This window comes from Lottia gigantea, assembly GCF_000327385.1.
Source record: "Lottia gigantea unplaced genomic scaffold LOTGIsca_16, whole genome shotgun sequence".
NCBI classification, from domain to species: Eukaryota; Metazoa; Mollusca; class Gastropoda; family Lottiidae; genus Lottia; species Lottia gigantea.
This window is the reverse complement of record NW_008707965.1, coordinates 287829-359917: the sequence shown is the minus strand read 5'-3', so window position 1 is coordinate 359917 and position 72089 is coordinate 287829. Positions and strand designations below refer to the sequence as shown.

General features: G+C 32.8%; 5 protein-coding genes across 5 annotated transcripts in view; 3 read left to right on the top strand and 2 right to left on the bottom strand.

Moving 5' to 3' along the window:
• LOTGIDRAFT_158062 (hypothetical protein) overlaps positions 1-7719 on the top strand; it is a gene marked incomplete at both ends in the record, with an annotated part of 9954 nt that extends 2235 nt beyond the window's left edge. Inside the window, 9 exons of the mRNA XM_009051096.1 lie at positions 190-459; positions 1833-2036; positions 2386-2652; positions 2949-3227; positions 3512-3787; positions 4013-4348; positions 4652-4707; positions 5780-5842; positions 7252-7719. Of these exons, the coding sequence (XP_009049344.1) occupies positions 190-459; positions 1833-2036; positions 2386-2652; positions 2949-3227; positions 3512-3787; positions 4013-4348; positions 4652-4707; positions 5780-5842; positions 7252-7719 (2219 nt within the window). The remainder of the gene's footprint in view (positions 1-189; positions 460-1832; positions 2037-2385; positions 2653-2948; positions 3228-3511; positions 3788-4012; positions 4349-4651; positions 4708-5779; positions 5843-7251) is intronic.
• A 6996-nt stretch (positions 7720-14715) lies between these two features.
• LOTGIDRAFT_158061 (hypothetical protein) lies at positions 14716-19050 on the top strand (the record flags this gene model as incomplete). Its single annotated transcript, XM_009051095.1, has 7 exons — positions 14716-14782; positions 15006-15383; positions 15608-15814; positions 16160-16432; positions 16692-16970; positions 17225-17542; positions 18983-19050. The coding sequence occupies 7 exons, from the start codon at positions 14716-14718 to the stop codon at positions 19048-19050; spliced, it is 1590 nt and encodes a 529-aa protein (XP_009049343.1).
• A 10669-nt stretch (positions 19051-29719) lies between these two features.
• Positions 29720-34833, top strand: LOTGIDRAFT_112867 (hypothetical protein; the record flags this gene model as incomplete). The annotated part of the gene is made up of 7 exons (XM_009051094.1): positions 29720-29936; positions 30219-30326; positions 31071-31203; positions 31259-31281; positions 31565-31705; positions 32184-32247; positions 34683-34833. Coding segments are annotated over 7 exons (837 nt in total), but the record flags the coding sequence as incomplete, so codon positions are not given.
• A 7702-nt stretch (positions 34834-42535) lies between these two features.
• LOTGIDRAFT_158059 (hypothetical protein) lies at positions 42536-44194 on the bottom strand (the record flags this gene model as incomplete). Its single annotated transcript, XM_009051093.1, has 4 exons — positions 42536-42616; positions 43031-43163; positions 43631-43684; positions 44016-44194. 4 exons carry the CDS (start codon positions 44192-44194, stop codon positions 42536-42538), a joined length of 447 nt encoding a protein of 148 aa, XP_009049341.1.
• Positions 44195-52771: 8577 nt separating this feature from the next.
• Positions 52772-69421, bottom strand: LOTGIDRAFT_230852 (hypothetical protein; the record flags this gene model as incomplete). The annotated part of the gene is made up of 17 exons (XM_009051092.1): positions 52772-52884; positions 54607-54811; positions 55085-55212; positions 55666-55809; positions 56072-56236; positions 57110-57215; positions 57533-57729; positions 58320-58494; positions 59125-59273; positions 59700-59883; positions 60345-60457; positions 60808-60948; positions 61470-61604; positions 62082-62218; positions 64513-64675; positions 65596-65700; positions 69391-69421. 17 exons carry the CDS (start codon positions 69419-69421, stop codon positions 52772-52774), a joined length of 2391 nt encoding a protein of 796 aa, XP_009049340.1.
• Between the last annotated feature and the right edge of the window lie 2668 nt (positions 69422-72089).

Genomic DNA, 72089 nt, shown 5'->3' with positions numbered 1-72089 from the left:
GCGTACTCCTTCCTGTAGATATAAGAACATCGATACGCAATTTCCATCCAAAATTCAAAACATTTTTTTAACGACCTTGCGAGACAGAAAGTGGCTCGATAAAGAACATTTCCATACGATTAATTTCTAGGTGGTTTCAAATGAGCTAGTTTTAATATTCCGGTGTCTTCAAATTTGTATATTTTCCAGATGGACCCAGTTTAGTTACCCTTACACCACCATCAGTTGATCCTGTGTTTGAAGGAGACGACATCAGTGCTGTAACATGTAATCACGGCACATGTAATCCTTACTGTGTACTAGAGTGGTACAAAGATAACAATCTGGTACCAACCAATGATGGAGTTCTGGAACTGACGAACGTTGAACGATCACAAGCTGGAACTTACATATGTAGGGTTTCTAACCCAACAATACCCGACAGCGAAATGACAGCTAGTCTCAGTGTAGATGTTCACTGTAAGTATGAATGTTGAAAACTGATATACATGCAAAAAATGACTACAGGAGAATTAGCCTGACCTGCTCAATTCCAGTATCTGAAGCATAGTAAAGCATTACTATATTATTTGAATTACAGAAAGGTCAATGCCAAAATTGATAATTTTATTTTCATAAATATCAATTTTCGTTTCATTTGTAACGCACGAGCATATTTTGCATATAAATTTTTTTTTACGAGAAATAAAATTACTTTTAAACTTCGCAAACAGGGTTATATATAGAATTCTTTTTTTGATCTACATTTGGATATCATAAACACAGTCATACAAAAAACTGTACAAATAATCATTTCAGATTTTCTCAACATTTGGTTGACATGACATTTATAACAGCAACAATTCATTAATTTTTTTTTAAGGTGTATCGACTAGCACAATATAACATTCGAGCTTTTTGGTGTGTTGAAACAATATTGGGCAGGTGACGTCCACCTTCGCCGTGGCATTTAACAGGTTCACAAACCAAGGCTCCGATATATCTTTTCATTTACGACTGTAGTTTCATTTCACTATGTCAATATCTATCCTGTGCTAAGCCATAAATAGCAATATAAACATAAAAATTCATTGACTATAAATCACTCTATATCAATCTTTAAATTTTGTCATTTTAAATCTTGAATGCGTCAGAAGTCATAAAATATAGTAACCTGCGAACATATCTAATGATAAAGGCACTTCGTTTTTATTTCATTGACTGACACCATCAAATCACTTCTCATACTTACTCCCTTTGAGTAAGACAATGTTCAGACAAATTCATGTTTCACCTGTCAAAAAACTGCAGTGTAAATTAACTGATGGTGTTATTTTTCTTTTGTGTCTTTTGTCGTGTTCACATTAGCCTTTTAAAGCGGTTTAATGCGCTTTAAATCCTTAGAGTGTATGATGTTGATTCTCGGGCGAATCCATCTTGGAATGAATGACCTTCAATCTATGTAAGAAGTTTAAGGGATAGGTTGTTGAGGGCACATTGATTTGTACCGCGCTATAGCGCTGTCGTGTGACGTGTTTTGTACCGCATCGAATCGCTTCAAATTGAATGAGCTGCAACGAAAGCGAATTCCGGGGATCGCATTTGATGTCGATTTCTTGTGAACGCAGAGTTTGTCAGTACCTTCGATTTGTGAGGAACAAATAATAACATTGTCTTGGTTGATTTTATCTATCCCAACAACATCCGATGCAATTCTGCCAAAGAAACCCTTTTTAAAGAGAATTGATCCATTTATTGTCAAACTTCACGAAGAATATTATCGATTAACCAGTTAATCACACCCATAATCCATAAAGTTGAAATTCTAAGTAAAATGTTTTTGAATGTTATAGATGGTCCTAACAGTGTTCATTTAACACCGCCAACTATTGATCCCATAATAGAAGGCAATGCTATGACACCCGTAACTTGCAGTCCTGTTGATTGCAATCCTTACTGTGAACAAGGATGGTACAATGAAAACAATCTGGTACCAACCAATAATGGAGTACTGGAACTGACGAATGTTGACCGATCACAAGCTGGAACTTACATATGTAAGGTTTCTCACCCCACAAAACCCGGCAGTGAAATGACACAGAGCCTTGATTTGGAAGTTGTTTGTGAGTATATAAATGTGGTTATACTGCGTTAAATTAAAAAAAATTGGCAACAATTCTGCTATATGGATGCATCTAGATGAAGTGAATCGCCAGTGGACCTGGGCTTCAATCGTATAGCTCTTTTATCCTCCCTTTATATACAAGGATCTAGTATGGAACCATAATTTTCAAGAAATCGGGAATTGTTTTTATCATCTATTTAATACGAAAATGATGTCATCTGATTTGAATTCCAAACAAAATATTGATTGTTATATTTTCTCCTTTGTTTCATTCCTTCCAGACGGTCCAAAAAGTGTTGATTTGACTCCTACAATAATTGACCCCATATTAGAAGGTTATGATATGGCACCAGTAACATGCAGTCATGATGATTGTAACCCTCCCTGTGAACTAGAGTGGTTCAAAGATAACACTTTAATAACAAACGATGCCGTCTTGGAACTAATGAACGTTAACCGATCAGAAGCTGGAACTTACATATGCAAGGTTTTTAACTCCGCAATACCCGGAAGCGAAATAGAACAGAACTTTGCTGTGGAAGTTTATTGTAAGTAACTATGTTGTGCATTGAATTATACATTCCACGAAGTGATTGCTGTATAAAATAAAGGGTGTACTTTACGGTATATGTCAGATATCCAATTTAAATTAATCATCACACATTCAATAACCATATCTAAATTCAAATTATATTCCATGTATATTTTCTATTTTCTTTATTTCATGAAACGCACATACAGTTGAACCCAACTAATCATTTATCGTATTTATATTCTGTTAGCTTTTCGTTCCTATGTATGTTTTACTGTTTACTGTTATAACAATTTCTATTTTTTGCAAAAGATGGGCCCGATTTTATCCACATCAACTCCTCAAAAACTGTTGGGCTGATAGAATTTGAAGATGTAGCACCGATCCCATGTTGGACACATTGCAACCCGAAATGTGATATCAAATGGTATAATGGCAGCATTGATGATGGAAATCTTATTAGTGGTGTAAATGGAGAGCTGGAATTATTCAATGTTAGCCGGTCACAACAAGCCATCTTCTACTGTGAAGTTTCACACCCTTTTAATTCTGATGGACGCTTGAATGATTCCATAGATCTACAAGTTTACTGTAAGTTTTGATAATATGTGGTACGATTTTCGCCATTGCAAAACTGTCAACCCAACGAGTGCATCTTAACTTAGTACATGTATTTTATTTTTACGAACACTATGACAACATTGCGCATGTTGAGTTAATGTGAGCATAAACAAACGTTTAGTCAAATATATGTTCAATGTATCCACCACGTGGATTCACTATTGTTTGATTTTAATTCAAATCTTGATTAATCTTAATTGAGTACGTTTGTTTTTATCTTTGGTTATATTCAAGTATGAACTTTTCAATTGCAGATGGTCCAGAATTGGTCCAAATAAAACCAGACAATATTGACTCTGTGGCCGAAGGTACCTCTTTGCAAGTGACCTGCTCGGCCAACTGCAACCCAGTATGCCAGTTCACTTGGTATTTCCAGTCCCAGGAATCTGGTTATATCAAACCAGCTACTGGTGGTGTATTAAACTTACCAAATATCTACCGTAACGAAGCTGGGTTGTACATCTGTGAAGTGAACCAGGCTGAAATAGTTAACAGCTCCAAAACAGTTGAAATAGAAATACACGTCCATTGTAAGTAGCCATGAGGTTAAGTTACGTTCCAACTTAAGGATTTAATCAGCTACATCCGAAATATGAACAGCGTTTGGCACATTTTCACGTATGTATAACTCATTGTTTCACTAATGAGTTTTTGTGGCAATTTTCTAAGGTACTTATTGTGTTAAATAATATAAACATATAGATAAATTGTAGCAAGGGTATACTCATTTACTATACAGAAAATTTTTCTCTCAGGCCCCTCATCGGAAGTACATATTACAACTGAACCATCCAAAGAAGAGTATGAAGTAGACGAGAGTGTGTCATTTACATGCAGTGGAGAATTCAGTTCTGGTACAAATCCGTCATGGAAATGGCAGAAATCCTCGGCAAATGGCCAAGAATGGGCAGATTATGTTAATTTCACTGTTTCTGATCCGTCCGATGATGGATGTTCTTACCGACAGGATACAACCATATCGATTACAATAAATGCTGACGATGATGGATCGGATATTCGGTGCATTAAAGACGAAAACGAAGACCTTAGCATATCATTAACCCTAAAAGTTAAAAGCAATGACAAAAATGGTAAGCATATTTGTTAATATTTTGAATAAAGGATAATGATAAATGCCTACGAAATTCGGTCTGCCCTTAACAAAGTACATTACGGTAATAAATGACAGATCCAAGATCATGAAATTTACCTTGTGTAAACTTTGCCGTGCTACTAAATCCTTTTTTTACTGAGAAACAAGATTATACTAATTTAACATCAAGCTCATCTCTCTCCTGAATCTATCGGGAGTCTTTATTTTTTCAATATTATTGAGAGTTCCCCTCACACCATCAATGTCTGTTTCTTTAATTTTGTTTTACTATCCATTTTAGGTGGCTGTGAAAACTATGCTAAATTTATCATTTTGGTGTGCAGTTTACTAGCACTGGTACTCTGTCCAGTTTGACTTGGTGGTGAATATAGACCGTTCGTGAATGGATTGAAATATAAAAAAAGAACAGTCATACCTCTTTTACCTATTTATTTGTATAATATCGTAAATTAAATCTCGCGATTTTTGCATCTATCAACATATATTAAAATTAGTTGATTTATTCTTTATAAAACATAATTATTACATATAATGTCCACAGCTTACACTGTATTTTGAAAAAGGTATAGATCATAAGTCATTGAAAAATACGTGGATGTTCGTGGAAGGTGAATCTGGCCACTGATACTACAATGACTAGAAAAAAGCATTACTATCTCAGATGCCACATAATGCCATGAATAGCTTTTGACTATGATTTTTATGTATTTTACAACCATATAATAAATTGACATTACAGTGTTAATCTTTTGATAAAGAATAGTCAGTGATTATCTTGCTCAGGTCGATTCTACCTCGACACGGCTAGTGGGCAAGCGAGATCCGCCATAGTTCGGAAAATTGTCTGTGATCAGATTTGGATAGATAGCTTTACTAGGCGGAAGCATGGGTAAGATTGGACCTAATATGCAAATCAAACTGAAGAATAAAGTTCGTAAGTGCGGCGAGTGGTGCAAAGGTATAAAACAACCAATCCCGCGTTACTACTGAGCTTTTCATTTGGGTTAATTCATTATGTAATATTAATCTTTCAAAGGCATATTAGAAGCACAGGTTATAGAAAAATAAGACAATTTTATGGATAGATACTTCTAGAATATCTATTACTTCAACGTTTCAATGTGGTTCTCACACCGTTATCAGGAATTTAATAATGGGCACCAACAATAAGTAACAAGTATATATGTAGGTAACAATAACAATAGAAACAACAAAGGCAAAAGAGAAGACATGTAAGTGAGCAGTTAATTAGGGATGATCAAAGGTAATTACACGGATTAAGATAGGTAAGATTTAGAAGCCACTACTGAGTAGAAGATGAAAGTAATCTTAGGAGAGTTCAAAGGGTTAATTACAACAACAGGGTGTCCCAAATTCTTGGTAGTTGATATCCTTGGTCTCTATTCAGTTCAGGTTGAAGTTTCTTAATCATGATGCTTTCATGGTATTTACGGGTAGCGTCATCAGGGAGGTTGGTGAGAATGGCTTCCATTGGATAATATGGTTTGGATTCTCGATCAGATGCTGGCTTAAGGCTGATTTCCCATTAACCATGTTGCAAGAGGTCTTATGTTGTCTTACTCTCATTTTCAATGGTTGTTTACTTTCACCTATATAAGCTGCACCACAATTACACTTGATCTGGTAGACAATATCCTTTTGCATATCTTTGTTGGTTGTTGTGGACTCGTGGGTCCTATAAAGGGAATGGTCATGTTGATGGGTGGCTGGTCAGGTTTGGTGATGGTTTGAGTAGGTTGGTTCATATGGTTGATGGTGTCTGATATTAAATTATGAGGGTATTGATTGTATCTGCAAAATACATTGGTTAGGTGGTTGATTTCTTCCTTATTACTGTCTGGGTGGCTACATACTGACTTGGCTCTGGTAACTAATGCCTTGATGGCATTCTTCTTAGTTCGGTTAGGGTGATTAGACTTGTAGTTGATGTATTGGTCGATGTGGGTTGGTTTTGTATACGTATGCGTATGTCTAGGAAAGGGAGCTGGCTGTTCATTTCAGTTTCAACAGTGAATTGGATTCTTGGGTGGACGGAGTTGAAGTGATGTAATAGTGTTGCAGGATCAGCGTTTGTTGGAAGGATGGTGAAGATATCAACTTTGCGTAGCCAACACACTGGTGTGATGGGTGAGTTCGAGAGGTATTGATCTTCAAAGTGGGCCATATACAGTTCTGAGATGAATACAAATAATGCATGCGCGTTGTGTTCGTCGTCTGAGAAAGTGCCATCCGCCACGAGTGGTCAAAAATATCAAACAGGATTGTAGAGCACAGGTTAATATAAACGAACCGACCCTTAGCCGATAGTAACACGAACTGGTCAACGTGACGTAATAGCTTCCTTCTCAAAGAGCATGGCTGACATTCTGGTCAAGTCTTTATCGTTCTAACTCATTTCTGTTATTTGTGGAGATTAGTGGTTGACAATTTTGTATGTTTTTATGTTATCTTATTTAATGTATATCGTAGAACATTTCTAACGGTCCTAAACTCCCTGTCATTTTGTATTTGTCCTGTAATTTATATGTAAAGTTTGCGTCTGAAATTTTTCCATCGTCAATGAGTCGTCACGGATGATTAGCGTGCACTGTCGATTGCCACATATGGAAAGTGAAAGTACAATTTCTCGAATAGCTTTGTTTACATTCTGTAGTATTTAAAGAGTCTCTCTCTTGCCCAAATTATATGAATAGTTACTTGTTAATGTAATTTTGTATCTTTTCAGTTAATCGTCAAATATCCTATCATATCTTGTTAGATTCAGCATTGTCCACATATTTATGGTTTTATGATATTTTGGTTTTAATAAACTCTGTGTGAACGCTGTTCTAATGTGTTTGGCTTTTGTGGTCCTGATAGTCTTACGCATTAACAACGCCACATAATACAAATTCAACATTAGTTATGAGTCGGAACGGTGAAGATATGTCAGTTCATGGTACCGAAGATGGAGCAAATAATGGTTCTAATGGTCAAAATAATGGTGAAAATTTAGAAGAACATGACAGTATCAATATGCAGACTAATACTGTCGAAAATACTGAGACTAATGTTCAATCTATAAGTAATCCGAAGGAAAAGTTCCTTGTTGATAGTTTGAATTTACGTAGAAAACTGCTCGTAAATGACACCAGTAGTAAAATGAAAGAGTTGCAGTATAACATGGTAACATCAAGTGATTATAATCCAATTATGGATTCGTACAAATCATGGTTAAACATTTTAGAAGAGTATCAAATTGTTCATAACGAATACCAAGATGTTCTAGATGATTCTGAAAGAGAAGTTTATTATCTGGTGAATATAAAGAATTTGAATCAGAGATAAGACAATTCCGTAGATATACTGATGAATGGTTAAAGCTTAATAAACCGAACTCTATCCCTCCACCATATTACGATTGCATACAACCAAATATACAACCGAATGACAGTATATCACAAATTGATCATCCTTCTCATTTTCCTGCAATATTGTTGAAGAGAGAACAAGATGTAGCTGTTCTTCAAGAAAAACAAAGATATCTTGCACAGAAGCAAAACTTCGAGATAGAAAAATTGCAAATCAAACTCAGAGAAGAAAAACTTAACCTGGAGTCAGCAGTGGCGATAGCAGAAGCCAAATCGAAAGCTGATCAAAAGGCATTGGGTGAGCACGGTAGTGTAGTGTCTCAGGTTACAGCTAACAGAGTTCCCCCCGCCCATACAGAAAATATTATTTCTGATTTAATATTTAATAAAGATTTAATTCAATCTTTAAGAAAACCTAAGGTAGAGATAAAGAAATTTGGAGGTGAATTTCTAAAGTTTATGAGACAGATGGAATCGCAGGTCTTTGCTCATTGCAGTTCTAGCGAAGAAAAGTTAAACTATTTAGAAACTTATACTTACGGCCAGCCCCATGATGTTGTCTGTTGTTACTCGAACATAGGTGGTGAGAAAGGTTTTGACGAAGCCATGAAAGACTTGCGTCATAGATATGGAAACTCTGATAGAATTGCTTCAACTTATATCAGACGTGCATTAGACTTTAAGAAAATAAAGGCAGATAATCATGCTTTATTAGATAAATTTGGTATATTCTTAGCAGAATGTTTATATGCTGTTAAAACTATCGATTCTATGAAAACTCTTAATTATAATAATAATATTCAGATTTTAGTTGGTAAATTTCCTAATTATATGCACGATAGATGGAGAAATCGAGAACTTGAAATTCAGAAAAGGAAGATTTTTGTTTTAAGCATTTTGTTGACTTCGTGCAAAATGAAGCTCGTAAATTGAATGACCCTATCTTCGGTCGTGAGGCAATAGCAAATGCCGAAAATTCTATATCAACTAGTTCTAGCACTAGTAATTACTTTAAACCAAAACCAGTAGTAGGTAAAACTTTCAGTACAAATTTAAAAGATTCTGGTACACCAGACAAACCCGTTTTAAGATGTAAATTTTGTAATTTTAATCATTTTGTAGGTGATTGTAGAAAATTAGCTAAATTATCTAAGGATGAAATAGCCCAGTTTATTGCAAAAGAGAAATTGTGCTTCGGATGTCTTAAGTTTGGTCATCAAAAGGCTAAATGTTGGAACAAATTATCTTGTTCTATTTGTCAATTACAGCATCCTACTGTATTACACAATGACTCTTATGCAAAACCTGTAGCCAATAATGGTAATAGAGTTGACAAGTTCGTAGAAAATGAAATTACAGATTCGGATGTTACTTCTGATACTTTAAGCTCAAATGTTAGCAAGGTTAAGTCCTCGGCTTGTGCCTCTATGGAGGCCGGAGACTGCGATACTAATTTTTGTGCTATGCCAATAATTCCAATAAAAGTAGTTTCAGGTGGTAAAACTATCGATACTTATGCATTTTTGGATGTCGGTAGCTCAGTATGTTTCATTACAGAAAGTCTTTTGGCACAACTTAATATCAAAGGTAAAAGTAGTAAGTTGTTATTAGAAACAATGAACAATACCTCATCCATAAACGCATCGGTTGTCGACAATGTACAAGTATTTAGTTATAATCTAAAGGATTCAGTTACTTTGCCCAAGTGCTAAAGTATAGATAAAATACCTGTGACGTCAGATCATATTCCAACCACAGGCGATGTTATTCAGTATTCACATTTATCTGATGTTAGTATTCCCGATGTAAATTGTGATATAGGTGTAATCATAGGTAGCAATGTAGCTGACGCATATACCCCTTTTGATATTAGAGTAGGCCCTCGTGGTACCCCACATGCTACAAGAACAGCGCTAGGCTGGATATTATTGAATGTGGTTAGGGAAGGTCCAACTTTATATAGTAATAGTACTGTAGTCAATCGCTTAGATATTAAAACTGTTCAGGAAATTGAACACCTGTCAATCTTAGATAGATATGTAAGACATGGCTTAGATTTTGATTTCCCCGATCATGTCGATCGTATGGAAAATTCTATATTAGATAATATATTCTTAAATAAAGTTCGAGGTTCTATAGTTAAGGATGATGACATGCATTATCAAATTAATTTACCATTTAAGAATGATAATATTGTATTACCTAAGAATTATAATATGGCTAAGGATCGATTAGAAAGCCTTAAACGCAAGTTATCTAGAAACGAAAAGTTTTATAATGATTATGTCGAATTTATTAATTCGATTTTGTCTAAAAATTATGCCGAATTAGTTCCAGAATCGGAAATTGGTGTCGATCGTGATAAGTTGTGGTTCGTAGTACATCATGGAGTATACCACAAACGTAAGCAAAAATTGCGAATTTTTTTTTATTGTTCGGCAAAATTCCAAGGTATATCTTTAAACGATGTTTTGTTGTCTGGACCCGATCTCGCTAACAGCCTCTTAGGTGTTTTGATGAGGTTCCGGTTAGGACGTATAGCGATAATTTCGGATCTCGAAAGTATGTTTCATCAAGTTCGCGTTCCTGAAGATCGTTGCAGCTTACGCTTTCTATGGTGGCCCAATGGTGACTTAAGTCTAGAACCTAAACAATATCAAATGACTGCGCATTTATTCGGGGCAGTATCTTCGCCATCGTGTGCGAATTTCGCATTGCAACAAATTGCTCGTGATAATGTCGGTGAATATCCCGACGAAGTAATTAATACATTAATTAATGACTTTTATGTGGACGATTGTTTACATTCATTAGATAATGAATCAGATGCTGTGAACTTAGTTAAAGATCTGATAGAATTGTGTAAATCAGGCGGCTTTCATTTACACAAGTGGATAAGCTTTACGATCCTTTAGGTCTTGCAGCTCCTGCTTTACTCCCCGCAAAAAGACTTTTACAGAAATGTCAAACCGGATTATCGTGGGACGAGAAGATCGATAATAATGATGCAATAAAATGGTCAAAGTTTATGGATGAATTGCCACTCTTAGAAAATCTTAATTTGTCTAGATGTATTAAACCTGAAGTGTTTGGAACAGTAATTCTATGGGAAACTGAAGAACATTGGCCTAGATAATCAGTTTTAGACCAATTACCAGATTTAAATGATGATCCAGAGGTAAAGCGGTCTGTTAATTTAGTTCAGGCTGTGAATATTTTTGAAGATCCAGTGGATAAACTCATAAACTATTTTTCAAGCTGGACGCGTTTAATTCGTGCAGTAACTTTACTTCGATTAGTTTTTAGAAAATTTAGAAATAAAGTTCTAATGTCGACCAAGATGATATTGTAGTTACAACAGAAGAAATTGAAAAGTCAAAACTATTTGTTGTTAAACACGAACAATTAAAACATTTAGATGATGTGGTTAAAATTTGCGAGAATATAACCGAAAAAAGAACATTAAAGTTATGAAATCCAGTGGTGTAAAAAAGTTAGACCCATTTGTTGATTCAGGAGTGTTGCGCGTAGGCGGACGCTTAAGCCGTGCAGACATGTGTCTTGACTCTAAACATCAAATCATTTTACCTAAATTATCTCCAGTTTCAGTATTAATAATTAGAGATGCTCATTCTCAAGTAGGACATCTAGGAAAAAACGCTACACTTTCTTATATACGTAAGAAATATTGGATTTTGGGTGCAAGTAATTTAATAAAGTCTGTGATTTCGAAATGTGTTCGATGTCGGAAATATGCTGCCAAAAGAATGCACCAAAAAATGTCAGACCTTGCGGTTGAAAGAGTTATTTCAGGTGAAGCTCCCTTTAACCGAACAGGTGTCGATTATTTCGGTCCTTTTGAAATAAAACGTGCAAGATCAGTAATTAAACGTTACGGTGTTATATTTACCTGTATGAATAGTAGAGTCGTGCATTTAGAAGTTGCCTCATCTCTCGATACGGTTTCTTGTATAAATGCCATCAGGCGGTTCATTGCGAGAAGAGGAGTACCCAAATTCATCCGCTCCGATAATGGAACCAACTTGGTTGGAGCTCAACGTGAGCTAAAAGATTGTATTAACAATTGGAATCAGCACAGATTAACAAAGGAGCTCAGTCAAAAGGTTATCCAGTGGGACTTCAACCCGCCAGCAGCCTTCCACTTCGGTGGCGTTTGGGAGCGCCTAATACGCTCAGTTCTAAAGTTTTGTGTTCGATTGAAAATGATCAAATTGGACGATTAGATGGCGAGTGTCTACAAACCTTATTCTGTGATGTGGAACAAATCCTTAATAACAGGCCTATATCAAAGGTTCCAAAAGTACCTAATGACTTGGATGCACTATCCCCAAGTCATTTATTGAATGGATTTCATAATTCGTCTTACTCTCCTACCGTAACAGATAAAACGGATGGTTATATCAAACGTCGATGGAGACGAATTCAGTACTTGTGTGATATTTTCTGGAAGAGATGGTCAAGTGATTACCTAACAACTCTTCAAGAACGTCAAAAGTGGTTTTATCCAACACGCAACGTGTGTATCGATGATATAGTTGTAGTTATCGATTGTAACATTCGAAATTCGTGGGCCTTAGGTCGCATCGTACATGTCGTAGTAGATAAAGGTGGTCTATCGCGAATCGCAACCGTTAAAACGCAATCGGCTACACTCAAATGTCCTATTACAAAACTGTGTTTAATACTTGAGTGCGACGATTAAGGCGTTTAACCATTCTAATTAATAAATCACATATACTTTGTATTATGTATTAGTTACGATCTTAAGTTGAATACATTTGGTTAACTTTATTGGTTGAAATTCTAAAGAAGAATTAAGGGTTTTAAGTTTATCAATTTTGTCTTAATGATTTTTTATGATTTTGTAATTGTGGCCACTAGGTTATCACAATTAGGAGGTCGGAATATGTAGAGCACAGGTTAATATAAACGAACCGACCCTTAACCGATAGTAACACGAACTGGTCAATGTGACGTAATAGATTCCTTCTCAAAGAGCATGGCTGACATTCTGGTCAAGTCTTTATCGTTCTAACTTATTTCTGTTATTTGTGGAGATTGGTGGTTGAAAATTTGGTGGTTGACAATTTGGTATGTTTTTATGTTATCTTATTTAATGTATATCGTAGAACATTTCTAGCGGTCTTTAACTCCCTGTCATTTTGTATTTGTCCCGTAATTTATATGTAAAGTTTGCGTCTGAAATTTTTCCATCGTCAATGAGTCGTCACGGATGATTAGCGCGCACTGTCGATTGCCACATATGGAAAGTGAAAGTACAATTTCTCGAATTATATGAATAGTTACTTGTTATTGTAATTTTGTATCTTTTCAGTTAATCGTCAAATATCCTATCATATCTTGTTAGATTCAGCATTGTCCACATATTTATGGTTTTATGATATTTTGGTTATAATAAACTCTGTGTGAACGCTGTTCTAATGTGTTTGTTTTTTGTGGTCCTGATAGTCTTACGCATTAACAACGCCACAAAGATTGTGTGGCAAGAGCATCAACTCCTATGTTGTTTTAATCAGCAATGACAGGTGTGCTTCCAGGCAGGGCATGCTTACTCTTCTGATAACTTAATGCTACTTTTCATCATTATATGCTTTCTCATGGATTCGGATGTTTGCCACACTGTTTCTTATCATAATATAACAATTATTGTCATCAGTTCCCTCCCTTGACTATTGATATTGGATCAATGTATTTTCATGGGTTACGTCTCATGAACTTGTTGTCAAGTCGCAAATGTTTTGTTCGCTCGTTCCTATTTGTAGTTGTGTATGTTAACAGCTATGACGGGTGTGGCGCCAGGCAGCATATGCACATTTGATACCACTTTTCATTATGAAATACTTATTTACTTATGGTTGATATACTTCCTCATGTGAAAAGTTTCTTAGCTGCTACCACTATTTCGCCAAAATGTTTTTTGGATTTCGGGTTTCGTACGTGGATTATGTTTATATACTCTACACGTTTCAATACACACATACGAAGATTTATTCGTGTCGATTTAGGTTGTAAATGTAACAATATTTTTGAACGAGTGGATCGACAAACATAGGATAAAAGCCATAAAAGGTACAAAATTGAAGAGAACAATCTTTAACAATGTCGTAATTCCTCACATTTTAGTCTGCAATGCAGATTAAAAAAATTTCAGAAAAAAGATACAGCTTGTAATCTAAATTTAATTCAATTGTAGAGAGTTATGGATATTAAAATATTTCAATTAACTCTGTTAGCATGAATCGTAAATTTATGTCGGGTGGAGGTGGGCGGTCGGTGAAATTGGAAATAAGAGGTGACACTTTAATGATCGCATTCAAGGTACTGAGTGGTGTCTGATAATAATTTGCGAGGTGAAACTATTGCTTAAAACTCATTTATATTCATTATAATTAATTCGTTTTTGTGGCACCACCACATCTTAGAAAAAGTCCACACGTCTACGAATTCGTTATGTAAGTGATAAATGCGCCGGTTACCTATTTACATAGATATAGCCATATGGCTGTGGAAAGATTCGGTGCTTTATTCGCATTGCGCTGCAATTTCAAAGATACATTTCTTTGCAAGTCCTTTCACATGAATATCCAAACAAATGATTTTCCAGATCACTATTCCACTATAGCCTATATAGTAGCTTTTTCAGACAGCAATTACTATTTGTGAACGACTTACCGATTACAAAATAAATACAAACAATAGTCAGCCTTGGAAACCACCCTATCTTCAATGACTGAAGTATGTGCTTGATGGTAATAAACAAACCAACAATTCATAATTTTCACCCATTTTATGAATCTTAAAGACGAGGAATATGACTTCTTCAATTTTATCGTCATCGATAAAATCACACAAAACTACACAAATTGTATAAAACCATGTCGCAGATTAAAAAGAAGCCATATCCCGGGATTTAAGTACGGTTGAAGGCATCATGATATTCGGGATGTTCTGTAAAATCTATCTCTTCTCATTTATTGTTGCCTTTTCTGTTGACAAAGGTAAGGCCACCACCCTTAGTTTTATATGTACCATACGATGCATATAATGGAATATATTACAAGATCAGTTTCACATTTGGCAGGTAAACGCTGATATTTACTGCAATAGTTTTCTGTTATAGAAGAAACGAGCAGAATGTTTACCATGAAATCATTGAAAATATCGTTGATATTGTTCGTTAAAGAGTGCTTTTGGTGAAGGGTTAAGTGACCTATTTTGCAGGAAACTGTGTGATCCTCGACATTTTACCAGGATTGATTGTTTCACCAGAAGCTACACATCTGACGGTGAAATGTTCTGCAGCAACTGACTTGGGAATCACAACCCTCGACAACATATCAATACGCAAGGGCGTTGAGCAGATGGCCTCCATTGTTCTTGGCGGCTCTGCTACTGCTGGTACAGGGTTCGATACATCAAAATATACCATAAGTGGGCAATTACCAGGGCCAAGTTATTCTCCAACAGACTTTCTTCAAGTAGAGATAAGTGATCCTGACTGCACCGATGGAGCTGATTACACATGCGTTATTAAAGCGGCTCATGGTGTTGGACCTATCTCTCCTGATCCACAATTGACACAATCTGTAACAGTTCAAAGTAAGACATGTTGATGTTTGTATTTTCAAATAGTCTGGTTAGTCGTATGCGCTAGCGGATGGTAATATGCTGGGCCTAACACGGCTATAAATGGGAAATGTCTCAGTGGTCAGGGAACAACGCACGCAGCACACCAAAATACCAATCTAAACTATATCAGAGCAGTACTGTAGGAAAGATTGTTTCACTTGGATTTAATATTTGCAATAATTCATATTTTGCAGCTGGATCGTCAGAATTGAACATGGTTGCCAACCCCGACAAAATAGTCTTCTTTGAAAATGATGTTGTGTTATTGACTTGCGGTGGCAAAGTTGGTAATCCAGCACAAACGTGGAATTGGGAAAGGCAACTTTCCGGATCCTCCACTTGGGAACCTTATCCGGACGCAGGAAGTATAACTACCGGATCATTAAATCCTCCGAATCCAGGTGAATGTTCTCACACACAGGATTCAATATTGAGCATCACTCTAACTGGTACAGATGATAACATGAAGATCAGATGTCTCTTAGGCACAGTTGAAGTTGGTTTGAAGCTATTTTATGTGTATTGTAAGTATCTCTGGTATCATATAATCTCATTGTGTCCATTGTTTTCAACTTCACACATGCTATCACGACAGAAAAGCTCCTATGAATCCATCTTAGTGATATTTTGAATAACTTGATCATTGAGATGGGCATGAGGAATGACATGCTGACAACCCATATGATACTACGGTCTCTATTAATCACTAGAACTATTATAATAACTACCACTTTTGATCTTTGTAGATGGACCCACTGAGTCTTCTTTATCACCACCAACATTGGATGCAGTTAATGAAGGAGATGATATGACACCTGTGTCGTGTACCCATGATGCATGTAATCCTTACTGTGAACGAGACTGGTATAAAGAATTCAAAGATTTGGTAACAACCACTAATGGGGTATTGGATCTTAAAAACATGAAGCGTGTACAAGCTGGGACTTACATTTGCCATGTGGAAAATCCAGGCATCCTGAATAGTGAATTGATCAAAGAACTGGTATTGGCGGTTCACTGTAAGTAACGAATTGGTTTTCAGTTCTCTCTGATAAAATTATCCATCTTATATTCATGAAACATCTAGAAGTTGAAAGATTGACAATAATAAACACACGATATATGGATATGCTTATACTACTTCTGAATGCACTACATAATACGTTTCGTAACACATACAGGTTATTCGTCTAAAGATAGAGAATGTCAACTTAAGTCATTTAACTTGAATGTGAATATTTCTTATGCCGAGGATTCTTTAAACATCTGCTCTTTCAGATGGTCCAGAACTTCTTCAATTAAATCCCAATAGCGTTGCACCTCAACAAGAAGGAAGTTCCGTGCCACCAATAACCTGTTCAGTTGATTGCGGTCCAGTTTGTACAATTGCATGGTATCACAAATCTATTGAACCAGGAAATGTAGTACCGACATCTAACGGTGTTCTTAAGTTACAAAGTATCACCAGATATGATGCTGGTCTCTATATCTGTCAAGTTATTCATCCAGTAAGTGCCAGCAATTCACAGTCTGTTGAGATAGATATTGAAGTCAATTGTAAGTAATATACTAAATAGTTAATTTCTTAATTCTTTGCGTTGAAAAAAAAAGTGTGGTAAACCGTGTTGCTGATATTTTTTGTTAACTTGATTTTTTATTTTGTTGCTTTATTTTGTCACTCATTAAATATTCACAGTTTGAACCGTACCGATGTTTTTACATGACTTATAACATCGATACTGATGCACTTTGAACAACACCAACCGACGGGTACTTATATCATTATGCAATGTATGCGATGTGCATTCTAGGTCTTCCCTCTGAGGTTACCATTTCCTTATCGCCAGTTAAAGAGGAATATGACGTTGAAGAAGAAGTTACCATAACGTGCAGTGGGGGAGTCGATCACTCAATCAAATTTCAACAGTCCTTATCGGATAGTAGCGACTGGGTGGATTATGATGGTGTTACCGATTCTCAGCCACCAGGAGATGGCTGTTCTGATAAACAGTCAACGGCACTCACCGTTACAATAGGTTCTTCGTCGAATGGTTTGAGCTTCCGTTGTATTCAAAATAACAACCTCAGTGAATCCATAACACTGAAAGTCAAACAGAACAACCATAACGGTAAGTTTTTTTTCTCATTTTCATCTTCGACTAAGTCGGTGCCAAGAAAATGATAGCAATAGGAAACAATTCTCAAGCTAAGTAAACTGACAGGCAAAAGAAAGTTTTCACTTTAAAAATCGTTGTGTAAAAAGCAAAGAAGCTGGTACAGGTTAGAACCCCAGCCGCAAACATTTGCCTAAATGCAACGTAATCATAACCACAACGCAGATTATCGAACGCAGCTTTCCAAATCGCGCATGCATAAAAACGTGCAAAACGCGATTTTGCGACATTGGTCCAAATGCACGTGCACGATTTCGGTATAAATACCGAAGTTGGACAGAACAGGCATTCAGTAAGGGAAAAACCACCAAAAGTATGCCAAGACTTGCGCAAGCGCAGCGAGATAGAGCGATCGGTATGGCCAATATGGGGGCTTCTCAACGACAGATAGCTAGAACCTTCAACTGCTCCCAGACCACCATCAGCAATTGATAATCCGGCTCCAACAGACAGGACAGACCCAAGACCGACCAAGATCGGGAAGACCGAGGGTGACAACACCGGCCGACGACCGCTACATCCGGAGGATTCATCTTCGAAACAGATGGGTGACGGCGGCGTCGACGGCAGCAACAGCACTAGGTCATGTCATCAGCAGCCGAACAGTCCTTCGAAGACTTTGTTCAGTTGGTATACGAGCCTACCGACCCTTTCGTGGAATGGCGTTGACCGGTCTACATCAACGAAGACTACAATGGGCACGAACTGTACGTCGGTGGCAACGACGTGACTGGGCGAGGGTGCTCTTTACAGATGAAAGTCGGTTCTGTTTGTTCAGGAACGATGGCAGGGTTCGAGTTTTTCGACGAAGGGGAGAGCGACTGGCGCCAAACTGCATCACAGAAGTTCATCCGTTTGTAGGTGGAGGCGTCATGGTATGGGGTGGCATGTGTGACCAGATTAGAACACGACTGGTTATCTGGGAATCTGAATGCTCAGCGACATATTGATGAAGTGTCGAGACCTGTTGTAGTGCCTTTTATTCAACAGCGGCCAAGAGGATTAATTTTACAATCCATACTCCTAGGCCACACTCGTTATTGATGGCGTTTTGCCTGACTACTGTCATGGAATAAACTCTTAATGCACTTTTGCAATGAACTCTGGTTTATATAATTTTTAATTTTGATCCCTTGACTCTTCCTTTGTGTATTGTGGAGAATTGAATTTCGGTATTACCATGCATTTTCATTCTAATTCAAGGAAATTGATTACTGTTTATAAATCAATCATCATATATCTCACATATGCCTTTGTCTTTGGTGTGTGTGGTCAAATGAAGGCGGTGAAAACTTTCTTTTGCCTGTCAGTTTATGTTAAATTTCTTGCCTCCTGGATGAGCTACACCTGTTCTCTGCTATATGTAATAATATATTTTCTTTCTTTTTTTTTCAGGGGGATGCTCAATCAACAGCTTTGGTGGTTTGGTTTTGACTGCTATGGTGACTGTGGTTGTCATCTAGAGCTATTTTTCAGGAAAATTGTAATGGTATTTGTAGCACTACGTGCAAATAAACCTGAATTATGTCTATATAGATTTAGTATTTAAATTCATTCCATACCACATACTATTTTATATAATATTTTAACGAAATCAATAAACGTATTTGTCAATAATTGTTGTAACATTGATGACTGTAATATCCATTGTCCATGACTGCTTTTGATGACATATGATGCTATGGTAATATTTTCGAATTACATGTATTCGATTATCAGAATTCGTTTTTAAAAGATTATCCATCCATCTGTCTTTATCCTCTTTTCGTTTGCACCAATTCGATGATGGCTAGTCTGGCACATAAAAAAACGAGATATTTTCCAAAAAAAAGGGCAAGTACAGCTTTGAAGTTTTGCAATTGCACAAGTATTTTTTTTTTTACAATTTCCACATAGTGCGGGAATACGGACGAATGAAGTCATGCTGCAATCGTCCTAGTTATGTTGTACAAGGGAGAAGACTGAAATTAACCGAAAGTCATTAGAGAATCTGGGCCGTCATGAAGTCTTGTCTACGGATACATCAACTGGGATAGCTATCATGGCACTTTAAACTTTCTAGATGCACTGCGATTGCCAACTTGAATGTTATCTAAAAAAATCCTCGTAAAACTATTAAATAATATGCTTTTCATTTACTTCTGGACTGACGTATTGCGATGAAACAGGAGTTAGCTACCATGTACTACATTGCCGATACGTTTACCTCCCACGAATATATAACAGTAATTACGCTATGGTCGTGGGAGGTAAAACCAACTGCCTGCCAAGTCTTAAATAGTTAACTATTTTATTGGCAGAAGTTACAGGAATAGTGTGACTTCATGAATGGTCTGATATAGCAGGTGGAATTGTTTGATCTTTACCGCATCAAGCACGGGTAAGTAAGAGAAAATTAGATCATTTATACTAGTTAGGCAACATAGTTACTCATTGTATGACAGTTGATAAGAGTGACATTTAGCTCCAAGCCTAATTTTATAAGTTTGTAATATAAATTGCCTGTATATAATCTCTACTATATTTATCTGATTCTGTATATTTAACATATTAACAATAACAAAAGTTATTCACTCTGACTGTCTACTAGAATTAAAGCAAATTATATTTGCCTCAATAATTTTTCTTATAATAGTTTTTATACTCTAGTTGAAAACTGGAAATAAAAAGGGATAATAATCATTGAATTATATTAAAAATATAATTTTAAAATTTTAATTTAAAAAAAAAAAAAAATGTATTCATTAAATGCATTTGTACTTTGAAAAAAGATTATAATTGTCATTTAGTACTTTTAATTTACTTTTAACTTGCTATTTAATCAGAAATGTCAGAGATTTAATTTGTTCTTCATCAATAAATTTTTTATAAAAAGTTTTTATCTGAAGATGTACATGGGTGGTAATTTATAACCTAAAGAAATTCAAAACCATGAAAATAATTTATCACACTTAGATGAGCAATATCTGGGAATAATTAATCAGAAGTTAAGTTTCTAAAATTTTCTCATGTCATTGCATATATTATGAGAAAATTCTGAATCTGTATTATTCCAAAAAGGATTCATTTCAAGGTTTAATCCTAATTGTTCGTAATTCTTCAAAGAGAAGTCTAAAAGCAGAGATGATTCATTTCATATAAGAAATACAAAAAATACCCCAGAAGATTAATTCCTAGTCATGACCTACCACACTTATCTACAGAGGATGATTCTGGAATTTTTCCATTTTTTTCTAATGAGTATGGGTAATCTAAATAGAATCTAAATAGATCTAACTATTGATAACTTAATATGACATGTCTTATTTGCAATCTGAAATTCAGCTTTAATATTCAAAAATTTCAATTTCCAAAAGCATTTAAGATATTTTTCTTCAGAAAGTGAAAGATAGCTTGCCAGGCAAGGTAATATACACCCACTGGCAGATTTGATTTTAAATAAAAAAAAGTATTTGGCGGTACAGTAACAATTAACAGTATGAAATATTCAACCTTCAGACATACACTTCTTTTAAACTTTTCGATGCGATACTGAATAATATTACAAAGTTTCATCAAAATCTGTCAAGAATTGGGCCTTCTAGACTGTTTACAGGCTAAAACTTGAACGCGTTTTTAAAGAACAGGGGCAATAATATTTTTAGATTTTTCTGATTTTTGTTAGGGTTCATCTTTGGGTGATTACATACACTCACACTAAGTTTCTTCAAAATCCATCAAGAACTGCGCCTTCTAGAGTGTTTATGTGCTTCAAATTGAATGCATCTTCAAAAACAAGGCCAATAACTCATACCAATTATTTTTCGATTTTTCTGATTTTCAATAGGGTTCATCCTTGGGTGATTACAAACAACCATACCAATTTTCGTCGAAATCAGTCAAGAATTGTGCCTAGGTAGTGTTTATGAGCAATTGTGGAAGGATGGACAGACGATATACCAGTAGACTGGTCACATCATGCACTCAAAATCAAGGTTTCAATTCCTTGTTCATGTAAAAATTTGATAATAGCCAAAAAAATACCATTTAATATCATCAAAAGTTTTTGATACTTGATAATTAAAATGTAATTGTTACTCCCCTGACATGATAATGATAGTATTCGTTTGGTAAAATAATGTGTTTATTTTACTAATGATATTTAACAATCATAAAAAGATGTTAATGGAAATTCAATCTGTAATGAAAGAAATTTAAAAAATATTTTCAGTTAAGAAATGTTTGTGTCATGATGAATTAATGAATTTGATAAGATGCCAAGATTGTGTAAGAGATTCAAGTTGATAAAAAGAGAAATAAGTGATAGCTTGGGACTCCCTGTGAACTCTTTCTTTACTTCTCATGTATCCTATTTGTCATTATCTAATATAACTTTGAGAAGACCAATAGAAATTTCAGTTACAGTCACAAGCAAAATATAGCAAGAAATATGTAAATTTCAGCACCAAGTTTTGTTGCACTTTTACTTTAAGTTTAAATAATTTAATTATGTATCAAAATATTTAAACTTAAAGTAGAGGATCAACAGAAAGATGAATTAAATGCAAACACATACATAGGACATACAAATCTGTTGAAAAAAGTGGGTTTTTTTTTGTGTGAGAGGATCATTTCAAAGATAAATCTTTTACAATTCACACTTTTCTTATATTTTCTAATCTTTTAAAACCAATTGGAAGATAAATTTAAACTTCTTTCATCAATATCACCATAAGCAAAATAGGTTGAGAACGTATGTGCATTCAAGCTACTCAAACAAAATTTTTTAATCCCATAAACAAGATCTAGTTTATGAAAACATTAGTAACTTCAATGCTAGCAAATAGATAAAAAGAATTTTTGAGTATAATGCAATAAAGCTTAACTAAACTAATGTAAACATGTAATTTTGTAAATTAACTTTTATTTTTTACAGAGATAATGCCACCATAACCTTGTATTTCATTAATAATAGATTATACCTCATAGTATACTAATAAAAGAAATTTGTCTACTACTTATATAACCAAGACAAAATATATAATGTGCACATTACTGTGGCCTTATCTTGTATCCCTGTGAAGAACCTAACTTAAGTTTTAAATTCACATTTTAGATATCTCATTTGAGCAAAAACTTGTTATCATTACAACATTCAAATTGTTCATCACAAGTCACTTTGACAAACAAAGCTGATACAAAGAAGTTGTTATAATGTGAGATACCTGATACAGCATAAACCGCAAATTTCTAATATTATTTTAATACTTTTTTTACTATAATAGATAATAGACTGACTCAGTTTTGGGTGTCAATAGTAGACCTAATATAATCATATGTGATGCAAGCATAAAAACTTAAAGGGATACTATGTTCTAGGATGAACATAAAATTTTAATTTTACTCAAATTTGGCCAATAACAGTATATATCCATCAGTGGACTTACCTGGTGTCCTAACTATACATCAAAATCCCTCTATAATCCGATATATCCACAAAATCAAGTAATTAATTATAAAACGCTTAATACATCCATTAAGCGATTTTCAAATCCTGTGTAATTTTCAAGGGGAAGTAACTCTCAAGTGGAGTTTCCCGCATCCTTGACCTCTACTCTTGAATTGACCTAAACATTGTCAGACATATTTTGAAGAGGGAATGCAAAATTTCAAAAGTATAATTTAGAATGAATACTCCACCACTGACACAATTTTCAACGAATATTAATCATTGGCAAAGTTTGTTTGTATACACCGGAAGATGATTGTTTCCTGTTTTAGCGTTGAATACCCAGACTCTTTTTTTCTCAAACTGAACGGACTTATCGCTTGCTCACTTTTTTTTAAAATTTTGATTATAGTTTTATTGTCGCTTTTTCAAACTTGATAAAGTGTGGGATATATACTTATTTAACCAATGGTCACTATTAAACACAAATATTAGCCACAAGACGTAGTATCCCTTTAATTTACTTTATTTTTTAAGTTTTTTTTTTTGTACATGTATGTACCGAGTATAAAAACTCTATTTGTTGGTCTACATCCATTACATAATTTATCTCAAGCTTTAACAGGCAACTGAAAATCAGTCCACCTCTTAATCATCAAAAGAAGGCTTAAATTAATGTATCAGTCGTCTACAATTGTTTCAAAATTAAAAATCTATAAAAAGATAGTTCAAAACACTTTCCAACAAGGTATGAAATAAAAACATAGGACTTATCTTGCATAATACTGTTTTGTTTTAAGAAATTCAGAATCATTCCAAAGTCCAATCTTTTTTTTTTAACAGACTAAGCAGATAAAGATGAAGTTGAAAATTATTGTCGTTGTCTGCCTAGCTGTTAGTGTTGTTATACATGTGGATTGTAAAGAAGAGAAGAAGGCAAGTATAACATCAATTTTAGGTTTGAGTTAAATAGCTGTTGTTTAAGATTGTGACAGGCACTGATTACAGACATGCACTTGTTGAATCAGGCAAGGTATGATTTATCTGATTCAGGATGGATCTGAATTGCTGAAAAGCAGATATATAAATTCAACTTTTAAAACCTATAGTTGCTCTCATGTAGAAAAACATATTTCATAATATGAAACTTTCTTTTCGTTTTTACTGGAAAATCTAAATGAGTGCTGTATATCTGCAATCTTATTACTGTAGCTAAGACCTAACTTAACAAGATCTTAATGTTCAACTCATCTGATTGGCCAATCACTAAAATTGATGTTGAATTAAGTTTTGATGTCATATCAGTTTGCAGTATTTACTAGAATCTGGATTTTTTTAAAGTTTTTTTTTCTTTGGGCAAGTGGCTTTAAATTTCTTTGATAATAGAAATCACATTTCAATTTCAGAAAAACAGAAAGACAGGTAAGTAGTAACTTATAACAGATTAGTTCTTCATTAGTCAATTTTTATAATACATGTGCACCACTACTTTTAAAGGAGTACACTTTGTTATGTCATTATGTAAGTCAGTGTTTCTTGTTTCAAACACTTTCATAAAGAATCATACTGCATCAGAAATGAAATGAAATGAATGGAGTTTTACGTCCTACTTTTCTGCACCATGTGAGTTAATGAAGACGGGCCATGCACGGTGCAACGAGGAAAATTTTGCCAGGACAGCGGCATTAGCCTGCTCTTTTTCGATTTCCAACTGAGAGGGATCTTTAACGTGCACAGCCTGTAGCACACGGGGCCTCGGTTTATTGTCCCATCCAAACATATAGACGCCTTTTTCCATGTCAGCCCCTCGTACCTGCATCACTGACAGGGGGAAACCGGGTTGAAAAATCAGAAGGTATTATCTCGACGTATGCCGGGATTGAACCCTGGACCCTCAGGTTAGCGAGCAAGCGTCTAACTCACTGAGCCACAGCAACTCCCCATACTGCATCAGAAAAGGGTATCTGCCTTAATATTCATTAAGACTTTATATTGTCAAAACCAAACATTGTCAAGACTGAAGTCTATTTATGAAGTGGGAAAGTTACAGCAAATTGAATCAAAGTGAAAATTTCCAAGAACTGAGATAAAATGGTGCAATTAAACTAAGATCAGTTCAAATCTGTAAGGTCTGAATCCGCCAGTTTCCAGATAATTGCTTTAAATAGCAAAATAACTACTCTTTAATGATTTCTTAAGTGTAATTTACCAGTTTTTTCGTGACAGCACAATAACTGATAGTCTACAAGACGTCTATGTTTTTAGTAAAATCAATATTTGAACAATGAATACATGCTTTAAAACTAGCATAATAGTGGCTGGTGACTCAAACCTTATCGTTTCCTGATATCAACACTATTAGAAAATCTTTTATTATTTCATGTTTCATAAAACTACGGTTTAGAACAATAACAAACTACAAAGCTTTTGTAGTATAATGTATAAAGTTTAAGAAAAATATGAGATCAATATTGGTCACAAAAGGATAAATCTTTGAAAAGACTGAGAATATTCTTGTACAAAGATTTTTTTCAAATCAGACATCTACCCCAGAGAACTATGTATTCTTTACAATGCATTCTTTTACAGAGACTTAAACTATAGCTAATTGTGAAGTCCTTATGTGATAAAGCATATTTTGCAATTAGTGAGGTCACCAAACATTTAAGTTCGGCCCATGCATGAGCCATTTGGCTCAGCGATATGGTTTCACCGTAGACGATGCAACTTTGGATGGATCAACAGAAAAGCATTTCAAAAAAGTGGACAGTAACATTGACAAAGCAGATGATAAAGTTAAAACTATTAAAAGCTCATTTATCTTGCTGTTGAGATGTCAGCATCGACAATGCAGAACAATTTGTAGAAACACCTGGGTAAGAAATTGGATCCAGAGAAGACAGAATTTTGTTTACTGCTTTGGATGCCATTTTTAACAGTGGTAAATATCATGACAGTTTAAACGCACCAGACTTTAGTTTTAGTGGAATTGCAGAAACCACAGACGTCTGGTTTACAATCCATTTAATTATACCAAATGTATGAGGACTGCTGAAGGGTACTGAATTAACAATTGCAGAGTGGCATTATGTGTTCAAAGATAGCTTGCAAGGCAAGGTAACATACGCCAACTGGCAGCTGTCAGAGATGATAAAACAGTCTTTAGTGACTAAAGTATGTATTTTCTCATACTAAAGAAATTTTCATAGCTTGAATTAAATGATATATATATTTACTGCCAGTTATTTATCCTGAGAAATACCACAAAATTTTTAAAATTCAATATCAATAACCCAAATACATCAATAATCGCATCAATATACATGATCACACCATGTTTCATTAAAATAAATTGAAAACCGTAGTCTCTAATGTATTCACAAACAAATTTTGACACATTTTTCTTAAGTCAAGCGCATAGACTCAAAAACCGTCAAATTCGAACTTGACCAAGATCTCATCAATATAAATGAAATGATTTGGTTTAAAACTGTAGTCTCTATTGTGTTCACAAGAAATGTTGACGGACTGACGGACAGGCAATATATGTCCACATTTCCATGTGGAAGTATAAAAATTAAGAACGAGAATTAAACAGTCTTTGTTACATGACAAACATCAATATGAAACGGAAAGTTGTTGTGGAGTTAAGAACCGGGCCAGGTGTATTTTTAAATAATATCACGAATCTCTAACAAAAATAAACCAATTAACTTTAATTGAATCCCAGCCAAAAATATAACAATTTCAGCTCTGAATGAATGCCACTTAAAGGCGATATCCTATATAAAAAATAATGCCACCTCATGACCAATTGTTATTCCATGCACTGTATACATTGATATATAGCACATAGAAGTGTACAAAAGTAACGCTTGTTGATTTAAACTAAAATCCATTTGATTTGTAAGCATCAAGAGTCTAAACAAAAGACAATACATTAATTGAAATATATGTGATAGGGGGGGAAATAGTAGTCTGATAATCAGGATCTAGTTTTAAGTTGTTGATCTTGTATATTATCAATTAATAGCCAAAATATTGACTATTACAGACAACCAGTAGCGATTTAGGGGGAGGGTCATACTTTGAAGTAAAAATAAAAGGCTCTCAAACTGCTCAAATTCATTTCAGGCCATCTGAAATCTGTTGGCTTCTGTTGGACATGGACATTTGGCTCCCTCCTCAGGCATTCTAGATACACCCCTTCAGACAACTATAGGCTAGTTACTTTAATTCCAAGGTTTCCCTGACCTGATTGAGATAATAGACCAACATTTGATATAATCTTTAAAAGAAAAATTCCATCCCGAAATATCTTGTTAACCAATCTACATTACACACCATGTCTAGGAATCTTAAACTTGTGGTGAATAACAAATGTATGTACATAAATGTTTTATAAAACCAGCATTATCTAACAAAGTTATTATGTTTTGGGTGGGGAATATAGAAAAGAGAAATTAAGTTTTATGGTCTATGAACCACAAAGTTTTATTGTTTGAATTTGACTGAATAGTTTACTAATATGCGCTTTTTTAAGACAAAAAATGGAGGTTACAAGCTTTTGTTAGAACTGGTTTACCAGCTTGAAGACCATAGGCAACCTTCCCAAAATATTTTTTTTTTCTATTCAGATTTCATATTTAAAATAATACAAGGGTTTTGTTTGTATAAACTTCTTACAGTGTAGGATTGAATGTTTCAAGATTGATTTCAGAATCAGAAATCAGAAACTAGAGGAAATTAAAACCTTAACTATGTTACTTCTGGCTTCAGTCAATATATATCATATGATGTTCGTAGATTATTATATTAGTATTTTGCGCAAAATTGCAAGAAATTGAAATATACAAGATGTCATCAAAATTATAGTTTCACTTTGAAATCCATTATTTATGCCAAATTTAGCCACATTCAGCAGGAGAATGCCTTATCAAGTCAAATATTGGTAATGGGGTAAATTCTATATCTTATTAATATTTCACCTGCAACGTTAAGAATATTGATTGAAGAAGTTAATCAAAATAACCTTTGAATTGATTGCTTGAATGTTGACTTTATTTGCCCGTAAATCGTTTTGAAAGGCATTATAGAAATCTGATAATAAGTCAATAATACATTAATTAAAACATCAGGTAGAAAACAAGGAAAAAGTCTCAATATTTAATTAATACTTTGAGTATTTTGTGTGAAAATGAAGAAGTGTATCGTTAATCAATATCCTAATAGATTATTATCCAACCTGACAATACCTTACTAATGACAAATCTCAATACATGCTAATTCCTCTGTAGTATTCACATTGCAATTCATGTCAGATTATAGATTATTCAATCAATCAAATAAAACTTGGCTTAATCAGTAAACATACAAGAATACTGTAAACTTATTTATCATTTCAAAATCTGATCAATGCTGATCAGTACCAGGTAAAATAGACATTTTAACATTGTACATTACTAAGGCTTAACAGTCCATGATCTGTACTTGTTGGAAACTAGACATTCTGCAACATTCAATAAATATAAAAAAAAAAGTATAACCAATGAAACATTTTTACAAATCAAAATCTAGACATTTATGAAAGGTTAAACTATTAAATACCGAGATTTACAATAAATATATCAACCATTATTAGCTGATGTTTCTCATAAAGGCATGACAAACCCAGTCATTGATTGTTATTAGGTTTTCTGGACGGATGAACTTGCCTTGTTCCAAGTACATCTTTAAAGAATTCTGGAACGTTTTAATGGAATTCAAACACTCAAAACCTTTTAATTCATCAAATGGAACCTCTTACTAAACTTTCTGTTTCTATGAATCTTACATTTGAGCTTCATAAACAGCACGTTTTATTATATCTATTAAGGAGTTTCTCATAGAAATAAACAGTATGTGATGAAATATCAATGATCTAAAGTGAATTTGCATGTATTTTATTTGAATAAATACATTATATTGTCTCATAAATCAATTGCATAATATACAATAAATTATTTGTCTTTACTGTGGCAATACAAACCGATCCACTGGTAAAATTATTTCTGTGTACTGGTGTACTGTGTAGTCATCAGAATAAATAGGTTTACACTTGAACACTTCATTTTGTGTTGCAATTAGAGTTGCTACTGTTATTGTAGCATTTTTTTAAAACAATAACTCAGCTTTGGAATACAATCAGTAGGGTGGTTTATTGAATGAACGTACCAGAACATACCAGACATATGGCCACCACAATTAAATGAAATTTGACATAAAATAAATATCTCTTCACATAAATAGGCAACATGAATCAGAATGAAAATTTAGTCACAATTTAGCAAGGTCGACAATTATTTGCATCTTTGTTAGTTTCTAAGTCTTCAGATCTTTAACAAATTCAGAGAGCATTAAAAAATATTTTGGTTTTAAAATTAATGCCGTTGGTCACAAATGATAAAAGTGTTGTGATGGAAAACATAGAATTTCACAAACTTTTTCTCATTAATTTGTTCATAGATGATTTCATTGATTATTGTTGTAGGCTGTATTTAGAACTTTATATTTATAATTTTATCCAAATATATTTGTAGTCTTAATTTTAGATCTATATTGTAACTTTATTTAGTGGTGCTTTTTTTGTTACTGTTCTAAATATATTTCATCAGTTTATCCTATAATTTTCACTACTTATTTTATTTCAATATTAACTCTTGTCAGCTCGTATGTGTGGAGATGTGAGATGTAAAGTCGGAAGACGCTGTGCCACAAGATACGATGGAGAGAAGACATGTGTCTGTCGGGAAACTTGTAAATCAAACCAACATCTAATATGTGGAAGCGATGGAAAAACATACACCAACTATTGTCACCTACATCGCTCATCTTGCCTTGAAGACAAACATGTGACTGTGTTACATCAAGGACCCTGTCTTAGTATGATTTATAGTTTTCTCTCCCTCACAAATTTATTTTTTTCTCCCCCTCAATTTTCTTTTTTCTCTATTTCTGTTCAAAGTTTTTAATGAGGCTTTTTTTGTAAACATCATGTCTATTTTAGTTCTAAATGTAGCTTGTGTATTTCCCTTGAAGCAATTATTTGTAATTTTTTGTTGTGAAAGCTTTATAAGTGTTCTGAATATTATGAAAAATATTGTTTGCCGAAAGCACAAATTTTCTAATTTTTTCTAGTTGAATTTGAAGAGGTTCAGAAAGCAGTAGAAAGAAAATCAGCAGGAGTTACCAGACCACTGGTTTGTTATCAGATACAGCGAGATGAACTTCGACAACTACTTGTTGATTGGTTAAAGACAGAGGTCACTAAAGGTCCGAACAGACATAACTTTGAAAATTGAAATTAAACTTTCTCCATCCACTTTCTGATGGAGATAACAGGCTTGCTCCTTAACACTTTGCACTCCATATTCAGTGTATTCTCATTGACAATAGCCTTAAACAGAATAGTCAAAGAGCATATTGAGTCCAGAATTCATAGCATGATCATACAAATTCCTACAAGAAACGATTCACCGATGAATTGCGATTCTTTCCATCTTATTGATGCATAATAATGGATAAAATAATCGTGATGTATTGGCACTATTAATTCTTAGCCCCCTTTAATAATAAATGACACAGAAACCTTGTGTGTAAAAGAAATTGTTTTCGTTTTCCAGGTATGATTTTCAGGTCAAAATTTGCAAAAATACATTTCTGACTTTAAAAATTGAGATTTTTTCACAATTCCTCACTTCTAAACGTTCTCAAGTGCTTAATAGTGGCAAACTTGTTAGTAATTTTACAAATGTCTACAATTGTTTCTCTTTCCTTCTCTAAGAAATGAATTATTGCAATAAATCTTATCGTTGGATGACTATCGTAGTGTATCGAATCGAGACTTCAAGAATCGTTGCAGCCCTAGCAATTTCAGTCAGGTTCTTAACAAAATCCTTTCTATAAATTGTCCAAATGCCTACTAAAGACCAATTAGTTGAAAACTGAATTTACCAATGAAGACAAAAACAACAATTTGAGAATTTATGTTGGAGTCTGCTTTACAAGTTATTACAGTATGTGGTCTTACTCTTTCAGATAAATCCTATTCTGATATTGTCCATGAAACATTCAGTAAATGTGATGTTGATAAGGATGGTAGCTTAGATGGTGATGAACTATTGAAATGTACTGAAAAGAAGCCAGCTCAGTTAGACTCAAACTTGCATATTTTAAGGTAGACCTTGATTTTCTATGTTAGAGAGCACTAATTTAACCCTGTGCCAGTGTCTGCTGTTGAACTTTATACCTTTCAAAGGACACAACGGACTGATGTGTTCCTTGAAATTTACTTTGAGGACTTGACATGTACCATAATGAACTACCTTAATGAACAAGAAACACCTAAATACGAACATTTCATGTTTTCATCACAATGGTATGTCATCATATTTTAATAAAAGTTTGCATAGGACTATGTTTTGGTTTTCATCTTCTAAGTTTATGTGTGATATTTAGCAGCAATGACAGGTGAAAGGGTATGCTTACTCTTCTAGACACCAAAGTATGAGCTCAACAGGGCATGTCTAAATATTTCAGAGGTTTATGTATGGATGCTTTAATTAATATGGGAGATGGGGATGATAATTGGGTTCTAAATGAAGAAGAATTCATCAAAATACTTAGTCTACATTTCACACCACCCACAAGAGGTAAAGAGCTTCTGGGATTGCAGTCAGAAATAAATACATTTTTTCCAACAAATTGTGTATATTTAAGTGATTCTCTCTGGTAATATTGCTGGCCAGAAACTAAATTATTCATAAGTTGGACTTACCAGTTGCCATGATTAAAGAATAGATATATAAGACATACATCCATTAAACTAAGTAATTATTGAAAAACCACTTCTAAGCACGTTTCAAAATTACTTGGTTAAATGGATTATTACTTAGTTTTTATGATTTAATGGATTACACATGTACCGGTATATGTAAATCCACTGATGAAAAAGATTCAAGTTTAAAAATCTAAAAGGCATTGTACAAAAAACGGTAAAAATTTTGTAAATTAATATAATATGAGACTTCAAGAGATATGATCTGATATGGTGATTTGAAATATATACATAATTAGTTGAAACTTGAATCTTCATCCTATATGATCATATTTCTTTTTGTGTATTTCTAGAATGCCAATTAGAAGACAAGAACTATAAAGATGGAGCTGAAACCAAATTAGACTGTAATTTGTGGTTAGTTTTTGTTTATCATTTTTCTTATAACAATTGAGATAAGACTTCATAAGTAAATGGTTGGAAGCAATATTGTTAAAAAAACAATTTAAACATAGTCTTGCGGCAAGTTTCGCAAGCGAATACGCTACCCAGCAACTTGATAATTAGCTAAATGTGAACTGTAAAACAAACTCTATATAGTAGCCTGAAAAAACGTGATAGAGTTTTATGCGATATTTCTCAAGAAAATCATCGGATCCTCACCAAATCCAATAGTGCACATCTTCATAATGATATTGACACAAATACAAACAATCAAAAGAATCCTTGGAGAATTTTAGTCTTTAGGGTGGGCACGAGCAAAAAACAGTGAAAAAAACGAACGCGATATCAGAGTTTTATGCGATATCTCTAAAGAAAATCATTGGATCATCACCAAATTGAATAGTGCACATCTTCATAATGATATTGACACACATACAAAAGATCAAAAGAATCTACAGAGAATTGTAGTCTGTAGAGTGAGCACGAGGTAAATGTGACAGGGGCAACCACAATATACACCCATACTTACGTGTCGGCGTATAAAAAGGATGATGTTGTGTTAAGTTTCCCTTCAATCGCTGACATGAGCTAACTTAAAAAGATAATGGTCGATCTCACAGCATTTAAGTTGTCTTGGGTGTTTTTAGCATTCTGCCCTGCAGATATTGTCGATCTATTATGACATTTGCACGAGCTTAGAGTGAAGTCAAATATCTAATAAAGAAAAAATTCAGATCATCTTGTCCCTTTAAGACAAATTATGATTTAATATGGAAAACATTCATTTTTTATTATTTCCTTCTGCCTGTCATTTATATTTTAATGGAAGAGAAAATTAATCTCAGTTAATTGCTGCCTGCAGATAAATTTCCTTGTGATCAGAAATATACTTATCTTGTCATTCAGATGAAAGGAAAATAAGCAATTCTTTCAAAAACTTCTCAATTTAAGATAATGGAACTTCATAACAGCAATTAAAGCTAAAGCAATGTACAATTTAAAGAGTTGCAGAGGAGGAAAATTATGTATAAAGTTTTTAACAGAATCAGGAATTTGTGTATCTTATCTGGAATGGGGCTAAAATAATCTAAATAATCAAGATTATCGACCACCAAATACATTATTGATTAAATGTCAACCTTATAAATTCTCCTGTGTACTCATGTAATAAGTCATCATCTCTTGCACATAGTTTCCCTTCAGCACATCACTTTCTACATTAAACTGTATTAAAAGATCATGCAATTATACTCCATTATACAAAAATAACCCACGGAATTAAAAAAGATAGCTTGCGAGGCAAGTAACATACGCCCACTGGCAGCTGTCAGAAATGATAAAACAGTCTTTAGTGACTAAAGTACAAATTTTCTCATATTGAAGAAATTTTATTAGTTTGAATTCAATTACATATATATATGCCAGTTATTTATGCTGAGTAATTCCCACAAAATTTTTTAAAATCAATATCAATAACCCAAACACAACAAACAATTAAATCACACAGCTCTAATCAAGGGCAAAAAACAACTTTTGACGAGTGTTTACAAAGTCAAGGGCTATAACTCAAAAAAAGTTCATCAAAAATATCCCGAGTTAGAACTTGTCCAAGATCTTATCAATTCCAATGATCACACCAAGTTTCATCAAAATCGGTTGAAAACTGTAGCTTCTATAGTGCTCACAAACACATTTTGACGTGTTTTTACAAAGTCAAGGGCAGTAACTCAAAAACCGTTCAGCGAAAATGCGTCAAGTTAAAACTTGTCCGAGATCTATCAATTTCAATGATCACACCAAGTTTCATCAGAATCGGTTGAAAACTGTAGCTTCTATTGTGCTCACGAACAAACTTTGACACGTTTTAACAAAGTCAAGGGCAATAACTCAAAAACCGTTCATCGAAAATGCGTCAAGTTACAACTTGTCCGAGATCTTATGAATTCCAATGATCACACCAAATTTCATCAGAATCTGATGAAAACTGTAGCTTCAATCCTGTTCACGAACAATTTTTAACAAATTTCAAGGCGTTCTAAGTCAAGGGCAATATCTCAGAAACGGTTCATCGAAAATATGTCAAATTCAAACTTGACCGAGATCTTATCAATCTAAAGCATCACACAAACTTTTATCAAAATCAGATAAAAACTGTAGTCTTTATAGTGCTCACAAGAAATGTTGACAGACAGACCGACGGACAGGGGCGACGACAATATACGACCACATATTCGATTACTAATCAATTTTTTATCAGTTGCATGCAGTCTAAAATCTTATCTCAAAATGGTAATCAATACCCAGCCCAAATTTTGGAATCCTCTCTAATTTGTTATTAAAATTTAGGTATAAGCTCACAGATAAGGCAGAAAATATATATATATAAGTTTGTGTAAAATCAATTTCAGTGTGTGTGCATGTGGAAACTGGGTATGTACAGGAGCTCCATGTTACAGAGGAAAAGAAATGGGTGTTCCAGGTAATCCACATTTCCCAGTAATTCAGTCTACCAATGAAAAGTGTTCCATGTTTTTCATAGCATACTTCATACAAATATAAATTTACTGAAAAATATTATGTAAAATTTCAAAACTGTTGTACCATAAAGATAGAAAAAGGAATTTATAGGATTTGACAAGAGATGAACAAAACCAAGATACATTTTTCTACCCTTGATTCTGGTAACACTTAGTTAAGGGTAATGTTATAAAGACAGTAGCCTATTGTCAAGGGTTCTGTTCATAGTCTGTGGTTGCTTTTTTTGTAGAATATCCCTCCGACAATATTCTCAGAACGTGGAAAAATTTCACAGGACTATTTAAATGAATTTCAGACACCATAATTCCGTGTCTAAATAGCAAGGACAAATCTGTGTTTGTTTTTTGCAGGCCCAGTTGTAGAAGGTACTTTACCAAATAAGGAGGAGACAGAAGAGTTACTGAAAGGATTCCAGGCTGTGAATAAGGTCAGACTGTCAGATGTAGAGGATGAGATGAAAGATGGTGAAATTAAAGAGGAGATTGTTGAAGAATTGAAAAATATGGAGACCCATCATCGACATGAAGATGCCAATATGTGAAGTAACAATTCACAAGATAAAACCAAATACTTTGTTCACACAGGATAAACTGTTTTCAGGCCAACAAATTTTTATCTCATTGACTATATGTATGTAAATACGGTTGAAGTTATTACTGTTAATGAGTTGAAGCAAACTTTATAAACTAGCCTAGCACACAATGTGAAATTCCAAAACCAAAAGAGAAGCACTGTTTGTAAAAGGAGATCAACAAACCTGAACCACACTTACAGAAGACCTTGCTGTGCATTTAAATATAGGTGCCAATTCTTGATGTTTTTTAACATAAATATAAGGGCCAGTTATGATGCTTGACATACTTATATTTCACAAAATAATAATCTATATATATTTAGAAGCTTTTATTCCAATTTTTTTTTATATACATTTACCTTCGTCAAATCAGGTCAATCAAGAGCTTAAGAAAGATTTTAAAATATGCAGTGCAGCCATGCATAGTTAAGATCATTTTTTTCACAACCCTGCATTTTGGTCTTAGAACTTCTTGAAACAATATTTTACAAAATGAGTTTTTCAAAATGGGTAATTTTTCTACTTAATGCATTTATATTTAATTTAAACCTCCAGCTTTTTTAACTTTAAATATATTTTACTTGTTGTTATATACTTTGAAATATTGCAATTTTATGCTGATTGAAATAGACAAATCAAATTATGAAGCATTTCCTATAGATTTTTTAAATCCACAGTTTAGATGTAAATCATTCTTATTTACACGTGTTAGTTTATATCATAGTTCTGAATAGAAGATATTGGACATTTATTCTAATATAGAAAATTTAGATGTATTTATTTATTGCATTCATAATATAATTACAATTAAATTTTGTCGTTTTTTCTATTTGTTAATCCTTTTTTATCAACATTCAGGAAGAGGGTGTAGTTGTTACAGTTTCATGATGGTGTAAATCTGGCATGAACAACAATTAGGAGCTATACCCAACTAATAGCCTACTAAACCTCATTTCATTGAATTATGGGTTTTTTTCTGAACCTTAAGTCGAGAAATCCAGGAATTTCATGTAACTTGACTCACACCTTTTCCACTAATTGAAAAGGTTCTCAATTATTTATATTAAATATAGTTTCCCAGGAGTAACATATACCCACTACTGGCTGTCAGAAATAGTAACAAAATCTTTAATAGCTTAATAATGAATTTTCAAATAATATTAATAAAATCATCTATAATTCAAGACAAAAACCTCAAACTGTTCATCAAATTATCCTCAATTTCAAACATGAACAATGTCTCATCGCTGTACACACAAGGCAATAACTCTGAAACCTTTCATCCGAATATTACTAATTTCTAACTTGACCAATATCTAATCAATATATACAAGCATATATCTAGTTTCATCAAGATGAGATAAAAACTGTTGTCTCTATCATGCTTGCAAGTCGAAGTCAAGGGCAATAACTCCGAAACCCTTCATCCGATGTTACCAATTACGAACTTGACTGAGTTCCCATTAATATATACATGCATACCTACTTGACTGAGTTCCCATTAATATATACATGCATACCTAGTTTCATCTAGGTTGGATAAAAACTGTAAACTCTATCGTGCCTACAATTTGTTACTATGTCAAGGACAATAACCAATTATCCAATTATTATCAATTGCAGATCTGACTGATATCTCATCAATATATACATGCATACCAAGTTTCATCAAGATCGGATAAAAACTGTAGTCTCTACCATGCCTACAAGGCAAATTTGACGCATTTTACTAAAGAAAGGACAATAACTCTGAAACAGTTCATTCGATTATTACCAATTTCAAACTTGACCCAGATCTCATCAATATATACATGCATACCAAATTTCATCAAGATTGGACAAAAACAGTAGCCTCTATCGTGCCTACGGACGGATGGACGGACAGATAGGGGTGTCCGCAATATATGTCCACATTTCCATGTGGGTGTATAAAACATGATAAGTAGTTCAGATCAATACAAATTCCAACTCACCTGGAATCTTAATTTGGCTCTAAAAGAGGACTGTAGAGGCTGGCATGTAACTGCGGACTGAAATATGTAAGAAAAACAAGTTATCTCCCTTTAATAAACAATTCAAATGTAACCTACTCTTTCTAAACACTTTTCATTTTCTTTTTCTAATAGAGACCAAGTTCTTTTAAGTCTGCTGCTATTACTTTTAAATGGTTTTTCCTTTTAAAATCTGAAAAGTTCCCTTTTTGAACTTCTATTTTATTGCCTTACATCTTTTACCTTGACTGTGACTGAGACTGAGAGTGATATGTGGCCAGATTTCTAAGCCATTACCTTTTTTTTCATCGCAGTTGCTTCTCCTTTTGGATAGGCTTTGGATAATAAAAAAACCTCCACCCATGTCCATGACGTTTTCGTCGTTTTATCATCACTTTTTGTTAACAAGGCAAACATCTAACCTTATATCACTTCCATTTTAGGAAACAAGAACCTTCTGTTGAAATGACACGTTTTCGTTTTCTGTAGGACTACTTTTGAGGACACTGACGAGTACTATTCAGGTGGCCACTTACGATGATCAGCAATCAACGCACGGGATAATTTTGGCGGGTAACAATCGTCTGTTAAACAATTCCAATGCGCATGCATCGATGAGGCATTTTGGGGTGTCTGTGATATGCTCATCTGCCATACAAATCACAAATGTTCCGTTTTAAAATAACACCAAGGCTAATAAAACAGCTGAATAAATATCTGCGTTTATGAGGGATACATTCTGCAACAATGAGATTAAATGGACTTTGTATGTTTGTCCTTGTTTTTATTAGAACACAGTAGATTAAGATTGGCTGGTTTGAATCCTACTTCATAGTTGTCACTTGGTAAGACATAAAGTATCCCAATATAATACATGTATTCAAAGTCATAATTCACAACCAGATTAATTCCTGCTATGCTACCAACCCACCTTAACAGAAAATACAAATTTTCATAATATTTTTTATTCACAACAAATACAGTAAAAGGGAAATATAGGGTCAGCTAATGAAAAGTATGATGTATATGAATGACAAGAGGCCAACATTACTAATAAATAATGATAAAAAATAAATGCACTTGTTCTAAATTCTAAAAGCATGACTAGTAAACTAAACTCAACATTTAGGTAAAACCAGGTTTCTAGAGGTGGTGAAGACACTGACTTGCACTATTGTTATATAACTGCAAATTTTGCAAAAATAAGGTAAGTCAACTATTCATCTACATTCAATGACTAAGAGGACAATTTAATACTCAAATATGCAGCATACAAAATGTTACAACAAGGAAATATTCTTGTGTTCTTTGAATATCTACTCTGATGTAATGTGCTATCAATTTACTAACTGGGAGCAAGGTTTTACCATAATGATTAGATAAAATAACCCTTTTGAAAAGATATTAAAAATATGTAAGCTGTTATAAACTAAAAAAAAAAAGGCAATAGGCCTACTAAGACTAGCTTTCTGGTCTATTCAGTCTAGGCAATGGCTTAATGTTTATTACTCTGATAAAAGAGAATACAATGAACACAAAATAATGAATAGAATAAAAAAATATGACCAAGAAAGCTATACCCAACTAGAAATTGCACATTTTTGGAATTTTGAATTGGATATGTAATGAGCAATAATTCCCAATTTTGGAAAGGTATCATAGCAAATCATTATTCATTATTTAAAAATGCCTTCTTTTTCTCATCATAATTAAAAACAATTATGAATAAAGAGAGCAAATGCTCAAAAAGTTCCAAAAATATTTATTAAAATGTCTCGCAAAATCTGCATAAAGAGTGTAACCCCTATAGTCATGAACAAATGATTCAATCACATTAACAGCATTGGACAACAATTTAAGGAACAAGTTTCACCTAAAACCATTTCATAAATATTAAACAATTTCATGAAATATGAAATTGTTTTATCAAATTAAGAAGGATTAGGGATCAAATTGGGACTAAAGGGTTGAAGTAGACAAACAATATTTCAATACAGGGGTCAAAATTCAAAGGTAATATAACTTCATATTCAACACTAAGCATTTGGAATGTCTACAAATATTGAAATTTTTACATTAAAGCTCGCATGGTTCTACTTCCACAAATTTTACTTTTTGAAGCATTTATACAAATCACAAGACATAGCATTACCTTTCAACAAATACAAAACTTCAGAAAAAAATTCAAATATGTGATGTTACTTTTTCTTTCACAGATTGAGAAGAAAGCTTTTCATATAGATGGGTTTTGACTAAAGTACAATTAAAACTGATGCCTGAAAGCTTTGCTATATTGTCATTTCGATCTGTCCATGACAGTCCTTACTGGTAAAAGCCAAGTAACATCATATTTTGAAAATTAGCACATGCATGTACATGAATAACTTTTTACACCCATAATTAGGTCAAATGCTAAATTTGCATGTTAAAAGTCAAAAAAGAAAAGAGATTATTACCAAAAAACCTGATTTTAAAATCTGCATGATCCAAGAGATAATAAAAACATGATATTTACATTCAAAAGCGTTCTGATTAAAATACAATTTCTAATTTTTACATTGACAATATTGGCAATGAGTAAATAACCCTCCAAATCAGACAAATTATCTCCAACTTACTGCATTTCAATCAGAAAACTTTCAAAAACATGTAAAAACTATTCTACTTTTAAACATGGATTTTCTAGAAAATGTTTACTTCATCAACACCTAAATTTACATTTTCAGACATATATTTCTCCTATTCTAAAGATGTGCCAAGCATAAAGAGTGAGGCAATATTGAGCAAATACTGAGAAAAAACAGAAATATGGCATCTAGTGACTTTGAATAATTCATCAACCCTTCCACTGCCAAACAATGAGCAGCTGTTTTTTTAAAAAACAAATTTTAATATGACATCTTATATATAATTAGATGCTCAATGATTGGAAATCCGAAGTGTTTGCAATAAATTATTTTTGGAAGAATAGCAGGTACTTGATAAATGCAATCTAAAAGGCAGCAAATAACACTAACATTAGCTAGTAAAATATATACATAATACTCAAACATACAAATTGGTTAACAAAGTGCATTTAATAGCATATTTCAAATAACATTAGATTATCATAGTTGAATTTTTAAATCCCAAAAATTGAAAAAAAAATTCTGAAATTATTTCACAAAAAATTCTTAGTTTTAGTTATTTCATGTACATAGTACCAATTTTGGGTGAAAAACTGTGCACTATACACAAAATGCTGCGTATAAATTGAGTTTCTACATTTTGAACAGCCCTATTTTCTACTTTCATCCATTCTATTCTCCTTCTGTGACCTTTTATCATCTCACCCTCTCTCCATTCTCCAATTCCTTTGGAATCATTATCAGGTGGGGAAACATTTCATATCACATAATTTCTTCCATAGGTTAGCCAACCATTTTGATCCATGAGCATCCTAAATGTATCACACTAAAGCTCAAGTGGACTCTTCTAATAACTTTAACATGAACATTATTTAACATTATTGTGTTAATATATTATCAAGTCCACACAAATCTTGATTCATAAATATTTTCTTGATTGACATGGAAATGTATGATATCTCTACTTTCCATAAATAGCACTGAACAATAACTAAAATTGATAACAAAAACCAAAAAATAAAAACAAAATGGAACATTGTTACCCTAATTCTTCAACTAGTCACAACCTAAATCAAACAAAACAGAACAAAACTAAAACTATTACAAATACTGACTTCTTCCGCTACCCTTATATGAATAAAAAAAAAAAAACATTTTATGGTTTACTGCAGAATAAGAAATCAATTTTGACATTTGCCAAAAAGATTTTGAATTTTGAAAGATCATACTCGGACCAAAACCTATTTGAGTGTTATGTAAGATATCATTAGACAGTCCTCGTGGCCTATCATTATTGCTTAACAACGCAGAGTTCATTGAGACAACACACAGGTACCTCTTGTAACCAATGTGAAAGCCTGAATATCTAGACCAATATTTTAGAATTTTTGCACAGTATACAGAGACATAGGTATAGACGGGTACACTCAGTGTTTTTTGGGTACCCTGCATGGGAACAAGGGCAATAGAACATCATGTTTGAATCAATGCATCAAGTCTTCTTTCTACCAATAAGAGGCACTGTATAAATATTGCTGCCAATGATTTTCTTTGCAATAAGAAGCCTTTTTATCAACAAGAAGACCTGAAGCGATTCCTATTTCTTTAATTACAGTGTTCCAAAGTTATGAGATATATTATGACAGGCAATAACATACTAATTTTGAAAATGAACTAATTCATACATGCTTGGCAATACATCATCAACATTTATTTAATGGAATGGTCTTTAAAGCTGTAAGGGGATGGAAGGTACACTATTTCAACCATTCTTTGTTTTACCATGCATCAATTTGGAAAAGATAATATAATTTAAAATTTGTCAATAGCAAAAAGGTTAATATCAGAAAAATACTAATGAAAAGATCAAAAATAATTTTATATAAAAATAAAAAGCAAGGAGCCAAAAATATTAAAAATATGGCAAGATTTACAACACTTAAATATCGCTCTGGTCCCACATTCTTTGAAAATTCAAATATTCAAATAGCTTATTCTTATTGGATGATATTGTATTTCAAACATTAATAGCTATTTTGATTGGTTTAAAAGCTGTGCATGATACTAAAAGCAATAAACAGTTTTGCGACTATGCACATTAATGTCATAATACACATTGATAAATATGATAAAATTTGTTCATGGCTCTTTCTGTCTGTCTCTTCTGATTTGTTGTCTAAAATTTCATTTTTAACATTTTAATAATAAGCTCATTACTGTCAATGATTACTTCCATACTATATTGCTTTTACATTATGTCTTGAGAAGCCTCCTGTATTTAAACCAATAACTGCTTTTTATTCATCAGTAAGTGGATTCAATATCATCAAGACCATTCAATATTTCTGAACCAGAAAGCCTGATCTTGTCTTCTCAAATGTAAAAAAGTTATAGAGTACAAATCCCATTAATAAAAACAAATTTCAAATATCAATAAATTACAAAATAAGCTTTAACAACATTTTGATGCTAAATAACCAATCAGCTCTTAGATTACAAGATTATCCAATGAGATTTCTAGTTACAGCTTCTCATGCCACAGGTTTGTCATCGTGAGATTCTGTTTCCGGAGTGGCAGGGTTAACTATTATAGTAGCTTCTGACTGTGGAACCTGGAAAATAATTATATAACGTAATTGTTCAACCTCAAACTTAGTTTGACACAAAATTATGTTAAAAAAGAAAGTTTAGTAACGACTTTTCTCTGTTTAGTTGTTTGCAAACCTAATCCACAAAAAACAAGACATTTCAATTTCATATACATGTACTGTCACTATGCGATTTCAGTTACTTAGTTTCAAATTGGTGTTTGTGATTTAAAATCTGCTATATATTTAACTTTCACCAACCTAGTTCACTAACAGAGAAAAATTGGATTGAAAAAGCACTATCTTGAAATATGCTGAGTTTGAGCTCCAAAAACGAAAAGCTTAAGTTGTGCCAATATATCGACATATCCTAAAGACAAAAGTATGTATATTACATGACCTTGGAATTGATTTTGTTTGATGTTTAAGTTAACTTACAATGGGACTATCAGGTTTGATAGGTGAAGATTTCTCCTCCATTTCAGCTAATTGTTTAGCCTCTTTCTCATCTGGACTCATTTCTTCCATCTCCCCGTTATCTAATCCTTCATTTTTCTTCTCAGGTACTTCCCTAAAAAAGTAACCACATTTGATATATGGGAACTTCAAAACACAACATCAGGAAATTTTATTTAAGTTTTCAGAACTAATGGTCCTATCCAAATGTCAAAGTCACATGAAGCAAAGAATTAGTGTCATTGTCCCATTTATATTGAAAAAGAATTTAAGTTGGCCAAGCTTGACAACAATATCTTTGATGTTCTTTACATAACATCATTTTGCTTTCTTACTTCAAGGAAATGTTGATCTCGATCGGCAGGTGAAAGTTCTCTAATAAGCCCACTCATAATTCCAGTTGACCCAGCTGAAGGGTATGGATAACAAGGGAAAGATCATTGAGAATAGGTTTGACCAAGGACAAGAAGGTAAAAAGGGTCGTTAACCGTTAACCTAAGTTGTTATTCTTGTAAAACTTAGTTGTTTCTTTCTTTCTTTGATATGTTTTATTTTCCAGAGTAAAAGTAAAACTTATCTTACTCTTCATTTACTTCTTCTGCTTTAGCTTCAGTTAACAATGGCTGCTTGTTTTCCCTGCAGAATCAGATGAATCAAATAAGGTTTAAAAAAAAGTGAAATATCCCAAGCATTTTTAAGAATTAATATTGTACATGAAAGCACTATGCTTTATAAGCTTCAAAGTGATGACAGTTAAAACTGTGCCTTAAAGTTTCTGCAAACTAATTCTGAAAAGGAATATGTTGACCTAAATTCAAGCTCTAGCAGCTGGTTTAGATATAGCTGCTATTATCCTGTCCCTCTTTGTCAAAGTACAGCTTCCATGGATATTCTCGTTGATGACAGGAATAGTCATGGCGTTTCTATAACTAAGTCTAATGATCTGAAGCGTTTGGAAAAATCTTACTTGTCTCCCTCTTCTACATTTCTTGCTCCATCACCATCACCTTCTGGTTTACCAGCCAGTTTCTGTTGGAGAGTCCACAATACACCACATTTCTTGTTGAAGTAGAAGGACACATCAATGATGATGAAGAGAATGATCAGAATGGCTATGATGGTTCCTACAATAGCTCCAGTAGCCATACTTGCCCCAGCTTAAAATCAAAAATAAATATCAACTTGAGGTGCATGTAGATTCCAGAGAAAGTTTTGATATATTAACACTTGAACTTCAGAAACTTAAAGGCAGTTACAAATAATTTATAAAGTCCTTCTAGTCAGCTTCTGTACACTGGCAATGTCAAGAAATGTGCAATGAAGGAAATTATTGCTAGGACGGTAAACCTTGCCCAACTTTAAAATTAGCACTGTCAATTGACCTTGTTCTCTGCACAAAGTTGGTGTCAAGAGAAGTGTATGCCAAATATTCTTTGTACATGTACTCATCAAAACGCAATATTAAAGGATTTTATAATGCTGGAGATGCTTTGACTCAAAGTAAACTAGTAGGGAGCTCTCCTATCATGGACTGTACATTAAGAAGATTCAATGATTTCATCATAACAGACTGAAACATAATCTGTATTCATGCTAATCTACACATTACAACTACCTTCAGATAGCCTTTTACCAAAAGCTTTTATCATCTATGTAAGGAAAGCACTACAAAATCAGTGAATCTCAGCTTAAAATATCAAAGGATTTGGAAACTCAAAGAGTTATGTTTTTGGAATATTGTAAAAGATTGCAAGATTCAGGGTTTAAGAATTTAGCCCAGACACCCTTTGTTTGTTATGCGCAGGCATACAGGCCTATGTACAATCCATATTACGTGAGATACCAACTACATATGTACATAATTAACCATGCATAGACATAATCCAGCCAATGACTGTCGGGGAAAAACCTATTCTAGGAATACCTGGACATTATTTTTGCTATTTAAAGATTCGTATAGCATCCTGAACGCAACAAGTCACTCAATTTTTTTCATCAGTCCATGGTATGTGAATACAGATTGTGGATAAATGGAGGTGTTAAACTAAAAACAAAAGGAGTCTGGGCCTAAAGATAACATGTTTTTTTTAAAATATGGAGTTCAATGCAAATTCCAGAGATTGTCTTTCAAGTATAAATTTGATCATCCAGTACATAGACAATTATCAACTATTGCAACGAGGTGCATGCACACAGGAATACAGTAGGAGGAATAAAGAGAAATACAATAGAAAGGGTATATATTGCAGTAGATTTGGGTAGGTAGAAATTACAGATTGATAAAGGTTTCAAGATTAGATTACAACATATATTCGATCATGGTAATATACAATAACTTACTTCTAAACCCAGGTTTAAATATTTCAGCCAATCACTGAAGCACATTGATTTCAATCATCCAATCATAATTGTGATAAAATTCGAATTGTATTCCGAATGGATAATTTTTGAATTTTGAACAGAAAGAAAGCACAGTCATAGCAAGCAATTAGGATATTTTAGCACATTATGTCTTTTGAAAAAGAAAACTGAACCAATCAAAATGCTTGTAATATGTGAAACAAGAATTCTATTGGTACTTATTTGCTTTTCCAAGACAAACCTGCCTGTGCGAAAATATCTTGAAGGGAATGCTTTTATTACAAAGCGACAGGGAATCCCAGTGTTGAAGCACAGAAGAGCAATATAAGGTCACCAGCCAGGTTCTAGCTCTGCATACAAAGCTTCCGTGTATATAAATTCAAATTTAAAATCATATTTGATAACAAAATCAATGGCAATTCGAAATAAAAATAAAACAACATGGGCATATAAAAAGAACTTGTCAGATAGTCTGAGGGGAAATATGAAAGGCAAAAAAAAAAAAGAAAAAATAAAATATAATGGAAAAAATTTTAGCAGCAGCACCATGTAAAAGGCATCTAAACCCTCAAATGATGCCAATCTAATCTGACTATAAGGAAAAACTTGATAACCTGTTCCAAATTACGCCTCAGAGGTCCTGCCAATAGCAAATCTGTACTCATATGGAATAGATTTATGAATCATATACTCAACAAATTTGACACAAGCGCTATACATCAAATACTAATAGTCAAGAATTATTTATTTTCTGAAACTCACACTGGAATTTGTTGAATTTGTGTTTGTAGTAAGCAGAGAGCCATTGTTGATCTTTCTTCTTCAATACAGAAATCATTCTGCATTTTGTTTTGGTAGTGGATGCCATGTTTATAAATGCACACTTCCCCCTACCATTACAAAATTCACTCTTTCACATACAAACACAACAATCATTGCATTAACCATTCTACATCAAACAATTGTACAGCTCAGTCAAAGATTTAAGCCCATCCAGGGTCCTTAACAGAAACAAGACCAGAGAGGTAATCAGAGTCAGTTTGGCCATGTATCACCTTAACACAGAAATCTTTTACAACTTATTCTTGAATGTGCCCTGATTCACAGAAAGCTTTCATGTTTTTAATTCTTTCCAGATAGACATAATATCAGAATGATCATTCTTATCCGAAATTGTCACTGAACAGAACTGCATCACGCACTCAAGTTATTTATTTCCAAGAAACCACTCTTTTAAAAATGAATATTTATTTTTAAAACAAATATTGAAATGTAATAAAACACACAAAGGATCATGGTGTAAAATACAATGGAGAAAAAAAAGAAAATTATGTCTAACTATTGTAACATTAAACACATATACATATTAAATAGTATCTCAATTTCTCATTATTCTTCCATCTGATTAAACAACTAACATTTCTTATCTGTGATCAAATTGGTAATGAGTAAAGATTGGACTGTCCTTCACAAAAATTTTTTCTGATAGACTTTAAATTCATATTGTCAATTACAATCAATTTCCAATTATTTATGTTTGCTGTATTTGCTATTTATATTTATATTTATATTTATTGTTATAATTGAGGAGTAAATACTGAATGATGACGCAATTGTTAAGTAATAACATGTCTACATAGCCAAGAAATTGAGAAGAATTTACATAATTTCAAAACTAAAAAATTTCAAAAGACAATACATACAACTTTATGTATATATTGCTGCTGACAATTAAGAGACATTTAAAGTATTTCTGTCATAACACTCTGCATATTAAGTTTTAATAGCAGCCGTTTAATCAGAGGAGATTATCTTTACTATGATTCTGTCATTGAACACAAACCTGATACTTCACAACATTGAATACTTGTATTAAACACGGCAATAACTGCACTGCTTTATCAATATATCTTTACAGACAAGGCAAACAAGATTATCGGAAAATTACTATTTATCTATTATTGCAACTGATGCCAAAATTTTCATTTCACAGTGACTTTAGGCCACAAGTTGAATGAACAAACACTGATGTTAACATGTTAATGTTAATGTGAGGTGTAATACCATGGAGATGGAGAAACCTTGAACACCACATAGCCATTGTGCAGGTTAAAGAAAAAGCAAATCACCATTATGCAACAAGTGTTTTAACAGTTAAAACAGTTCACAAAAGCCAAAAATCTAATCTAATATGAACTGCATAATATTAGGATTTTAAAACAAATCTTATAAGCCAAATCCACTGCCATGATTAACTAAGGAGCACTTTTAAAAGTTTAACAATACGTTTGAATTGCTACTCATTCCAGAGTGACCTCCCTTCCCTGATCTTGGTTTCAAATTATTTCAGAAAACTTCTGAAAAGATGAAAGGTTTGGGTTTTGTTTTAACCAGCAAGTATTGTACCTGATGAAAATTTGCATCTCATTTGCATAGGAACAAAACTCGTAATTTAAAAATCCTGAGATGAATCTCTAAGTACTTGAGAGATTAGTAAAAGACAGGAAGGGATAGGGTTAACAATTCAACAGAAACTAATTGAGAACATCGCAGAGCAATCTCTCCAAATTTAAAACAACGTATTTCTAAATTACATGATTAAGGTCTTAACTATAAATCGGAAAACTAACATTTATACAAAGTCTACTTTTGATTCTTTTGAAATCACCGACAGAAAAAGGCGCCACTCAAATTCACAACTTGCAATTTGTCAGCTTTTCAAAGATACAGATGGTGCACATTTCAATTCAAGAATATTCATCAAATTATTTCTCAATATTTTCCTTTAATTTCCAAATTTTCTCAATTTCCATCTCTATTTCTTAAAGCAAAATTTTCTTTTATTGCCAAATTGTAAAATTTTCTTATATTCAAATTTCAAAGCACTAAAACAATGCTTCAATTAACAATGAATCGATTGAAGTTACCATTTAACACAAAAGCACTAAATTTCCGTGTAGAAAATTGTAATAAAAAGAGTGATTATTAAAATTGTTAAACGACCAAAGCACAAGTTAGTCTAAAACTATTAAGCATTAAGTACAAATCACAAACATCGAAACTAAACTACAATTTACAATTATAATACAAAATATATATTCATATCATATATTATATAGTTAGTAATTCCAGTTAGCTCCCTTTGTTAGTTGGTTTGAAGGGGCTGATATTGACTATTGTTCAGTACCATATATATCATAAATTTATTATTGTAAATGACTAGATTGGAGAATCATTTTAATCATATGTTAGGCCCACTAATACTCGTGATACAAGATATAGGGCATTTGCATACATAATATAATTCAGATTAAAAAATAATTTTAGCCAGAGTATTAATTTTTCAGGTTTTACTTGCGTTAAAATTGAAAAAAATACACTATTTGTGTTAGTTAAAAAAAAAAAAAATATACAGAAAAATCAGACATAACAGAAGCAAATTTTTACAGAAATATACAAAATAAAAAATCTATTATACAGAAAATAATATGCACAATTACAAAAAATAATAGTTCTATTAACAAAATATTAAAGAAGCACGAAAATCTAGAAAGAGCTACAAACTAATATAACTTAATAATGAATATTATATACTCTAGCAAGCACTGTTAACTTAAAAAGCACAATCAAATCGAATGACGAAGAAAACGACAAAAAAATTGAAACTTGTCAACTTGGCAAGGGGACTTTAACTAGAAATGAATTTTTCAAACAAAAAGCAAAAAGCACCAAAATCTGGCCAAAGAAAAAAAAAATTCAGAACGGAAAACATCAAGAGATTAAAATTCATAAATTTCTATGAGTAAAGATGTCATTTTAGACAAAGGTTTGAATTCTTTAGACAATTTTTGGTCCCAGAAACGTTGTTACTAAATATAAGTACAGATATATACGAAGCTACATTCACAAAAGCTGTTAAATATAATATTGAGCTTTGAATAATGTGTTCAGATCCATTTCTTATTTGTCAGTGGATTTCTTTATGGTTTGGTTCAATTGGTATGGTCAGATCTGAAAGTATTTGGAACCTAGAGTTTCTTGCTCATAATCAGCCACATTCAATCAGATATGACCATTTTATAACTTAGATCTGAATCACATTAGAATACTTAATGGTTTTGATGAGTTTCTTACTACTGATTTCAATAATGGAATGATACACACACTGGGGCTTAGTTATTGAACACTGTGTATGTATTGATGTACACAACAACTACTAATTCATATAAAATTTCTATAAGCTGGTAATCTTGTATACCATTGTGTAATTTCATGGGAGTGAGAGCGACGTTCAAGCCAATGATGTTAAGATTTGGAATGATGATTTATATAAATGCATTTATCTCCCTTCCCTTAAAATGATAATATTGTTTATTTTGATCAATGTCCTATACAAGAACACACAAGAGACTTCAGTAGGGTTGATTCATCCTTGCTGACACTTTTCATCATAGGATTACACATTAACATTGTCAACACATAATGCACATTATATTAAGCTCAGTTTTCTTTATAGCACTGTTAAAATTAACTGTTAAATTTTACACAATAGATATTGACCAGGAACTCTGTAGATTCGAATCTATCATCCTTGAAGTAATCAGCTACACAAAAAATACTTAAGCGGAATTGTTGAAACACAGGGACATCACCGATGATCACCAGAGCAAACATGCCAAACACACGGAGAGAGCCAGTAATATTGAAGAAATGGAGGTATAAGGTGCAGGGGCGGCATCACCGACAGATAGCGCTGAAAAGAGGCGAAAAGAAAATTGGTGAGTGAAAGTTTAACAAAAATCATGAAATTTTCATTTATATTCATAAATATGGTTAAAATTTCATGAAATTTCAGAAAAGCTACCCAAGATTTAAGCAATTCTGAATTTTGAATATTTCATTTCAAGCTTTTTTGAAATTTCATGGAATTTTGCAATCATTTGATTATATTAGATATGAGATGATGCCCACATTTCTCATCAAGCGACTCATTTTGTTGCAGCCTTCAAAAAACTTTAACAATCGAAAAAGCTACTTGAAGACTTGCAGATTTAGCTGGCTCTTTGATGCACATGAGGATGTGGGAAGAGGATGAAAAGCACATGAAACTATGAAACATGCAAGCAAATGATAACGAAAATACAAAACAAAACAAAAATTGAATTCACATGCAAAATGAAAATGATAAGCAAAATGGGTGCAGGTAGTAACATGCGTACAAACTAACATTTGCAAACAAAAATAAAACACATAACATGCAGAATTCATTGGTCCCTGGTCAAATTAAAAATCTGAAAGAAATCTTCATTAATTACAAGATTAGGAACACCCAATAACAAATCCACAAATAGATTTGATCATTCCATTGTGCAATGTTCTTCGCACAAATTGCTAAGCCCAGTGAGATAGACCATACTTGATCATTCAATCACTCATTCAGTTGAAATTCTTTTCATCAACTGACCAAACTCACTGAAATACTTTTCATTTCACACACAAGATTCGTTCATTCAACACTGTTATTTATTTCTTCATTCAAGATATCTCTACTTTCCTATTTATTTAATCTATCATTCATCTGAAATTGATTCATTTATCTATCCATCCATTTACTACATTTACACACAATTCTTTCATTCTTATCAAACCAAAAATAACAATGTTTTTCAGCAATCATTTTTCAGGTAAAATTATTTTATGCAATACTTTTACTCACAGGTTAGAGTTGTAAATAAAATGAAATAAATGGAGTTTTATGGGCTAATGAAGACTGATACAGTAGTATTGTTGGGTGTTGCTCATGAAACAGACCATGCTATTTCTTTTCGAAACATCTGATGGTACTTCTAGTTCACGACTATACAATTATTGCTCATTATTTTGTCATGCTTTGGACAAAATCTATGGTAACAGGAATTGTTTTTCCTATACATTTTGTTTATTATTAAAAGTGTTTTATCCCTGTAGATATATTTTTAATATCATTAAACTTGGAAATTGGGTTAATTTGAACAAAAACAACAACAGAACTTTGAATCAAAAACACCATTGTGAAGTGAAAAACTAATGGTGCTGGGCAGAAACTCAAAATACCTCTCCCATTTTCATAGGCATAGGTGTGTCCTACAAGAAACCAACAACCTCAGAGGATATAACAAATTTAGAAGGGACTTGGAAAATAACCTAATCCTAAATAACAAATGACGCCCATTACAAGGGGGGACTTTTTATTATTTCATCATTTTACTTTATTTCTTACTCTGGACTTATCTCATGTCAAGTTTTCTAGAACAAGGCCACTGATCTTAAAGGGATTGTAAAGATGTTTTCTAAATGTTGTATGTGTATCAGGAACTCTAATGGCATCAATTTGTACCATTTGAACAGACAGTTGGAGTTCTTGCAATTTCACTAAAACTATTTTTTACATACAATCTTAGAAAACCTCTTTACAATCCCTTTAATTTGGGGAATGAAATGCAGAAAGATTTAGTCTTTAAAAATTCAAAACAATCACATCTTTTGCAAGATAGTTGACACAAAACTTTTCTGGGGATTCAACAAAAACTGATTTTTAACCAAAATTATCAATTATAACCAATTTTGGGAAAAGAGTTTTAAGGGATGCAAAGAATTATGTCATCAAAGTAAAATAAATTAACCAGTCGACATCAATAAGCCTTTTATACATGAACCCTTTTCATATGTAACAGACATCATATTGACCTTTTCTTATAAAATGCACAGACACCAGAACTTAAAAATCCTAAGATGCTCAAAATGAAGACGAATTAAGCAGATATGACATAGAATCTTAGAGAATTCCATAGTCTTAATGTACGCAGAAAAATCAAGCAGATTGTTTCAGCCATTGAATAGATTTAAAGCCATGCCCATTATTTCTTTTCTGAAGGAAGTTTTACTTTCACTTTCAGCTGTTCAAATATGCAGTAAGTTTAAACTTAAAATTAAAATCAACTAAATGCAAATTTGGAACTACTTGTTCCTTGAACTTATAAAAAATTAAATAAAATTCAAAATAAAGTAACAGTTCTTATAGCGTTTATTGTACCAAGGGGTGACATTCATTTAAAAGATAAATATTTGGATTATCGAAGTATGGAAAATGCTAGTTTGATCACTCAGGAAAGTTGGTAAATTCTATAGTATTTAAATAGAGCAATATATATTCACTCTTTATATTTTTTTGTGAACATATTTGTGCTGACAATTTAAATTCTCAAAATGTCATTGTCAATCGAATTGTTTTTCCATTTCCAATAGTGCAGGTAAACTCAGGTCAAAATACAATTCATCTTAGTGAAGACAAACTAGCAGTTTACCTGTTAAAATTAATCCATATTACTTAATGTATGAATGAAACCCTACAGTACAAACTTGGTCTATATAGATACCTGGATTTGTATTGGGTTTGGGGGTTGGAGGTGGTGCTGCACTTTCTATCTGGGTTTTTCCTAAAGAGATATCCACAATTATCATTTTATGAAATCAAGGCATTTCAATGACAATCTACTTCTGAGCTTGAATTTTTTTCTTGTGTATGAACTTTTTTTTAGATTACAGTTGAACTGGGTTTGACACAACTTATTTCTTTTATATTCATATAGAGGAACTTCTCTCAAATTTGAATTTTCTTTTTATTTTATAAAATTTCATAATATCCAAACAAAAAGAGGGAATTATGTGCAAATAATGTTTTTAGATAAAAATTCAAATGAAGGGCAACCTGTATAAAAAACATCAAACTAATGGGCAATAAATAATTTTGAATTTTGTCCCTTGAATATTGGGTCTAATTGGATCATGTATAATTTTTGACTAAACGGCAAATACCATGAATCATTTGTAATAGAGGATATGTTTAATTTTATCTAATTGAGATGTCCAATGAAATAAGTATGTCATGTAACATATTGTATATTGTGATCGGCAGCTATATTAGTTTGAGGTTAACCCCAGTAAAATAAAAACATGATTAGAACCTTACCAGTCACAGGTTTGTATGTACCATCTAGAAGAAATTCAAGGGAAAGAAAAAAGAATAAATATCAAATGAAATCAATCAAAATTCCAGCTGAATCATGATTTCAGTATAATAATGATCTGTTACTACAGTTTTCAACACAACACAAATAAGCCTTTTCTTTCAAATTTAAAGGTAATATCATAAAATTGAAACAATGTTCTAAAAAGCAGAAATCAAGCAAAACATTATCTAATTGTTTCAAATGATAATTCTCCATGTTTGAGTGCAGGCAGATACTTTTTTTATCTTGTAAATAGCAGATTCTGTGCTATCACAAAGATTTAGAGTTTTAATAAATTTTCAACAATTACCAAAATTAAATTAAAAACTTGTGAATATGGTTTGAAAAGAAGCAAATAAAAAGTCTATAGCACAACTGAAATTTCCCCAAAAAATATTTTTCAGAACATTTGACAGATGGACAGACTCATAGTAAGCAAAAACTGAGGTGTTTGAATTCTGAGCTGCAATTAAAATAATTATCCAATGGATTCCAAATTTAAAACAAATACATTGAGTACAACATCAATATACTGTTGATTAAGGACTAAAAAATGGCTAAAACAAAATCATTTCAAAACAAAAATCCACACACATACAGAAAAAGAAAGGGAAAGATATATATATATATATACATTAGTTCATGAATATGACATTAGTAAAGGCAATGATTTTCAACAGACTAACTGGACTGTACTGTTTCTGACTTGTTTTCAAACGAAATATTATTTGTCACTTGTCAGATAAAATTTCAATATTAAAAAAATGCCACGCTTTTCAAGTATCAAACCAATCTTTGCTTTCCAATTGTTTCCAAAAATTTAGCTACAATGTCAGAAACAGTGTAGTCGAGCATGTCAATCACTTGATCGCAATTTCATTATTCGAGCAGAGGCAATGGATTTTTTGAGAACCTGGTTGAGGGAGCTTTGCGATCCAAATCACTGCAAGCATGCTAGTTTAGTCCACAAGTAATACAAATTAATTTTGATTCATCACTTTTACTAGCCTTTGCAGCTCTTTGTGTCCTTGGTGCATCTTGAGAGTTTAAGTAAAGCTCATTCTTGACTTAGACCAATGTCCACTGGACACTTCACAATATTGTTCATCCATCATCAGACGAACAAGATATAAATAGCAAATTCCTTACCTCCTTTTGAAGTTTGAAAGATGAGTTGACGTGCATCAGATTCACCAAGGGCATTAATGGCTTTAACCTCTGCTTGATAGAATGTATTTGGTTCTAGTCTTTCCAGTCTGTAGCTCGTAATGTCTCCCTTAGCCTCTTGTTTGATTGGCTTATCCAGTACTTTTGTCACCGCCCATGATGATTCCGAATCGCCTTTAACTTCAACCTAAGATATGAAAATTAAACATTTTATCGTCCAAATATTTTAAATCTACCCACAGTTGTAAATCTCAATGGATAAATTGTAAAAGATCTTTACTAGAAGGTTAAGAAGAGGATCCAAAAATAGGTGTTTATTTTCACTAGAAATCTCAAAGACATTATAGTACTGATTGGTCTGTCAAAAGGCTATAACAGAATTTAATACTTTACGGAGCTGCTAAATCCTTACAAGATGTGTCGTTAGTTGTAAGTGCCTCAAAATATGTTCATAACCCACCTTATTATAGCTGATCATATATCCAGTTATTGGACTACCTCCAGTCAATGGTTTAGCCCAACTTATGATATAGAAATCGGCATTCGGACCACTAGGAGTAGATGTAAATGATACAGGATTGGGTGGACCTAAAAAAAAAACACATTTGTTTTGTTAAATTGATAAACCAAATGATAATATAATGATGTATGAAGAACAGGTGAAGTATTCCACAGAAAATATAAAGACTAAAAGACATATAGTAAGAAAGACATATTAGGTTGAATTTACTAGCAGACTTCAAACTAAAACATTCATTTGCAAAAAAAAATTTAACAGGTGATAATATGTCTTTTCTTTTTTGAAAGTATGTCAGGCCTGAAAATAGTTTCATTTGTGCCAAGACTTCAGTAAATATTGATTGCCAGGGTCTTGTTGGATTTGTGCCAATTCATATTATCAAATATAAAATCTGTATCAAATTTTTAGTACAGCATTCGGGGGACTCTCGCAAACTGCTTTTGAGAGAGTCCATCAGGATTCTTCTATATTTCAATGAACGAATATTTAGGCCTCGTATGTTGTCACAAAAGGTTACTTACGGACTTTTGGAGTTTCTACATTCAGACTTTGAGAAGATCCATAGCCTACATTATTTCTTGCACTGACAGCTACTTTATAGGTCTTATCAGCTTCCAGTCCGACAATTCTGGCCACGGTTCTCTGTTCCCCAGAACTAGATGGCGCTGAAAGGAAAAACAGGGGATTTTATAGGTGTCTTTTTTCCAAATTTCTTAATCAAATATTTCAACACACATAACCTTAACAACTGATAAATACATTTGTATGTATTCAAAATGATTTAATCAGCACAAAATAATTCAAATACCACTTCAAATATTAAATATGAACTACAGTTAGGGAAATTAATCTAATACCAAATATACAATAGGTTTCAAAATAATGGATTAAAAAATCTAAGACATGCACCTCCTCGAAAAAACTTACGTTTTGAAGCTCTAGTTGTTTTGACGTCTGCACTGCCTTGTAAGTTATATTCTATCTTATAATCTAGAACAGGTTGGCCACCATTGTCAGCAGGAGGACTAATTATTAATTCAACAGATGTTGGAGTAGGATTGTCACTTTTTACCTGAACTGTTGATGGAGGCTCTAAAATACAAAATATTAATACATACAGATATACAGTATTAAGAAAAAATAAAGAAACAAAGAAACAACCATATCAGATCCTTTCTAACAGCTGGTCCTTGACCACCAATATTCCAACTCTCTAACCATCTGTGCTACATACCACTTCATAACTTATCTTAAGGTTCTTAGTAGGTATGGATTATGATCAACCCCATTTCTGTTTTGATCATATTTAAACAGGACAAATAAATGTTTAATCTTAGAATCTTTTTATTATAAATTATTTTAATCAAACATGAACAATAATTTTTAATAAACTAAGCAGCCAAATATTAATTATAGTCAATTCAAAATTATTATCTCATATCAAAACTGTTCATATGCAGGTTTGATTCATTGCTAGTCTTTGAAGCCCAGTATATTCCTGTTTACAACGAGGATATAGTCTGGGACTTTTGATTTAATTTTCTGTTACTACACTTTCAAGGGAGACAACAACAATTAAACATAGTCCATTTACAAGTCTCAAACAACTCGATCACAACCGAAACAATTTGGCTAGCCCCACAAATGATGCTGGTTTATATTCCATATTTCTATCCGAGGATGTTATCATTATAGATTTTTCGAGCAAAGAATTAATATTCATTAAATTATATTAATTAGACATTGTCTAATTCACTGAATTTTTTTGATTAGTTTTTCCTATCACCGAATGGATGTGGATTTACAACCAATCAGATTTAATGGTCACTGTAGAGTTTTGTAATTACAAAGATTTTAAGCAACCAGTCCAGACCATCTTTTGTCAAAGCTGTGCATAGACAAAGAGTGACCGGATGAAATGCAAACCATTTATCTTTTTGATCAAATTAGGGAAAGCATACATACTAGCTTTGGTAAAAGTAATTGTCTGTGTAGTTGTTCCATGAGCATTTTCAGCAGAACAGACATAGTCACCATAGATCCAGTCTTCATTATCAAGCAGTACAGCAATCTATAATTTATAACAAACATGACCACAATTAAACTACATCTGTATCCTTATTTCTAATTAATTACATGAATATGTTCGATTACCAAATTGACATCGATTCTAAACAGCAGGTAACTGATCAACAATTTTAAAATCTCCTTATCTTTGATTCTATATGTACATTTTTTTTCACTAAATATGTGAACTTTATTAACTGACAGTGTTTCAGACAAATGAAACTGAATAAAACATAGGAACCTTTACCATATTTACTTAAAGGAAAAACCAAGTGGATTTGCTTTGACTTATAAACTTTGATTTTTTTTTCAAAATCTTACCATAAGATCACTTGTCATTGTGCCTTGTCCTGGTTTACTGACAATTTGGAATGTGGTGTTGTCTGCTATATTCTCACCATGACGAGACCATTTAATAAACGCTTCAGGTTCAGCATTAGCAATACATCTGACCTCACTACGGTGATTAGCCCAACCGTATGTCTGAGTGTATGGGGTATCATCAAAGTTTGGTTTGACTGAAATGAAATTTCAAATAAATTGTAACTCTATTTAAATGGTTATCTGTAAATTGTTAAAAACTAAAACGTTACCAAAGAAAATCAATGAAAAATGGCTCTAAAGATCAGAATATTGGTAATAATAGTTAAATAAGATAGTGGACCACAGCCATATACGCCAACCACGGCATGCGGATGGTAAATATTCAAGATTTTGGGACAAGGGCAATAACTCTGCTTCCAACGGTCAAAAATTTGAACTTGATCTTCGTTTTATGAACATGTATACACATACCGAATTTCATTTAATTCCATCAAAAAAAATCTAGTGTTTAGAGCATTTACAAGCAAATGCTGACGGACGGACTGACAGACAGGGGTGCCGACAATATACGTCCACATAGAGAGATGTGGGCGTATAAAAATGAAATTAAATTGTAGTGGTCACTAGCTGAAAGTCAAAATCTCAAATAATTGTGAAATTCTTAACAAATAAGCTAATTACCTAATAGAAAAATTTAGCCAATGCTAATGGGAAAAGTTGGGCAGGTTCTAAATGAAACAAGATGCCAAACATGTTAAACTTTACAAAATGACCAAAAACTCACATTGAACAGTAACTGATCCATTTTCACTGGCACTACCAGCAGAGTTAGTAGCTGTACAAGTATAGGTGTTTGTGTCACTGGATTTTAAAGCAGCAAATATCAACTTTAATTCTGACTTCCAGGAACCATCAGGTAACTGATCCTTTTTCTGCTCTAGTGTGGCTCCTTGGAGTGTCTATAAACAAAATTCATATGTCAAATCATTTACTTTAACGAGGTCAATAGACACACACAGTCCCAGTCAAGTTGAGTTGATCAAATGAAGACAATGAAGTTCAACAACACCAAATTAAAGGGATACTACCCCTTAAAATGGGCAAAAATTTAAAGTCTCAAACTTGGTCAACAAACAACAGGTGTCGTGTCTACAGAGTAGAATATCTACATAAGATGATATATCCATTAAACTAAATAATCATTGAAATATGCTTAAGTACGTTTCAAATTACTTAGTTTAATGAATTATTACTTACTTTTATGGGTTTATTGGATTATCGAAGGATTTTTAAATTGTATATTTATAACACCAAGTAAAACTCTTTAAAAATTTCAATTTTTTAGTCTATGCATTGAAATGATCAATTTTTTGTTTTAAGTCTAACAGGGTTCATACAGCACTTTGCCTCAAAAATTCAAAGACTTTTCAAGGACTCTGGGCTAGGATATTAGTCTGACAGAATACACATGTACCTTACTTCTTAACTGTGAAATATATATTTGTCAATGGGGTTAATGATAGAAATATACACAATTTGACTCAACTCAAAATTTTAAAGTTTAAAAACAAATTGGAAGAGTTACTTACTCCTGATTGGTCAGAAGAGAAGGCAACATCAGAACCAAATTTTTTCCATGTAAGATCAGGGGCTGGGTTACCCTCGCCAACACAGGTCAACTCTCCTGGTTCTCGTTCTACTTTAGAAATATCAGTTATTGAAGTGATCCTTGGTGGAACTGAAAAAATAGATTAAACCTATAGCAATTTAGCATTCAGAAACACATTGGTTAAGTTCATTTGCACTAAAAACAACTAGAGAGTCAATCCTTAATCTTCACCATGGAATTGCTAAATTAATTTTGGGTCATTTTTGACTATTTCTAGAACTTGCTAATATGAATAATTAGCAGTTTATTGAAACATCATTATTTATATATAAGCCTTGAAAGTGTTTGTGAACCCTGATTCACAAAATTAAGATGAGATAAAACCCATCTTTCAAGAAAAGCTGCAAACTGGATTAGTTAATAAAGTTAACTTTAAAACTGATTTTACCAATGACCAATCAGATAACAATAAATGACCCCAAGGTAAAGATTATGTAGGTTTCCCTTTATACATTTTCAAAAGATATAAGAGAGATATAAATAAAACTGTCTTACTGAGGACTTCAACGGTAACAATTTCTTCAATCTTGCCACCAGTTTTACTACCACGTACTCCATCCTTGATATTGCTGGCTACACATTTATATTCACCCGAATCAGTGGCCTCTATCTTTTCAATCTCTAATCTGCCATTAACGTCATATATTATATATCGTGATCCCTCTAAATATTGGTCATCCTGGAAAAAAGACAATTTGAAAATGAAATGGTATGCTCCTTCTTGAGAAAACACCTGATGCCGATTCTAAAGCTATTTCAACTCAGCATTCCTTTCAAAGAGCAACATTGTTAACACTGTTTACAGGCAGGTTGGTGTTAGATGGTGATGAGAACCTAGTCTAATAAAAGCACTGAACTTTGTCACAATGTAAAGATTCAACAAGGTGCAATTTGAAATTATGTCATTAAATAAATTCAACCTTACAATGCACTTAGTCTGATAATTAGTTCAACTCTTTTTGATAGCTTGTTCTGCTGTATTAAATTTCAGACCTGATTTCTGAACCATTTACCCTGATATGGATTTTCAAATATCTGAATCTCTCTTAAACAGTATAAAATAATTTCCTCTCAAGTAGTAAGTTGCTGTCCTATCTATATTCTCATCATATACATCAAGTATCAATATTTCATACCAACCTTATAGAAACTAAAGATAGGTTGTGGGTCTCCAGTAGCAAAACAACTCATAGTGAATTTTTTACCAACTACAGCAGGACTAAATGTGGCTGGTCGACTAGATTTTGGTGGAACTAAAATGAAAGAAAACAAGTTAACAAACCAAGTCAATCGTTAAGTCTTTTAGACTAATATCAATACTTTATTCGGTCAAGGATTTCATTTATTGACTGACTAATTCAATAAAACATGATCGTGTGCTAAAATGTTGCAAATGCAGAAAAACTCTACACAATAATCAATTTTCCCTAACAAGTTGAACAGTTAAAGTTCTAAGCAAGTTCCTCAACTTAATTGTATTTACGTGCAATGCAGATGTGTTTCTTTTTGAATTGGCAATTGGGCCGAGGGAAACTTGTCCAGGACAGCAACAGCATTATCCTACTGTTTTAATAAATTGAAATAAATAAATATGATGACTTACTGGTAACTTCAATAGTGATATCATATTGTAAGAAATCTCCCATGCTAGGTACATTGACTGAACAGAAATATTTTCCATTATCTTCTTCTGTTATATTCTTTATCACCAGTCCATCTTTCTTTTGAATAAAACGACCATTAGCTGCATGGAAAATAAAATATTTTGTTATGACAAACTATTATTCATTATGGTATGACATATAAAGTATTTAGATGACATCTTCTATTTCAAATAATTTATCTTCAGAATTTAGGTTGCTGTAAATCTGAACAAAATGTCCTGAGAAATATTGTCAGCAGAGGAATTAATATGATGTAAAGTTCACATACTAGGGTTGTTTTTGGATGCCCCAAAAAATCTTATCACTATATGCAAGACTTTGAAACCAACTCCAGAAAAAGTGTTACTCCCTAAATTCAGGTCAATTATTCAGGATAGATATTTCTAGAATATTTATTAAATGTCAACATATCAGGAATATAAAAAAGATTTATTTACAAAATGTGATTTCAAAATGCCATTGAAAGATTATCTTCCGTTCCCTTTCTCAGCTCAATACCAAGCGTTTCATTGAATTAATTGAATCAATAGATCTATTTCATGAAAGAATTAAGCAAGTATGGGAAGTTTGAAATGTGAAGTAAATCAAAGGTAAAACTTACTTGAGTCAATTGGCCTTTCATCACCATACAACCAGTCAACACTTGCTGATGTGGCATCAACATTACATTCAATAAAGGCATCAGTATTGATATTGGGCCGTTGTTTTTTTGGAGAATCAATGATGGTGATACCCTCTGGAAAGAAATAAACAACATATATTAGTGAATTATACTATATATTGAGAAAGTTTTGAACAATTAAATTCCAAAGGAATGCAGCAATATCGTGGGTGATCGCTTGAAATCTCGTATAACGATATATGACACGGAATTACTTTGAAAGAAAAACGCAAAAAACTATTTGTATTTTCATCCGCAGAAAAGGAACATTGAACCTCGTATAATAATATATTTTACGAGGTCTTAAATCTGACTGTTTATATACGTGTTATTTAATTAGTGCTTTTTGAGTTATTTACAATCAAGCTAAGAATACGAGGTTTTGATCACAAGATCCCCGCTTTTACGAGCCTTCGAACAGTACCAAAACAGGACCAAATATGGCATATATGAGGTTTCAAGCTCATAAAAACTCCAAATATCTTAATGCTAAGTCACCATTAAAAAATAACCAATATATAACCCTAATAACTAAATATATTGCACACTTACTGTATAATTCAATAGCAAGGGATTTTTCTACAGGGTTACCATTAATAGTGGCTTTACAAGAATAGGATCCTTCATCTCCATTCCGTAATTTAGGAATCATCAACGATAACTTATTACCATATCCTGATACTTTTATTCTACAAAATATAATCATATATAATCAATGATTGAAATTCTGAGTAACAACTTGTTTTAATATTTCTATAACACTATTGAGCACTATTTTAACAGAGATACTTCTATACCACTCTACAATTGCTGTATTGAGCACTATTTTAACAGAGATATTTCTAAATCGCTCTATAATTGCTGCACATATTGAGCATTATTTTAACATATATTTCTATATCACTCTACAATTGATGTTTTGAGCACTATTTTAACAGAGATATTTCTATATCACTCTACAATTGATGTTTTGAGCACTATTTTAACAGAGATACTTCTATATCACTCTACAATTGCTGTATTGAGCACTATTTTAACAGAGATATTTCTAAATCGCTCTATAATTGCTGCACATATTGAGCACTATTTTAACTTATATTTCTATATCACTCTACAATTGATGTTTTGAGCACTATTTTAACAGAGGTATTTCTATATCACTCTACAATTGATGTTTTGAGCACTATTTTAACAGTGGTATTTCTATATCACTCTACAATTGCTGTATTGAGCACTATTTTAAGAGTGGTATTTCTATATCTCTCTACAATTGATGTATTGAGCTTTATTTTAACAGAGATACTTCTAAATCGCTCTACAATTGCTGTACATATTGAGCACTATTTTAACAGAGGTATTTCTATATCGCTCTACAATTGATGTATTGAGCACTATTTTAACATATATTTCTATATCGCTCTACATTTGATATCACTCTACAATTGATGTATTGGACACTATTTTAACAGAGATACTTCTATATCACTCTACAATTGCTGTATTGAGCACTATTTTAACAGAGATATTTCTAAATCGCTCTATAATTGCTGCACATATTGAGCATTATTTTAACATATATTTCTATATTGCTCTACAATTGATGTTTTGAGCACTATTTTAACAGAGATACTTCTATATCACTCTACAATTGATGTATTGAGCACTATTTTAACAGAGATACTTCTATATCACTCTACAATTGATGTATTGAGCACTATTTTATAAGAGATACTTCTATATCACTCTACAATTGCTGTATTGAGCACTATTTTAACAGAGGTATTTCTATATTGCTCTACAATTGATGTATTGAGCACTATTTTAACAGAGTTACTTCTATATCACTCTAAATTGAAGTATTGAGCACTAATTTTACAGAAATCAAAATGAAATGAATGGAGTTTTACGTCCTACTCTTCTCCACCTTGTGGGCTAATGAAGACGGGCAACGCCATGCAGGGTGCCATGAGGGAAATTTTGCCAGGACAGCGGCATTAGCCTGCTCTTTTTCGATTTCCAACTGTCGAGGTATCTTTAACGTGCACAGCCTGTAGCACACGAGGCTTCGGTTTATTGTCCCATCCGAACGACTAGACGCTTTTTCCATGTCAGTCCCTCTTACCTGCATCACTGACAGGGGGAAACCGGGTTGAAAAATCCGAAGGTATTATCTCGACCTATGCCGGGATTGAACCCTGGACCTTCAGGTTAGCGAGCAAGCGTCTAACTCACTGAGCCACCGCGGCTCCCCACTATTTTTACAGAGGTATTTCTAAATCGCTCTACAATTGCTGTATTGAGCACTATTTTAACAGAGGTATTTCTTTATCACTCTACAATTGATGTATTGGGCACTATATTAACAGTGGTATTTCTATATAACTCTACAATTGAAGTATTGAGCACTATTTTAACAGAGGTATTTCCATATCGATCTACAATTGATGTATTGAGCACTATTTTAACATATATTTCTATATCGCTCTACATTTGATATCACTCTACAATAGATGTATTGAGCACAATTTCAACAGAGGTATTTCTATATCACTTTACAATTGATGTATTGAGCACTATTTTATCAGAGATACTTCTAAATCGCTCTATAATTGCTGTACATATTGAGCACTATTCTAACATATATTTCTATATCGCTCTACATTTGATATCACTCTACAATTGATGTTTTGAGCATTATTTTAACAGAGGTATTTCTATATGGCTCTATAATTGATGTATTGGGCACTATTTCAACAAAGGTATTTCTATATCACTCTACAATTGAAGTATTGAGCACTACTTTAACAGTGGTATTTCTATATCACTCTACAATTGCTGTATTTTTAGCACTATTTTAACAGAGGTATTTCTACAAAGCTCTACAATTGATGTATTGAGCAATTCAAAATGTTTGCATGTTTACAAGGGAAAATGGCCCTTATTAGAGCATTATTTACAACAAAAATGAAAATAAATAACTTACGGTCCAGTTTTAGCAGTAACTTGTGTCCCACTGGCATCAAACCATTGTAAATTGGCTGATTCATCTGCTGCTAAACCATCAACACTACACGTTAATTTAATACCTTCATCTATCTTTTTCACTAACTTATCCACATCGGGTTCCATTAACAATTCTTGACATGCTGAAATTACAGAAAAAATATATTGATGACTTAAATCTATGAGCAACACAGGCTGAAACGACCAGTTATCAAAATCATTTTGCCTTCTCAGAAGCGATTTCATTACTACATATACATTTTCATGCACATTTGAAGTATAAACAGACTGAGAAGAAAAACAGCACAAATAAGAAATAGAAATTGCAGCTCACATTTCATAAACAAAATGTGAATGATTTATCTACGCACATATATATTATAGAAATGTTTTACTCCCTTCGATTATGTATCTTGTCTGAATATTTTGTGTTTGTGTTTATAGGAAGAGTGGATGTAGATTTTTCTGTAGTCTGTTTGAGAGATCAATATCATAATCAGAATTTCACTGAATTTCGATTTATTCTACAATCGTTTAAAGTATATTTTCAACAATGGGTCCCTGTAATAAATGTTTGCACTGTAAGCTTATATCAGCCATTATATTGATTTCTAGAAAACTGAAACTAATGATGGTAGGCAATTCTATTCCTGTCCTTTTATCTCAGATAATATTCCCTCTACTTATCTCCCTTACATCCGGCTAATTGTTCAAATTTCTACCTTGCAGCTAAAAGGTTGTTTTGACTTCAACAGCACTTCTGAAGGGATGTAGTTCATTACTGAAAGTAACATTCTAGTGTGAAAATAAAGTAAGTTTGGAGATGTTGCATGAAACACAGAAATAGTGCTCGCACGATATATATCATTGAATCGATGTTTTGCAATACAACATGTCACAATACGCATATCATATCACAAGGTTGTGTATCAATACATGACAATAACTTTCATTCAATATTTCTTTCACTGGCTTGACTGAAACTGTTGAAAACTGGGTTCCTTGTCATTCATTTTTATATTGATTGATACATAGACTTTGTTTGAAACGTATCAAACTTAACCTTTCTGCAGAATATCAGAAAAATCTAATTTTTCACCATTGATATCAGACAATCTGACTTGAATGGTCACACTGGAAGCTGGACTGGTGTGATGTGCCCGATACTCTACAAGATTAGAAATTTCTTTAATATTTAAGTTCTTATTGTCTTTTCCAAGTCCATGACAAAAACAAATATAAAAAATGTCATTGTATTTAATTTCAGCTGCCAGAGAGAGATAATAAGATCAAGCATGTACAACAAACAACCGATATGCTTAATAAACTTGATTACCATTCTTACTGTAGTGGAAAAACTCTAACCTACACAAGTTTACATGAAGACCTCTTAAAATAATTTAATTACTTAGTTACCATGGTAACAGAGAACTGTGACATGTTACAAAAGCATGAACACTAAAATAAATCAAATTTATTTCTATCTTGTTCTTTCATCTCTGGCCTTTCATCAACCATTCTATTGTTTTGTTTGAAATCAAAACAGAGTTTGTTTTCAAATCTTTACATTTTTTTTTTTAATATCAAATCTTGTTGGTGACAGGATTTAATATAAAACATTCCACTATCAGATGACGGCAGTAGGGGTCAGGAAAAAACACAATAGGCAAATTCCAATTAGACTTGGCATGAAAATGAAAAAAAATTTATTGCAACAAAAACTGTGAACTCTCTGAAAGGGATGCTGAGTCTACATGAGTAAAATATTGAGTACAGTACCAACAACAGCTAATGTAGACTCTATGAAAGGGACACCAAGTCGGCAAAGCCATTAAAGCAGTATCTGGCTTAGTATGATTTCCTTCAATACAGTGCAAAATTTCTCACCAACATTTTACAAGAGTCTGTTAATTTAACTGCTTCCGAATCATGATTTATGTCTTTTAGAAGATTTGAGCCTTGATTTATCCAGAGAAAGCTCAGTAAATTATTTCATTGCCATAAGGTATGTCTAATAATGACTTTGATTCTTATTTTGAACAGTAATTGGATACAGGTAATCTGTTTACTCCAGTTACATTAAGAGTTTATTTTATCCAGGCAGTTACATAATTAAGAAAATAAGACTATGGTACAATAACATGAGAACATGATTGAGACTTAACGAAGCTTGTAATTAGTTAATTTGGAGAGAATCTGATATCACTATCTTTTAATACTGGAGTTAAATAAGAGTACACACTTAACATCTACAAACAATAGGGGGCTACCAACACAAACATCAGTTAGGTATAAGGAGTTTGTTTTGACTGTCGTTTAAGAAGTTTGGTAAACAAATTTAATGCACCTCTGGTCAGCTAAAATATATTTAGAGGGTTAAATAATTTGGCTACTTTGTCTAAACAATTATTTACTTAATTGTTTGAAAATGAGGTATGTACTCATATGTATGCAAACCACAGAAGGAATGGGAATAATGAAACCAAAACAGAGACAAATGCATATTTGATGTAAATTGAAAGTTTCACTATTATTGCAAATTTACAGCCTTTTTTCAAATCAATCCACATTCATAACAGGCAGGTTGATACAGGAAAACCATCTTATATAAAGTCGATATTTATTATCAGCTGTTGATTCATAAAGGTTCATTGCTTATTTGAGCATCTTACCATTAAAGGTATAAAGATTAGCCGAAAGGTTGGGAACCAGGGCTCAGAACCAAGTGCTCAAAAGGTCTCAAATCTAACATATAACATCCAATTAAACCATGTAGTAATTGAGTTATACAGTTGGTTAAAATACTGTACATGTATTCCAGTTATTTCATTAATCTTCAGTTAAATCTGACATTCCATCAGATTCAAACATCAAAGGGAGACCACCTGCCTACAAATATTTTAATTTATCTCAGACTACAAATCTAGGGTTTAAAATTAACTCAAGTTAACATCATTCAAGAAAAAATGCTGAAGTTTTTGTTTTAATTTAACAAACTACACAAGTACATTCTGAGTTAATTTAACAATAGTATTCAAATGATAAAGTTCTTGTCTATGGCAATATCAAGTAGAATGAAATGGAAAATGTCTTCAAATACTGTTTATTTCTTTATGCACCAACTGTAATGAAGCGAAAAGTGGACTTATTTGAAATAGTCCAAGTCATATCTATTACCAGTCTTAAAAATATCAAATGAAATGAAATCAGGGAAGTGTGATACTGAATATAAGATATAGAATGAATATATTTATATTTGTTAGTGTATTGATTCTGGCCTGAAGTAACCCAGACACATCAATATAACAGATACTTTGTAACAACATTCATTATACCCTTTAGTTTCTAATACACTCTCATTTCTATACTATGACAGACAAACTCACACACCCAAAATATATGGTCTGACAAACTAGAGCAGTACGGTACGATAGTTCTTAAAATTCATGGAAATAAAGGAATTTGTGTTTGCACACAGTCAACATTGGATACAGAAAGCACCATCATTAGAAATATTACACAGTTCAAATTTTTAACAATATAACGTCTAAATCAACAATCATATTTAAATCATCCTCTTGTTTTAATATTCCCAAACTCACTTTACAACTCGGATTTTGGGAAGTGATTGTGGATTTTCTTTTGTCCTTGGTGATTGGGGCTTTTGTGCACATGGCCTTTTGTCATTGTGAAAATATGTGCCAGGCCTTTCATATGTCCAGCTATCACTTAAGATTCTGTACCGTGCTTGCATTGTAATGAATTGAAAACTAACTATTAGACATTACATAATATGATTTCTTTAGTCATTGATAGAAATATTTGAATATTATAATCTGACATGGAAACATATACCAATAAAGGCAATAGAATATTATAGGAGTGTTATGCATAAGGTTTTCAATGTTTAAATTTTGTATATTAACGTATTGTTTGATATTGCTTTGGCTATGTATGGTGTGCAGGGGTATGTATGGTGTAATCTTTGCTATAAGGTTATCATTGATAGATGATTTTCAATATAATGAAATATGCATCTGTCTTTTCCTGGACACAAGGCATTAACATTGAACCTTTTAAACTAAATGACTATCTCCTGAAGGATTCTAAATAAGTTCAAACGACAATGTGGAACCAATTTTATTGCTGTATCAGACATATTTCACGCCTGCCACAGAAACAGAATTGATTAAAAATTCAATTTAGAAATGTCAAGGTTGTTGTGTTCATTTATAGTAATGGTAGAGCTGAAGTTATTAAATAGAGAGCCTATTGATTCCGGTGTCTGTCTCTAGAATTAAATCTTTCATGCAATGCTACAGACTTCAAAGACTCCTGGGACATATTCATCACCAGTAGCTTCTTTATCTATCAGCTTACGCAACAGGTTATTTTAGATTGTTAAGCAATTAATAGGCCCCTTGAGCAACAATTTCTTAACATCATGCAAAACAGACTGGTTTTACACAGCATAGATTTCTCCAATAAGTATCTGCAGCCATACAAGAGGACAGGTCTGTTTGTCTTTTCAGTGCGCTTGACCATTCTGTCATACCATAACTTCAACATGCTTGAAATAATATGACCATCTTCAAAGTACCTTATTATTTAGGAATATGCTTGAACCCAAGATAAAAAACATAACTTAATTCAATAGAGCTCTTTTACAATAACAACTGTTGCAGGAGTCTTAGACTGTTTTAATTAATGATTTACAAACATATACAAATAAAGACCACTTAAACTTAAATGTTTCTGTAATATACAGATTGGAATATTAATATTCAAATGTATATTATTAATTTGAATTAATTTTAAACTGATTTGTTTGTGATAATAATAATTAAACTAGACATACTTTTAAGTCCTGAATCATAAAGAGGTGACATTTTCTGACCTTGCCTGACCTTTACAGGAGGATAGTTTATCTGAAGTTGACATTACACATTAATTCAGGGTGAGGATTCACTGAATTTTGATAGAATTTATAGGGTACCAGGGGGTGGACTATGACAATGAAGAGTAATTTCATAGTCAAGATTAAAGTAGGCTCTCCAGTGCTCATTGACATAAAATAAGGGATAATTTAAGGGCTTATTACAAATTTTATAACTAAATCCGGGCAGTTTTAGACATTTAAATGCATTACTTTCGCACATTTGACACTCAAGAAATTTACGAAAATACAAAAATTGAAAAAATGAGGTTTTACTTGCTTATATCTTACGCAATACTAAACAGTATTCCTGTCAACAAGATATAAGATGATTAAAGGTCTGAAGAGCTACTATAATTTTACAAGAGTTACCAACTTAAACTTCATCAATCCCATCTACCAACAGGATCTTTGCTAATGAATTATTCATTCCCATCTACAGTGGAGTTAAGTAAGGGTTTAACTTAAGATTTTCTCTACCAACTAAGCCACCCAGATGAAATTTAAAATTTCATGCACATCAATGACATCAATCTATTTATACAATTGCCATGTTTATCTAAAGCTTTCAACATGAAAATTCAAAATTCATCACCTGAGTTGAAAAATTTCAAGTAACACCTTTCCCAATATGGCAAGCCACGAGTTCAACTTAACACTGAACATACAATACAATTATCTCTACAAATTTTGTTAAAAAAAACATGACATTCAGATATTGAAGTCTTCAAATTTCCAGTAAACCTCTCTGGAACAGAGCTGGAATAAGGAATCATCTTTGTGGTTCAGCTCATAAAAGTTAAATCTAGAATTTCCAGCATAAGAGGATGAGGTGTTGGTCCTATTTGTTTAAATGTAGACTAGTCCAGACCAGTCCCTTTTTTGAGAATACAAGTGTTATCTCACTCTACTTGTCTTATCTTTAGATCTACCTTTTTTTTTGCACATTAATAATCAGAATGGTAAATCCCCCTCATTAAATTTAGTTTTTAATTGAAGTAACCCTTCATAAATAAAACATTGCCATAAAATTTTGACAGTGAAGAAGAAGAGTAATCACTTTAATCTGAAGTGAATACTATTATAAAGACTTTGGTCATATCAGGTCACTGGGGGTTCAGCCTCACTCAATTCTCTTTCTGACATTCTCACCCCTAGGACTACATCACATTCCACATTATCTCCACATTCTATACCCTTATCTTCAAAATTCTACACTTAAAATTCCCAGTTCACATTTTTAAGTAAACAATAGACTATCAGAGATGAGTGATAAAAATGCCATGGGGAGTACAATTCCACTCAGACATTTCAATTCAGAGAATTTTCTCAGATCTTTTGTTCATCTGAGATCCACCTCAAATCAGACAAAAGTGGCACCAAGTGTATAGAAAGTAAAGATATACTTTTCATAATTTCTGACACTTATCAAACGGCAAAGATAAGATATCTTCAGATTTCAAAGTTGGGTAGAGTTCTATGGTTTTATATCCTTTTTAAAACACTTTGAAGTGCAAGGGATACGAATTTTTCTGATTCAATTGTTTGACAATATTACGTTTTCAGCACATCAGAAAGTTGAAGTAATTGTTTGATAATATTGCATTTTCTTTGTACATGACAAAGGTTGATTGTTATGATAATCTTGCTTCAAGCTATTTTCAAGACATTATTTTTGAAAATGCAATAATGATAGGCCGAATTCAATATACAATATACAGTATTTTATTTAAGGATAAAAAAAGTATTTGAATATTGAAGTTATGAACTGTGTATGGATTAAAATGTATGAAGATCAATATCTGACTATTGACACCTGGCTCTAGGAATGACAAGAATGTTACAATAATATTATACTTATATTGTCTAGACAAACACAATGATACTAGTTCAATATGTTAAACACTTTCATTCTATTTATTTACTGCTTATACTTTTAAGAATTTTTATCCATCATCAGAAATAGATACATGACATCAGAAATAGATACATGATGTGTCAAGAGCAATAATTTAACCTAACATCAATACAGATGTGGCTGCAAATGCTGTTTTTAAAGTAGGCACTCATGCAAAAAAAGATATATCTCTATTAACATTTGAGTAAGTTAGCATCACATAACAAGCTATTTGTGTGAATAAAATGTAACAAGCGAACTATTCAATGTAAGGCTATTGGCACAGGGCACATCTATTCATGATCTATCAAAGAATTATCCCTACAAGTTTAATAAGTGACAGGGTAGAAAGGGACCAGCTGTGTCTAATCAACAACAACAAAAAAGATTCAGAAAGCAAGATTCAAATTTTTATTTTTTAAAAATCTTAATCTTTCTAAAAATGAGTCATACATGTTAATTTCAAAATGCACTTGAAATAAATGAAGCTCTTATTGTGAATAAAATCAATTTTCAGCCACAGATGTATTCAAATTCTGTGTTCATAAACTCACAAACTATTTATTTCCTTTGAATATCATCTTAAAATTTTTTCCAACATCAATATTCAATTTCCAGACGTGCATTTTAATTCTTGGAATAATTCAATAACAGACAATTCAAAAGAGCATTTTTTGAAAATATAATGATTTTCTTCAAGAAATATATTGATTTTCTACAATGG